This window comes from Miscanthus floridulus, chromosome 5 (assembly GCF_019320115.1).
Source record: "Miscanthus floridulus cultivar M001 chromosome 5, ASM1932011v1, whole genome shotgun sequence".
In the NCBI taxonomy this organism is placed as follows: domain Eukaryota; kingdom Viridiplantae; phylum Streptophyta; class Magnoliopsida; order Poales; family Poaceae; genus Miscanthus; species Miscanthus floridulus.
Window position 1 is genome coordinate 79596148 of NC_089584.1, and position 72089 is coordinate 79668236.

Here is a 72089-nt window from a genome sequence, read left to right on the forward strand (position 1 = left end):
GCTTGGCGAGAGGTTTAGGATCAAATGAGAAGGTTGAGATGACCCAGTTTGCCAGACCGGGCGAAGGCCACACGGTGCTCATCTACGGTTTTCTCCCCTAGCTCTGTTTGGTTGCTCATGTCAAATGAGGCAAGCCGCCGCTTCGTGGCGCAACATGGAGCGTTCTGGTGCATTTCACTGCACGTGCGATGCTTAGTTCCCGAGGTCCCAGGCGGTTTGTGCCCTAACCATCCGGGGGGTTCAGGCGTATGGAATGAAATGCACGTATGGATGTATGAATGTTTTAAATTGAAATAGAGGGGCTTTGATAGTGTTTTACCTTGACGACTAGAGTGATGGGGTTCGAAGAGCTCCAGTCGAAAACGTTCGACCGGGATCTGTGCTCGTCAATCGTGGGTTAGTCCTCGTGTGAACAGTTTAGTATTAATGAACACATGCTCACCTTGATGACCTGAAAGATGGGGTTCGGAGAGCTCTAGTCAGAAATGTCCGACCGGGACCTTGATGACCTGAGAGACGGGGTTCAGAGAGCTTCAGTCGGAAATGTCTGACCGGGACCCATGCTCATCATTTGAGATGGAGTCGACATGGCCCATATGGGGCGCCCCTTCGCTTCCTACCTATTAAAGATCAGTCGAGGCGATAGTATTTATAGCAGCAGAGAATGCAATAGTTTAGGTTTGTGGGTGAATCCCCATGTGAATAGTTTTCTGTATTAATGAATACATCCATGTTGTCCTTGTGACAGAACCACGATATTTGTTCCCTGTGTTTATCTTAGCATAACTTTTGTTTTTTATCCTTTCTTTCTCGTACCTGCCCGTTTGTTCCGTAGGCTGCGACCTTATGAGCCCGGGGCGTGGCCCGTGAGGCTCAGCTATTCATAACTGTAGGAAAAGGCAGGGTGCGTTTGGTTGGGAGTAAGAACAGAGTTACGTAAGGTAAACACAGGGAATGGAATGTGTTTCTGTTTGGGGACACAGTTGCTTTATCGCGCGATAGTAAAAAGAGAGGTAATATTTTAATATTGTACCCTTATGGAGCCCCCGAGCAACCCGGGCTGAAAGTGTTTCGGGCAGGGGTGCTCTTATGGGAGCATGTTCTAGCTAAAAAGTGGTTTAGACCAAATTTAGGGGAAAAACGACATAGCTGTTCAATGTTCCAAGTGTTGTTGAGAAGGTTGCCGTTGTTGTCCTCCAGTCGGTAGGTGCTCGGTCGGACTACTTCGGTTACCGTATAGGGTCCTTTCCATGGTGGAGAGAGCTTGTGTTTTTCCTTCGTTGATTGGGTCCTCCAGAGTATGAGGTCGCTAACTTCGAGAATCCTTCCTCTGATCTTCCTTTCGTGGTACCTGCGGAGGGTTTGTTATTAGCAAGCGGAGCGGATGACGATTGCTTCACAGGCCTCTTCGAGTAGGTCGACTGCGTCTTGTTGGGCCTCCACAGCTCGGTCATGGTCGAAAGCCTTCACTCTTGGTGCGCCATGGTCGAGGTCGGAGGGCAACACTGCCTTGGCTCCGTAGGCCAGGAAGAAGGGTGTGAATCCCATGGATCGGTTTGAGGTCGTTCTTAGGCTCCAGAGGATCGCTGGGACCTCCGCAACCCATCGCCCGGCGTATTTGTTGAGTCGGTCGAAGATGCGTGACTTAAGTCCTTGGAGGACCATGCCATTAGCACGTTTGACCTGACCGTTAGTTCATGGATGTCCGACCGAGGCCCAGTCAATCCTGATGCCGTATCCATCGCTGAAGTTTAGGAACTTTTTTCCAGTGAAATTAGTCCCATGGTCAGTGATGTATAGTTGGGAATGCCGAATTGGTAGATGATGTCAAGGAAGAATTTGACTGCCTCCTCTGACCGGATGTTGGTGATGGGTTTGGCCTCTATCCACTTGGTGAATTTGTCGACCGCTACGAGTAGGTGAGTGAAACTACCCGGGGCCTTTTTGAGGGGTCCTACCATGTCGAGGCCCCAGACCATGAATGGCCAGGTGATAGGGATGGTTTGGAGCTCTTGTGCCGACAAATGGGTTTGCCGGGCGTAGAACTGGCATCCCTCACACCTGCGAACGACTTCCTCCACATCTCGTAGTGCGGTGGGCTAGTAAAAACCTTGGCGGAAGGCTTTTTCGCCTAGCGACCTTGGGGCCACGTGATGCTCGCAAATGCCGGCATGAAACTCGAGGAGGAGATCCCTCCCTTGGCTAGTGAGGATACACTTCATGAGTACCCCCGATGGGCTCCGTTTGTAGAGCTCATCATCGAGTGCGACGAAGGTCTTGGCGCGTCGAGCAATTCGTCGGGCCCCCATCCTTTCGGGCAGGAGAACCTCTTCGAGGATGTAGGCGAGTAGCGGTACTCGCCAATCGGTTTGACCAGGCGCTAATACGGCGACACTCGCGGGTGGCGTAGAGGTACTGGGATCGGAGCCCCTGGGCGCTGGTTGGGCGTCGGGGTCAGAGCCCCCGAGCACCGGCTGGGCGTCGGGGTGCGTTCGGGTCGGACCTTCCAAGATGCGAGCTGACGGCTCGTGGATGTCATTGGTGAAGACCCCGCTTGGGGACGGATCTCGCCTGGCGGCCAGCTTTGTGAGGAAATCAGCGGCATCGTTGTCCCTTTGAGGGATGTGATGCAGTTCGATTCCCTAGAATTTGTCCTCGAGCTTGCGCATCTCTTGGTAGTATGCCGTCATGAGGGGGCTTTTGTAGGAGGACTCCTTCATGACCTGATCAACGACTAGTTCTGAGTCGCCATGGATGTAGAGTCACATAGCGCTGAGCTTGATGGTGATGCGAAGTCCGTTGATAAGGGCCTCATATTCCATGGTGTTGTTTGAAGCTAAGAAGTGGAGGCGGATGGCATAACGGAGCCTACTCCCATCTAGGGAGATCAGAACCACTCCAGCTCCTGAGTCGGGCTCCATTACGGACCCATCGAAGTACATTGTCTAGTATTCATGGGTGACATCCAGGATTGGTAGCTGGACCTCCGTCCATTCAGTGACAAAATCCACGAGAGCCTGAGACTTAATAGCAGTGCGAGGGGTATATATGATGTCGTGGCCCATGAGTTCAAGAGCCCACTTGGAGATTCGTCCTGCGGCGTCGCAGTTGCAGACGATGTCTCCGAGTGGGTATGAAGTGACGACCGTAACTTCGTAGTCGGTGAAGTAGTGTAGGAGCTTCCTGGTCGCCATTAGTATGGCATATAGGAGTTTCTGCACCTGGGAGTACCAGACCTTGGGGTCGATAAGCACTTCTCCAATGAAGTACACGGGTCGCTGCACTTTGAGCTGGTGTCCCGGTTCCTCCCTCTCTACGACCAGGGCGGCGCTCACCACGTGGTTACTTGCCGTGACGTAAAGGAGGAGGGGTTCTCCCCGCTCAGGAGTGACAAGGATTGGGGTCGATGTTAGGGACGTTTTGAGGCTTTCGAGAGCCTACTGGGCTTCCTCAGTCTAGATGAAGGCGTCCGTCCTTTTGAGGAGCTTGTAGAGCGGCATCCCCCGTTCGCCGAGCCAGGAGATGAAGCGGCTTAAGGTAGCCAGGCAACTGGTGAGCCTCTGCATGCCCTTGACGTTGCATATGGGGCCCATGTTGGAGATGGCTATGATCTTTTCGGGGTTGGCTTCGATGCCATGCTCGAATACGATGTATCCAAGCAGTTTCCCCTTTGGAACCCCGAAAACACACTTTCCGGGATTCAACTTGATGTTGAACCTTCGGAGGTTTGTGAACGTCGCGGCCAAGTCTGCGATCAGGTCACAAGCTTGAGCCGTTTTGACCACTATGTCATCAACATAGATGATGATTGTTGGCTTTGGCCGCTCGGCCTGATCGGGCTGGTCGAGCGAGTAGATTTGGTCGGCGAAGCATTGCTGCATGCACCTTTGGTAGGTGGCACCAGTGTTCTTTAGGCCGAAAGGCATGGTCACATAGCAGTACGAACCATACAGGGTGATGAACGAAGTTGCAAGCTGATCAGACTCTTTCATCGCGATCTGGTGATAGCCTGAGTAGGCATCCAGAAAGGAGAAGATTTCACAACCCGAGGTGGAGTCAACTATCTAGTCTATGCATGGTAATGGGAAATGATCCTTCTGGCATGCTTTGTTAAGTCCAGTATAATCGACGCACATTCTCCACTTCTCGGTCTTCTTTCTGACAAGGACGGGATTGGCAAGCCAGTCGAAATGGAAGACCTCCCTGATGAACCCGGCTGCTAGGAGTTTGGCGATTTCCTCGCCTATGGCCCTGTGCCTTTCGTTGTCGAAATGACGCAGGCATTGTTTGGCAGGCTTAGAGCCTGGGGTAAGGTGTAGTGCGTGCTCGGCGACCTCCCGGGGTATCCCCGGCATGTCAGATGGCTGCCATGCGAAGACATCACGATTGTCGCGTAGGAAGTCGACGAGCTCGCATTCCTATTTGGCCGGGAGCTGGGTCCCGATCTGAACTATCTTGGTTGGGTTGGTGGGGTCGATTCCCACCGTCTTGGTTTCTTCGAGTGGGTGGAAGGCCGATGAGGAAGTTGGTTGGTTATAGTCCGGGGCTGCCGGGACCGATGACTCCCCGAGCCGTGGGAGTTCAGACGAGTTGACGACCGCAGTGGCGAGCTCATAGTGTTCGTGGTCGCACATGAAGGCGTGCGAGAACGCGCTACTCACAGTGATGACGCCATTTGGTCCCAGCATCTTCAGCTTGAGGTAGGTGTAGTTGGGGATTACCATGAATCTCGCGTAGCATGGCCGCCCCAAGATGGCGTGGTAGGACCCTAGAAAGTCCACCACCTCGAAGGTGAGAAACTCTGAGCAGAAGTTGGCTCAGCTACCGAACGTGACGGGCAGATCGATCTGCCCAAGTGGGTATGCCTGTGCTCCCGAGATTACCCCGTGGAAGGGGGAGCCCGCCGGGCGGAGTTCCGATCGGGAGATGCGCATGGCATCGAGGGTGTCGATGTACAGGATGTTGAGGCCGCTGTCACCGTCCATCAGCACCTTCGTAAGCCGCTTCTTGCGAACGATGGGGTCAACGATGAGCGGATAGTGTCCTAGTCTTGCGATGTGGGAGGGATGGTCCCTCTGATCGTAGGTGATCAGAGACTCCGACCAGCTGAGGAAAGAGGGAATGGCCGACTCAGCGGCGCATGCCTCTCGATAGCGAACCTTATGCTGTCGCTTGGTCCAAACAGCGTCGGATCCACCAAAGATCATGATACATTCGTTAGCGTCGGGAAGTCATCCACGTCTTTGCCTACCGTACCTCCCTTCTTGGGTGCTGCCTCTTTGCCGTCTCCATCCTTTGGCCCGCCGGCCTATCGGAGGAAACATTTGAGGAGCTCACACTCCTTGTAGAGGTGTTTGACAGGGTAGGCGTGGTTGGGGCATGGTCCGTCTATGAGTTTGTTGAAGTGGTCAAGTAGTCCCTAATGGGGCTGCTTGACTGTGCGATCGGTCGTGACGACCAGCGGGGCGCTATTCGACCGACGTCGATCCTTTTTATTTTTCTTGCCCCTCTGCGTGGAGGGGCCCTCGTCCGGGTCCGTGCATTTGGCTTTGACTTTGTCACGGCCTCCGCTCAAGACCGCTTCGATCACCTCCTCGCCGGAGGCATGGTTGGTGGTTATGTCAAGCAGGTCACGGGTGGTATGGGGTTTCAAGCAGCCAAGCTTGTGGATAAGGGACTCACAGTTTGTCTCGGAGAGGAATGCGCTGATGACGTCTGCATCGACGACGTCAGGGAGGGAGTTGCATCGTTGGGAGAACCTACAGATGTAATCCCATAGGGACTCGCTGGGCTCTTGCTGACAGCTCTTGAGGTCCCAGGAGTTCCCCGGTCAGACGTATGTCCCCTGGAAATTCCCGACGAAGACTCTCTTGAGGTCCGCCCAATCGCGGATGCTGTCGTGCGAAAGGAATTCAAGCCACGCCCGAACATGTTCCCCCACACAAATGGGAAGATATTGAATGATGAAGAAGTCATCATCCACTCCTTCGGCCCGACAGGTGAGCCGGAAGTCTTCGAGTCAAATGCCTGGGTTTGTCTCCCTAGTGTATTTGGTGATGTTGGTGGGTGGCCGAAAACGCTGTGGGAACGGTGCTTTCCGGATGCACCGGCTGAAGGCCCGAGGCCCTAGGCCCTCGGGGCTGGGGCTCTGGTCGTTCGGCCGGCGACTGCGCCTGAGGCACGTTTTGTCGGTTCCATCGATGGTTTGGCCAGGATTCGTGGCACCTGCCGCCGTATGGTGGATAGCTTTATCACGTTGGGACCGATGCTGGTCACCAATGGTGCTACAGGCGTCCTGGTGCGGATCGGGCCGCTCGTGTACCGATGGTAGGCGCGGAGGAGGCGCCCGGTCGGACCGTGGCGCGACTACCGCACTCTGAGCCGGTCCTGGTGGCTGTAGCAGCGAGCAAACAAAGCGATCCGTCTGGCGCATCCTCGTTCCCCTGGTGGGGAGAGAGGGCACGCGTCGGAGTCGTGACGTGGAGCTTTCCGCCTGTTGGACGGCGGCGGCTTCTACTAAAACCCAGAGGTTCCGGTAGACTGCCCGCTCCTGAGGGTCGACGGGCTCAGGAACACCGCGTAGAAGTACCACTACAGCAGCGATATTCTGGCTGGCCCAGGCGAATTGTGGGACGTCATTTCCCTCAGTCATGATGTCGCATTGGACCTGACAGGCACGACCCTGGGCACCACCCGCCAAGCCAGGTGCATGGGGCATGACATGCTGGACCGACCGAGCCGGCGCAGGCAGCGGCTGGTTCTACCGCCGTTGTCACAATTCCTCGGCGTGCGCTTGCGTAGCTGCGAGGGCCTCTACACGTGGGTCTGGAGGGGTGTGAGTCTGTGCAGATTCCACAACCACCGGTGGCTGTCCCAGAGCGTCCACCATGGCGCACTCCCAGGACGGACGATGGCGTGGTGCCACATCACCGACGCTGGAATCGTCGCTCACGCCCTCACCATCCAAGGGTTCATGGGAAGCCGCAGGAGCGCTGTAACACCCCAGGTGTTTGCCTTCCACATTTGCACTTGCATTTCATGAACATGAGCATCATTCATTCATTCATAAGCTTATGTCACATGAAACATGATTTCGAAACATTGCAACATGTTGCATATTTCATGTGCGTTGTTTCTTTTATGAGATGAATAGTGTGCAACACTTAAGTGCAACATGTGCAATTCACTTTAGTGAAACATGGTTAGTTAGTACCATGCAACAAGATCATGAAACATGTGAAACATGACTATGAAACAAGTGTAACATTTCATGTGTTTTTCATCGTTTTAGGACATACAATGCTTGATTCTTGTGTGACCAAGGTGTGGTGTGACTAATAATTCTCTTAAACAACTTAGTGACACCTAGAATGTCATTTGGAACATTGTTCATATTGATCATGTTGCCTAAATAGGATTTCAAAAAGTGGTTTGACTTGTTTTGACCCCTAAACCCTTTTGTTTGACTGTTTAAAAATTGTAGCTTAGGATATTTGCATGTCTAAGCAACCTAAAGAAAAGTTGTAGAAAATTTTATAAGGAACAAACTTTGTTTAGAAGCCAAGTCCTGAAAATGTGCACAACATGCTCAAAAATGGCCCACAAGTCAGAATTGAAAGCTGATTCAACACTTGAAATTATTTCTAAGTGTTAGTTGCAGTTTCAGTTTCATGAACTCGACTTTGGCTTGATACAACTCATGATCCTTTGAGATTTAGCTGATGATTTCTAAAGCATTGTTGGAGACCTAGCATAGCTCTACAACTTTCATGTACATTGCTCCCACTGATTCACCATGAATTGAGAGATCAAACACCATCAAGCAACGCTGTCAGTCATTGATGGTTAACTGAATCGGGTTTCAGGCGAGCTACAGTGCTGACCGTTTTTAGAAAATGACCGACGCGTGGCGCCACCCGTCGCCGGTTGCCTGAACACGTAGCCACGCGCCGCGGACATCCTAGCACAGCCGGCCACGACATGAACCCCCCACGCGCCTACCAACCCGCTCGCCAGTCCAATTTCCACTTCCTCCGCTTCCTCCGCTCGCCCGAAGCACCGCAGCAACAGTCGCAGCAGCTCCGACGAGCTCGTGCACGCTCGCCACCGCAAAAACGCAAACTACATCTTCACCACAGCTCCGCCGCGTCCTCCTCCACCTCTTAGCCGAGCCGATTGGGTCTTGGTAAGGGCGCATTGGCCGTTTCCACCACCGCCCGCCATGACAGGGTCTCGTCGGAGTTGGAGCTCTACGCGACCAACTACCACCGAGGCTTTCCCATCCTCTTTTCTTGCTTGGGTAGCACAGTAGTGACCTCCTAAAGCTCGTACCAAGCTCGGTTGAGGCAGCCATGGCTCACCATCACCGGCACCTCGCGCCGGAGCTTTGCCGTGCCGCCATCACCGGCGATGAGCCACCTCCGCTAGGTCTTAGGTCTTGCCACTTGCACCAATCAGTTCCTCTCATCACGTAGAGCACGTAGGTGGCCTTGGTGTCGCCGGAGTCCTCGCCGTCGGCAAGCTAGACCACCGCCGCGCCATCGAACACCGCCTCCCCTGTTTCGTTGTCGCTGACCAGTGGGTCCGGCTGACAGGCAGGTCCCACGTGTCAGTGACTGTTTGTTCAAAAGGATAGTTTAAATTTCTAGTTTTGAATGCTATTTTGTAAATTTTGTAACTCCAAATGTGTAGATCCAAATGGTGTGATTCAAATTTTGTTAGACTCACAGTGAAGTCTAGTATTTAAGAAAAATATGACATGAGCACATGATGTAGAAATTTTGGGTGAATTAAACAGGAACTTGAAATGTGTTTTTAAATGCATGCAAACTTGTTTAAATCATATCTTGAGTTTATGTGATCCAAAAATTATGAAATTTTGTGGGTTAGCTAGTCTTGCTTAGTAGAAGCTCTGGTTAAAATTTGAGAGTCATTGCATGTAGGGTTTTTGAGTTATAGATTTTCCTCTTATCATTGATTGATAATTGAGTGAATTTTTGTAAATTATCTAGGAATCCTATGACCATGAAACTTTGTGGGTAGTATCCTAGTACCTTAAGGATGCTAGGAAAAATATGAAATCTATTGCTTGACACTTTTCACTAAGGTTTCCTAATTATGCCATTTTAAGCCATTATGCCTTATCGTTTTTGTGTAGGCTGTTATACTTACTCAAATGGTGTGAAATTTTTATGGTAGTCTACTTAGAGATGTAGTATCTACTGTGATTTTTGTAGATTTAATGGTGTAGTTTTCATATATGTTTACCATTTCCTCTAATTAATTGAATAAATTAAGAAAGGTATTAAAAGAAATGTTTTGGTGATGAACACCCTACTTTCTGGTGTTCTTGTGATATGTGTAATAAGTGAGTAGAGTCAGTTTTGTCCAATTATGTGTTTACATCATAAGTTAATAATTATTTTGTTTGCATTAAGTCTCTCTGGATAGATCCGGGGACTTTAGAAAGTTCCCCATGATATTTTGGTTTTCTGTGAATGTGATGAATACAAAAGTTGTGGATAATTTATGTATCTAGCTCTTGTCAAAATTTGAGGGCAATTGGCCCAGTAGTTTAGGAACTACAGCTGTTTAAAGTTAGGTTCTAGTTTTACCTACTCTCTGTCTTGTGTGGACAGAGTTATGTTGATTAAAGAATTCGACCTAGTAAAGATTGGAATCATGCTTTGAGGTTTAAAAATGAATTGTATACAATTTCATAAGCTTTCCAAATTATCTTGTTGCATGTCAATTGGATTTATAAATCTCCAGTTATGGCTAGTTTTCTGTACCGCTACACAGTCTTCATTTTGCTGAAATACAAATGCTTGAGTGTATGCTTGTTGCAATGTTCTCGTTGATTGTTTAGGGGTTAGCCTAACTTGAGAATATGCTTAGGTGCAGGTGCTAGGTCATTAACTGAAGATGAGCAATTATACATTAGGTTGTATAAACTTGGTAAGTAAAGTGATTTGAATAGGGCTTAAGTTGGAATATGCGGACTACAGTGAGCATGTGCATTCCCCGAGCATCCCTGGCTTCGTTCATGTGCATCCATGATATTTATCTTGCGCATTCATGCAATAGGTGTGCCGGAGGGAGTGACGTTGCTGGAGTTCGAGGGAGCCAACCAGGAGGAGGAGCCCGAGGTGCAGGAAGCCGACAAAGCAGCCGCCGCGGAGGAGTTGCCCGAGTGCCCTGACCACCAGCCTTCCTCTTTCCTGAAAGGCAAGCCCCAGAGCATATTAAGCCTCCCATGTTTTTACAAATACATTGAATATCTTTTATTCGTTGATGATGCATTAAGTATAGGAATTGGTTGGAACCAATTGTTGCATTATATATCCCTCCTTGTCCAGATATCGCACTGGAATCCTATTTAAGTTCAGGAACGGGTTAAATGCTTAGCCATGCTTAGTGTGGTAGAAGTCAGGTGATTTCCTGTCACCGGCGAGCTTTAGGATGAGGTGGATCACGGTTGGCTATATTTGCTATCGTGGAAAAGAACCACATGAATAATGAATTAAGACCGGGCGGAGTCTTGTGTAGGTTTGAACATAGTGACTCCGTCTGCGTTGTTTAAGGACCGATACGTTGTACGTCCTCATGTCATGTTGAACGCAGCCTAACACTTAGCTAGCCGGATAAGTCGTTCCGACCACGAAGCCGAGTAGCCCAACTCAGGTCGGGATCCGTGGGGGTTGGATGCATTTTGGAGGTAGTAAGGATGTGCGAAGAACCATTGGCATAAGTCCAAAGGGAGTCAGGTGCTTAAAATCCTGCACTTCCTGGCAGAGTGGTTCTCTGAGAATGCAGGGCGGCCCGGACCCGCGTCTTTTCTTTTATTTTTCTCCTGAGTTGTACCAAAGGTGACTTGTTTGTGACCCTGACGGGGGAAGTAGGGTTTGTGTTAGGAATAACACTCTAGCTGGATAGGAATCGAGTCGAATCATTGTCTCTCCTGGATAGTGAGAACTTGACTGAGCAGCGACAACGTAGATTCAATTAATTTAATGATATGGTTAAATGGATTATGATGATAAGGTTGCCACAATGTATACCTGATATGGTTATTAATGTTTGCACCCTAATAAAATGATTGCTTAGTATAGGTGCTAATATAGAGGACATGTTAATGGCTAAAAGTCACTGCTAGTTCAGGTTAAGAGTTGATCATTATTACTTATGCTTTTCTGCAAAAAGAAAGTGTCAGCCAGATCCACTATATTAAGCTATGCATAATCCTTGGTGTCATTTGTTTTGGTTTTTGACGGGTAAGTCTAGCTGAGTACATTCTCGTACTCAGAGTTTTTTCCCTCTTGTTGCAGATGACCTACTATATCAGGGATTCTGTAAGTATTGTCTCCACCCGGCGGGTGATGAAGACTAGATCATGGGCATGATCTCCATTTCTCTTATCTGCATGCTTTTGCGGGATTGTGATCAGCGAACCAGTATTTGTATTTGAACTCGGGTGTGTAAGTCAAACTATTTGCTTCCGCATTTTTTACAAGACTTGTTTTGTAATAACAATGACTCTGTGATGATGTAATCTATTTGCAAACGTCTACGAAATGTTGTAACATACGATATGTTAGGTTGAATTACTGTGATCTTGGTTGTATGCAAGTTGGTTTGAAATCCTTCGAGATTTCAGTTGACTACCGGGTTTATATGGGCTCAAGTTCGAGAATTTGATCGTTTCGGCGATTGTTTTTGTACTTGTGCTCTCATAAATTGGTCGGTTCTGTGACAAGCGCAGCCTGCCATTCCCACGAATTCGGATGTAAGGGGGAAAGGCGCCAGCACCCTTCGGAGTCCTCGGGCGTACGTATCCGCAGAGGACACGAGGCCGTAGGGGAACCGATCATGCGGTGTTTGCGGCGTGGACGACACAGTCTCTCTGGGTGCTCGATTAGGGATAGTAAATGAAGAGTAAGTAATAGTACATGTATTACTTACAGCGGGGTTTGAGTAGAGAGTTTGCTCGGATAAAAGCGCAGATGCCGCGCCGTCGATGTCGCGCGTCCCGGAGTCGACGAAGGGCGCCCCTTCGATGGGTGTCGGAACGTGCGCCTCCTCGCAGAGGTGGAGTACGCTGAGCCGGTTAGTGGCGAAGTCCAGGCTTCCGAAGCGGAAGGCCTAGGAAGGCTCGAAGATGGGTGGAACCCGCATCCCGACGGGCGAGAGTGCGGGAAATTCCATCGAGCAGAAGCGAATCGTATCGCCCGAGCCTGCCACGGCGGGGGTGGCATAAAAAATGGGCCATCCGATTACCAAAAAAGTGTTGAACGTACATTGTCTTCCCCATGGACGGTGCCAACTATCGGTACAGAAAGTGACCAACTAGTAAATATTTGTAGTTTTGCTGCACGTTGTAATCGGAGGTGGCCTAGCACTCAATGACACAGGATTTATACTGGTTCAGGCAACGTGCCCTACGTCCAGTGTGGCTCAGTTAGTGACTTTATTCCCGAGCCCAAGTGCTCGAAGTCTGTAGTGGGGTTACAAACGAGAGAGAGAGAGAGACGAGGTGTCCAGTCAGTCCGGTCAGAAGGGCCGAGATCGACAGGAGCTATGCTATGAACGAAGTGTCCTAGCGTATGCTTGAGGGGTTGTGAGCTATCGATCTAATGAACCTGAACTTGAAGAAGTCGACTTGGGTTTACCCTCCTGTGTTTGGAGGGAGCACATCCCCTTTTATAGAAGAAGGGGATGGCTTTACAAGTGAGAAAGAGAGAGAGTACGGACGTTTTTAAGCCTTGTTGCCCACGCCGATGGGGATGGGACAATGGTGGGCACCCGCAACACTGTTGATGTCACTGCAGAATGTCAGGTACATGTGGGAGGTTGAGCTGCTTTCTTCAAGACTGGAGGACGTCGGTACCTGCAAAAATGCTGTCTCGCCGATTGGGGGCATGGCTATACCACGTTCACCTGGTACGGTGAATTTCGGCGCCCACAATACTGTTGATGCCCAGAGGCACATGGGGGGTCTTACCGTACGGGTGTTTTGACCGGCTCCTACAATACTGTAGAGGTAAATGTCGGCTCCTACAATACTATTTATGGCAGGGTGGTTGTAAAGTACTGTTCCATAGGGTATGGTCCCTGGTGCCGTGGTTTGACTTGTGAGCCCCGTCTTGCCTTCCTTTGTACACCTCCTGGTTCTTTTCGAGCGGGCGTCCCCGGTCGAATGGCCCCAGTCGGTTCTGGCGCGCCAGTCGAAGAATAGCGATGGGCAAGGTTTTCTATGAACCCCGGTTGGAGACACGGGGTCAGAGTCGGAGGCGGTCCTCGGGTCAGGCTTTCCGAGTGGAGGCCATGCAAAGGTAGCCGGGGCCTAACGCTAGTGCTCCGATCAGAGAGGCCATTCAGAGTTGGCCTAAGCCTGAGCTAGTGCTCTAGCCAGAAAGATGGGCCAAAGGCGGCCAGGGCCTGAAGCGAGTGCTCTGGTCTGTTGAATTTAGACTCTCGGGCCAGTCCAGAAGAAAAGAAGGCCATCCTCTTAGGCCGAGCCCTGGCGTGGAAGCCGGTCCTCGAGGGACCCCGGGTTTATGAACCCGACACATGGACTTATTTGGACCAACAACATACAAGAGTTTGGGAGGAAATCTTTATTGTCTTGTGATTGTTGATGACTATTCAAGATACACATGGGTATTCTTCCTTCATGACAAATCTGAAGTTGCATCTTGCTTCAAGAAGTTTGCCAAGAGAGCACAAAATAAATTTGAAGTGAAGCTCAAGAAGATTAGAAGTGACAACAGTAAAGAATTTGACAATATAAACATAGAAGCCTATTGTGATGAAGTTGGGATCAAGCATGAGGTCTCCGCAACATATATTCCTCAACAAAATGGTGTAGTTGAGAGAAAGAACCGGACATTGATCACTCTTGCAAGAACAATGCTAGATGAGTACAACACCCCCGAAGCTCTATGGGTAGAAGCTATCAACACCGCATGCTATGCATCCAACCGCCTATTCCTTCAAAAGTTCCTTGGTAAGACACCTTATGAGTTGCTCAATGGGAAGAAGCCAGACGTCTCCTTCTTTAGGGTGTTTGGTTGTAAATGCTACATCTACAAGAAGCAGCAACACCTAGGGAAGTTTCAAAGACGTTGTGATATTGGTTTTCTTGTTGATTACTCATCAAAGTCCAAGGCATATAGAGTATTTAATCATGCCACCAGCTTGGTTGAAGAAACATATGATGTGGAATTTGATAAATCTAACGGCTCCCAAGGAGCATATGAGAATCTTGATGATGTAGGTGATGAACCATTGAGGGAGGCTATGAAGAACATTCCGGTTGGAGACATCAAGCCTAAAGATGATGTACAAGTAATTGATCCACCTTCTTCATCAAATGTGCCATAAGATGGTGATAAAGATGGGAGAGTAGAAAATGAAGACACTCATGTATCCCATGATCAAATGGTGGTACAAGTACAAGATGTTGATGCTCCACAACCTCCTCCTCAAGTGGTCAATAGAAGAAACACACCTCTACTACAAGATCATCCACAAGATCTCATCATAGGGAGTCCATCAAAGGGTGTAATGACTCGCTCACAAAAAATTGCTTCATTTATTACACATCACTCTTTTGTCTCTTGTTTTGAGCCTACTAAGGTAGAAGAAGCTCTTCAAGATCCGGATTGGATAAATGCCATGCATGAAGAGTTGAACAACTTCACCCACAATGAAGTTTGGACTCTTGAAGAGCGGCCAAAAGGTGCAAGAGTCATTGGAACAAAGTGGTTGTTCCGCAACAAGCAAGATGATCAAGGTGTAGTTGTGAGGAACAAGGCAAGACTAGTTGTAAAGGGGTTCTCTCAAGTTGAAGGTTTGGATTTTGGAGAGACCTTTGCACCGGTTGCAAGACTAGAAGCCATTCGTATCCTCCTTGCATATGCATCACATCATGACATGAAACTATATCAAATGGATGTGAAAAGTGCATTTTTAAATGGCTTTATTAATGAACTAGTCTATGTTGATCAACATCCCGGGTTTGAAGACCTTAGATATCCTAATCATGTTTATAGGTTGTCCAAGGCGTTATATGGGCTTAAGCAAGCCCCAAGAGCTTGGTATGAGTGTTTTTGGGACTTCCTCATTGAGAAGGGCTTCACTATTGGGAAGGTTGATACCACACTATTCACCAAGAAGCTTGATGGGCATATCTTCATTTGTCAAGTGTATGTTGATGATATTATCTTTGGATCATGAAATAAAGATTCTTGCAAACAGTTTGGTGAATTGATGTCAAAGGAGTTCGAGATGTCAATGATTGGAGAGCTTACATTCTTTCTTGGTTTTCAAGTCAAGCAAATGAGAGAAGGGATTTTCATCTCTCAAGAGAAATATACAAATGATCTTCTCAAGAGATTCAAGATGGATGAATGTAAGCCAATCAAGACACCAATGCCAACTAATGAACATCTCGACCTAGATGAGGGAGGTAACACGGTTGATCAAACTCTCTACCGCTCTATGATTGGTAGCTTGTTATATTTAACCGCATCTAGGCCCGACATCAAGTTTAGTGTGTGTATGTGTGCTAGATTTCAAGCTAATCCTAAGGAAACTCATTTAATTGCCGTTAAAAGAATCCTTAGGTATCTTAAGCACACACCAAGCATTGGCCTTTGGTATCCCAATGGAGCTATATTTGAATTAGTTGGCTATTCCGATTCGGATTATGCCGGTTACAAAGTGGATAGAAAAAGCACATCCAGAGGGTACCATTTGCTGGGTAGATCATTTGTGTCTTGGTCCTCCAAGAAACAAAATAGTGTGGCTTTGTCCACCGCCGAAGCAGAATACATTGTCACGGGTGCTTGTTGTGCACAAATTCTTTATATGAAACAAACTTTGCTAGACTATGGTGTAGTTCTAGAAAAAGTACCTCTTTTGTGCGACAATGAAAGTGCGGTAAAACTTGCAAAGAATCCGGTTCAACACTCTCGCACCAAGCACATAGATATCTGCCATCACTTTCTTAGAGATCATGTTGCAAAGAATGATATTTCATTAGAATGTGTAAGGACCGAGGATCAATTGGCGGATATCTTCACTAAACTGCTAGATGAGGCAACTTTTTGTCGATTGCGGAATGAGCTCAATGTTCTTGATTTTAGTAACTTCATGAAAAAAATGAGCTTGTGTTGTCCCTTGCATTGCATTGTAATATACAACATGTTTACTCTTTATGGTAATGCATATAGGGCTTGTCCAACATGGTTAAGATAATCGCCGAAAAGCGTGTGAAGAAGCTTAACCTTGGATCAAACTTGACAAGCAACTAGATTTACTTTCAAGTATTGCATTGCATATGCATGAATGTTGCTTTGTCGTTTATCTTCAATTGTCCTCTTATTGCCTATTTTCTTAAAAAGAATTATAGCCGAAGGCAAAATATTTTGAAAAAATTGAGGGTTTGAGAGAGGTCACTCACATTAGTCCCAATTGGTGTTTATTTGGATCTTACTAAAGTTGGGACTTGATTAGGAATAGGCAGCATGAAGGACTTTGAAGATTTGCTGGAAAAAGGATGACCGGACGCTGCACCAGACTCTGATGTCTAGCGTCCAGTCAGTTCATAGGAGGTGAACTACTGCCGAGAAGGAGTGACCAGACGCTGAAACAGTGCTTTCCCAGCATCCGGTCAGATGGCGATCCAGCATCTGATCGAGCGAAGAAGATAAAGTCAGGATCGACCGGACTCTGGCTGCGTCCGGTCAGTGGTGATCGGACACATTCGGTCATGATTCCAGGGGTTTTGGACCTCTCTCGAATCGATCGGACGCTGGGTGGCAGCGTTCGATCGCTGCCACCAGAGCGTCCAGTCAGTAGAAAATGTATGGGATCTGGTCTCTTTCCTGTTTCCTTTTCTATTACGTCATGGGGGACCCCTTATAACCACAGCGACCATCGTGCCTGCATCATTGACGTCCGCGCCCTGCTCACGCCGAGTGCCCACCGTACAGCCGCTCCTGCTCGCGCCCCAGCTCCACGCCACCGCAGTAGCGCCGCTTCTCCTTGCGTCCGTTCCATTCGTGCCTACGCTGCCACCCGCGCTGTGCTCCCTGCACTGCCGTGAGCCCATGCTACTCCCTACGCCGCCGCGCCAGTGCCATCCGTGCCCGCGCCATCCACATCCAAGCCGTGCTCCTGCTCCGCCGCCCATGCCATGCCCTAGCGCTGCCTTGGCCCTGCCCTGCTTCAGCGCCGCATCTAGTGCCCTCATTGCATTGCTCAGCCGCTGAACTTCACCGCAACCCTAACCCTTGACATTCAGTTGCCAACCCGATGGTTCCCCTTTTCGTTCCTCTTCTCATCGATTCGCTGGTTTGTAAGGTAGCAAGCCCTCGTTTCCAATTTTGCATCTAATTGCTTGCTTCTTAGGGTTTTGTATCTCTAGATATATCATAATTATTCATATATCCTATCTATTCTATCGTGCAGCGAGTCGGTGCCATTGTGGTCCCATTGACAGTTGTCAGTTAACTCAGGGCCAAGCTCGTGAGTACGGATCGAGGCCAAGCCTCGGAAGTGACAGTTGGTTGTTGATCTTTGTCAGCGATAGTTATTCTTTTTAGATCCATCAGATGGCTCGTGTCAAGAATGTTGGAGGTGGTCCCGGTGATGAGGATCCGAGGCCCTCGCCTCGCCAGCCTACAGATGCAAAAGGCAAGGCGACAAAGAAGCTAGCAACGAGGAAGCGCAAGTATCCTGATGCAGATACAGCAAGAGCAGCTGTAGTTGGAGAGGCCGTAGAGCGCACAGAGAGAGAGAGAGGAGGTGCTCGGAGTGGTGTTGTTATTGTAGATTAGCTTTCTCCATCTACGAGGGCTGCACTTGAGCAGGTTGAGCACCGTCATGGTGGTCCAGCTAGGACTCTCATGGTTGGAGGATGGCATGTTGCTATTGATGAGAGTTAGTCTCAGGGGGAGCCTCAGCAGCAGCCATAGCCAGTAGAGTAGACTCAGGAGGGAGAGCAGGCCGAGGAGATAGAGCAGGCACCTCAGCCACAGCTTCGCCGCTCTAGTCATACCCGTGCTCCAGTCACACCGAGGTTAGAGATACAGCGGAGGAGTTCTCACCCACCGCCTAGACCATAGGGTCCGCCTCTAGTGACTCACTTGGATTTGAGGGCCGCCACGGCCAAGCAGGTTCAGCAGCTCAGATTTGTGGACTTTGAGCAGTCATTCCTACCGAGGCGGGATGAGCGTGCTTCAGAGGGTTTCTACACACCTCTGTAGGAAGATTTTTATAATGCATATCTTAACAGTGGGGCAGTATTCAGATCTCAGAGGGCGTGCAACATTGAGACCATTGTAGTAGCAGCTGGAGAGCATATTCACCCTTACCTATCTTACCTACCAGGGCTGACTGATTTACTTGGACGGACATGCTTATATGTTCCATCTTGGGTCCGTTAGTTCAATGCTACACTTTGGATTGACCCGCAGCACAGATTCATTCACTTTGCTTTCAGAGGCAGAGATTATAGGCTGACGAGCACTAGGGTCAGAGAGATACTCAGAGTTTAGGAGCAGCCCATCCGGCTACATGAGGTTTGCTATGGATAGACAATGCCTCCCAGACGCCCTCACGGCAGTCTTGTGCCCCCTACAGATCTAGTCCGCCATTATTTTACAGAGCCATTCGGCAAGAGGTCGAGCAGGACACCCAGTGATCTCACTCCTACAGCTAGAGTGCCGAATGCTATTATAAGGAGGACACTGCTTCCGAGGATGGAGTATCGCGAGGGCTTGACTCACATACAGTTATGGTTACTGAACTCTCTAATGCAGGAGACAGTGTTTGACATTTGGGATCTCCTTCTATCAGAGATGGAGGATACTATTGTAGAGGGGTTCAGGGGTCATAGGCAGCTGCCATATGCTCACTGGGTTACATTCCTGATCCACAGGGTAGTTACTATGAGGCCACCAGAGATGCTGGCAGAGTATAGTGGTGCTACTATAGAGTTCCCTGTATACAACATGACTCAGATGATCCGTCATAATGCAGTAAGGACACCTAGCCAGTCGAGCTGATGTCCAGAGATGCTAGAGACTGCAGCTCAGCAGGATGGGACCATCAGGAGCATAGCAGTTATAGAGGAGGAGCAGCTTGATGCTCAGCAGGAGGGGATTGTCGCGAGCGACCCCAGTGACACCTCAGATGATGACTACTAGCCTAGTCCTCAGATGCCTCCACGTCGACATGACCATGAGGCCGTTAGTTCCAGTTCAGCTCCACCTGCACTGTAGACAGACACCGCTCTACTTGCCATATTTGAGCGGATGAGATAGGATCAGGCTCGCCAGGCTCAGGAGATAGCTGCCACTTTTGCTCAGTTTCAGACTAGGCAGGATGAGTTCTAGCAATAGCAATAGGCAATCCAGCAGTAGCAGCAGGCCATGCATCAGCAGCAGCTTCTCATGCAACAGCAGCTACTTGGGTTTATGCAGCATGTTGTGACAGCTATTGGGGCTCCACCATCATAGCCCTCACCGCAGCTTGGTTAGCCTGCCACCACTTCTATGACTCCAGCATTACAGCCTAATGGGCTTCAGAGTCGGGGACAACCACCAACATAGTTTGCTTCACCTACAAAGCAGGTGTCCTAGTGGTTTGCCTCACCAGTGCTAGCCTCGCAGTTTACACCTTTTCAGATGGGCTTCACATAGGCTCAGACTTCTTCGCTGCTAGTGCTAGATACTTCAGTCTCCAGGAGCCTTGGAGCGACTTTCCGTGAGTTGACAGGGCAGCCTACTCCGCCATATTTACATGTCCTAGGTCCTTCTACAGTTGCACCTATTACCGGGACTACAGAGACGCTCCCTTCTTCTGTTGCATCATCAGAGCCGCCTGCTTCAGTGATACCTGCATAGTCTACGGCCGCTCTAGTCCCTAATCCAACCTAGAACGCTTCAGCATCGCTTCCAGCTACATAGGGTCAGATAGCTCAGAGCTCAGGGTCAGATGATGATGGCACATAGTTCTAGCTCGCTCCTCATACCTCAGCGCCTGACTCGTCCGCTGCAGCCCCATCGACCGACCCTTAGGTTTTGGTGTTTGACACCAAAGGGGGAGAGGGATCGAGTATGTTAGATTTAGGGGGAGCGACTTAGGGGGTGCTTAGTATTCTATTATATTTGGTTTTTATGTGTGATACACTATTATGCATTCGTGTGTTTACTTTTATGCATCAAACTATATTTTTGTGATAGTGATATCTATGTGATCATGATATGTGACATGTGTGCTCTCTACTTTGAATCTTTTATATGTCATATCACTTGTGTTATGCTCATTTGCTTTGCTTCCGCATTTTACTCCGATGCAAATGAGCTTTATTACTTGTACTCATGCTTATTTCATATCTTTTGAGTACATCATGTTGGCTTGGGTCATATAAGCTTCCCTAACTCCTTTGTTCTTATTGTCAAAAACTTATATGAACCAAGCATGTTAAAAACCTAACTCTTTCACATACTCGAGGTGGTATTGTCATCAATCACCAAAAAGGGAGAGATTGAAAGCATCTAAGCCCCTAGTTGGGTTTTGGTGATTAATGACAATATGTGATTACTATGACTAACATGTGTTTTGTAGAAACAATTAAGTTAGGTCATGGTAATGGAGATCGATTGGGCTATCATTATGGTCATGCCCCTATGATGGAAATCATTTCGGTTTTCAAAGGATGAACGACAAGGTTAAGGATGGACTAGTTCTAAGTGTCGATTGGAGTGGAAGAGACACTTAGAGTAGTTTAGGACTTTGTTTTTCCTTTGGCCGTACTATTAAGGGGGGTATGGACGGGTAGCTTGACCTAGGTGAGTCTAGTGAGTTAGGTGTGGTGCACACTTGCTAAATCTAGCACTAGGTAGCTCCTAAGAAGTCCTTAGATCCATTGGAACAAACTTCATTCACATATGATAGAGAGTTGGAAGTGAATGGAGGGTCAAATACTGATCGGACGCTGGCTTCGGGGTGACCAGACGCTGGCGCAGAGTCTGGTCAGTTCATTTGATCAAGGTGAAATCATTTGGTGCGATCGGACGCTGAGAGGTGAAGTGACCGAACGCTGAGTCCCAGCGTCCGGCCGACTCCAGTAAGGTTCCAGAGAGGGAAAATCATGACCGGACGTGTCCGGTCACATCTTAAACACTGGAGTTGGGGGAGAACTGACCGAAGCGTCCAATCAACATGACTAGAGCGTCCGGTCACCCCGTAGAGGCACATAACGGTTTGTTTTTCAGCCATGATTATAAATACTTCCTCCATTCATGTGTGGGGGTACTTTTGCTCATTCCAACAGCTGAGAAACACCTTTGAGAGTGCCAAGAAGAGCAAGGTCCTAGTGAGGTAATTAAGATTTGAGAATCCTAAAGAGAGCCCTCATTAGTGAGATCAAGAGTAGCAAAGTGTGCATCCACCCTTCTCATTAGGCTTGTCGTGGTCAAGTAAGAGTTCGTGCTTGTTACTTTTGGTGATCGCCATCACCTAGACGGCTTGGTGGTGATTGGGAGTTTGGTGATCATCCGGCGGAGCTTGTGGATGACCCAACTCAAGTTGTGAGCGGTTGTGGGTGATTCACCGTGACGGAGTGTCAAAGAATCAACCCATAGAGAGCACTTGATCCTTGCGCGGATCAAGGGGGAGCTACACTCTTGCACGGATGCTCCAACGAGGACTAGTGGGGAGTGGCGACTCTCCGATACCTTGGCAAAACATCGCAGCGTTCCTCCTTTTCTATTTACTTTGAGCATTTACTTTGGGCAATTCAATTCTTGTCATTTATATTCATAGAATTACCATGCAAGAGTAGGATTGGAACATAGGTTGCTAAACTTTTGTGCGGTAGATCAATAGAAACACTTTCTAGGCACAAGGGGTTAATTGGGCTAACCATATGACTTAATTATTGCAAAGAAATTTAGAATTAGCCTAATTCACCCCCCCTCTTGGGCATCTTGATCCTTTCATACGCGTTCCCTACATCAGAGAGGAGCCAGTGGAGCCTGTGTTGGGTGGCTCCACCACAGTAGCTGCACAGTAGTACTACAGTGCCAGAACGGGAGCCAGCCGGAGCAACGCCAAAACACTCCATAAACTTGTGCTTAGGTATTGGTTCAAACTAAGGCCTCGTTCATTTTGGCTGGAACGGCCCAGAACATAGCATGTTCCGCCCGGATCGATTTGGCTCGATTTGAAGTCAGGTCGGACCAGAAATAGTCGTTCGGTTAGATACGGTCCGGAATGAAAAGGTGTCGATCTAGGCCTTTCTTTCCCCTTCTAGGCCCGGAATGGAAACAGACCATCGTATGTCCGGAACAAAGACGGACCAGATTTGAGTAAAACACCAGGATCCACTTGATTCGGCCCAGGAAGAGAAACCAACATGTCTTCAACCTGAAACAACTGAACAAGGCCTAAGGAAGCGTTTGGCTTGAAACCAAGAAACAGTGCCAAACACAAAAAAGTTCCAACTAGAATCAGTTGGAACGATTCTCATATTTTGCACGGAGTGCTCGAATCCGCAAAAGTCTGGTTTCACATGTGAATCATCTCCGTCCCGTTCGGCTGGCTGAATTTTGGCTGAAACTGGCTGAAAAACACTGTTCTGGCTGAATTATTGTGAGAAAAAAACACTGTTCTGGCTGAAAAAAGAAGCCGAAAAGCCGGATATGGGGTAAGCCGAACGGGGCCAAATTCTTTTTAGTGCAACAAGTATTTTTTAGTTATATAATTCTTTTTAGTGCAACAAGTTAAAATGGGTTGTATTTAAATTATTCTTAGTCCAAAAAATTGATTTTTTTAATTTATTTTTATTTATATGTTTTTTAAGAATATATATATCTTCTAGTGAACCAGAATCCAACCTATCAGCCAAATAATCTCACAAAGTGATTCTGATTCATCATCTGAAACGTTTCTTGAGAAAATCTGAATCCAAAATGTTTTTAGGAGAATTTAGATCCCTACCAAATGCACCCTAAAAGTAAGATCATGAGTTTCAAGAAGAAAATCAATTACTAACTACTAAGCATGGTCTACTAGCAATCCTAGTTGTCACACAGACAGACTTGCAAACAACAAGTAAAGTTGAAAGTTAAGACATAAAAGTAATTGCAAGAACAAAAGAGAGGCAATGATACAACCAGATTTCCCCCCATGGTTTGGGTTTGTTGCCACAACCCCTAATCCACGTTAGAGCACTGCAGAGTCAAAAAGACTTGGTTTATCTCTCTTGAGTCATGAAGTCTCATGTCTTTACAAGTACATACCCATTCTCCACTCTAGAATGGCGGGGTTCAAACCATGAACACCAATAGGAGTCTCCCAACAAGAAACTCCACCTAGAAGGTCACCTAGTCCTTCGTCGACCATCTCGATGCTAACAAACATCAAGGGTAACAAGTCTTCAACAACACGTTGATGAAACCCAATCAAGAACATTGGATTCACACAAAGCATACTCTTACTATTGGCAATCTAGGCTTGGATGGTTCTCACAAACTTCACAAAGTGCCTCAAAACCAAGGTGAAAGAGCAGCTCCAAATGAGTTAGTGAAGGCACTTATACAGGGTTGGAATGACTCGCTAGCCATGGAAAAAAGTTTGCAAACCCAAACATCACTGAATAACCTGCTAAGCATCACAAAGTCGCACCGAATCATACATTGATCCAAAACAGACAAAATGGAATATTTTGGCATATTCCAACAACCAGAATGGAATATGCCAAAAATATGCTTCACTGGATGATCTTCTAGGTGCCTTGAAGTCACCACTGCATCACATGGTGCAGTTTAATGACTTGGCCAACTTGACACACAGTTGAGGCACACCATCACTGAATGATCCACTGGGTGTCACAAAGTCGCCTCCAGATCATATAGTGCACACTAGTAACTTGGCCACTTGACAGTTGACACACAGTCAAGGCAGGGCCTCACTAGATCATCCATTAGGGTGTCGCAAAGTCACCACTTAATCATGGTTCACATCAGTGGGTTAGCCATTTGACACTTAGTCAGGGCTGGACCTCATTGGACAATCCATCTGGGTGTCACGAAGTCACCACTGGATCAATACGGTGACCACTTAGTTATTGGGCCAAGTCACAAACTGACTCTGCGCAGTGCCACCGAATGATCCACCAAGCTGGTCCAATCATACCACTCCCGGATGCATATTTTGAGCCTGTTCTCGTCCAATTCAATTTCTTTGAGATCTTTGACTTAGAACCTATCCATTATGGACACTTAGGCTCTAATTCAGGTGAGAGTATAACACTTGTGCATATCCAAATGCTCTCAACTCCCATCAAGTTGCATATTTTGGACCCTTCCCCTCCCCCTGATAGTACACCCAAAGGAAAAACAAAGCCCTAATATACTCTACATCAAGTGCCTTTGAACACCAAGCTTGCACTTGACCCTATAGAGTCTTTACTCTTCATGAATATCCTTTCCTCCATACTTGTCATCAGTCCATAACATCCTGGGGGCTTGGGCCAGCCGCACTCATAAAAATCATTTTGTGTTCGACAGAACTTCTTGTTTGGATGGTGCTTTGTCGCTTGCTAAGGAGGAGACGAGGTTCTGGAATATGGCAGGGCTCAAGGAGTTCCTTATCTCCGCGTCTTGTGCCTACGAAGTTTAATTTGGGCCAGGTCCTGTTTTCAAACTCTATTCCCTCTTAATGAAAAACATGTCTTACGGTACAGTTGCGAAAAAAAGATTTTTTGAGTTAAAGCTTGCACCATAGTGTGTGGAAAATGAAGCTCCCAATCTCTGCTAGCACGGATTCTATCTAGCTTCTCAAAAGTTAGAGTTTGTAAATTATCGGCCCACTTAAAATGCCTTCTGAGAGCTCCAACTTCCTCAAGTTGAACGCATCAATAATGACATTAAAAAGAAAATACAATCTATAATTGAAATTTGAGCTATTTTATTCATTTGATCCTCTTAAAATATTAAAGTCGCCACGTACAATGATAGGTAAGGTTCCTTTAGCGCAAAGTTGAACTATAATTCCGATAAGAAGGCTTCTTCAAAATCTTTTTGTGCCGGACCATATACGTCACCAGGAGCCCTTTTTTCTTCTGTCAATGGAACACATTGCACATTTTTTTAAGAACATCGTGTTTTGGTTTTTGCTTCCGTTCTCAGCCTTGCATCCTAGATTAGGGGGTGTTTGGTTGCCCCTCCTAAATTTTAGTCGCTGTCCTGTCGAATGTTTGGACACATGCATAAAGTACTAAATATAGACTAACTACGAAACTAATTGCATAGTTTACGACTAATTTATGAAATGAATCTTTTAAACCTAATTAGTCCATGATTTGACAATGCTTTGCTACAGTAAACATGTGCTAATGACGGATTAATTAGGCTTAAAAAATCATCTCGTGGAGTACCGACGGATTATATAATTTGTTTTTTTATTAGTATCTGAACCCCCATGCAATATCCTCTCGACACACCTCCTAAATTTTAGTAGCTGGATCCCAACACCCCTTAATTTGGAGTGAGCAAAATGCTTCATAGAGTACGCAGCACGTACCTGCTGTCGGTAGGCTAGGTTCGGAGTTCAAAATTTTGGGTATGTTATACACATGACTTACTAATTGGGGCTAAAAAATTAGTCCAAACCAGCTATAGTTGGCTACCTAATTGACTAACAACACTTGTCTAAAAATTTAGCCCACCTATTACTATTAGCTCTGAAGGACGGGCCTGGTGCAAGCGGTAGAGTCTTACCGTCTGTGACCGGAAGATCCTAGGTTCGAGTCGTAGTCTCCTCACATTGCACATGTGAGGGTAAGGCTTGCCACTGACACGGGAACTCTCTGCACTGGGTATATTATTTTTTATTACTATTAGCCCTCCTATTTAAATGCACTAAGCTATTTGAACTAATATTTAGCTAGCTATTGATTAGCCTTGTATCCAATCAGACCCTTTGTCTGACTATGCAACAATGAGCTAGATCCACAATGGAGTCTTGTATCTGAAGAAGCATGGACAAAATCATCCCGTCTGCTAATGGAAAAGCACATTATTCTTCGTCTAGAGTTATTAGTGCCGCATGTTGACAAGATACATCATCCGTACGATTCTGGCTCAAATGCAGGGAACTAGTTCAACATTTGCATATGCTTCTTATTGGTACATGGTTTCCAGAACTTCACTTCTTTGGTGTATCTGCATACTTCCAGGAGGTATGTGCATAGGAACTGTATTGTCTTCCACCAGCCACATCTTCTGCACGTATCTGGCTGGCAATTTCTTTCAGGTCCTCAGCTGTGAGCTTCACCTTTAAGGACTCAACGTTGGCATCTAGGTTATTTGTTTTTGTTGTCCCTGAGAAATTAATGAACACATCTCTCAGCAACCAAATGTAGGATGATTTGACATTGACAATACAAAAACAATCCTGTTCACTGATGACTTGCTTCAGACTTTGAATTGAATAACAAGCACAGATCAATTGACATAAGTTTGAAATTGAACTATATTACAGCTAAGTAAAAAACCAAACATATCACGAACAACTCAACAGGTTGTACAAAATACTACAAATCCATATTTAGAGAAGGCCGTTTTTATTATAGGATCTACGGAAATGATCTGTTACCTCACTGCTCCCCTTGTGAAGCAGCAAAATTCAAAGAGGATAATTTCAACATTAGACAAAGCTATTTGTGTTCGTTTCCTATAACATATGAATCATTTTGCACATTTCACTTTTCTCAGAAAGTATATACAGGAAACTTTCTAATTATTCATCTGGTGTTCTTGTTTATCTTGGGAATAGTATGAATATCAGCAGTTCACATTGTGCGCCATCATTGAACGAGGACAGGCTTATAAGGTCACACCTGGTATAGGAACCACATCATCCCCTTGATGCAGAACCCAAGCTAGAGCAAGCTGAGCTGGGCTGCACTGGTACTTCTTGGCCAGGTCTTCTATTTTCAGGTAAATCTGCTTGTTCTTCTCCAAGCTTTCTGCTGTAAATCTTGGATGCCTTTGCTGATGAAAGCAGGGTTAATTTGCATAAGTATTAAACTGAATCGATAGAGGTCAGGATATCAGTTCCAAGGAAAATTCTGTTCATACCAGACTAGATACAGAAGAAACTTGCTGCGTCACTCCTCTTCCAGCAAAAAATCCGCGGCCGATTGGACTGTAAGGCACAATTCCAATCCCCAATTCTCTGTAGTCCATATACACTGAAATTCGTGTTAAATCAGAACCATACCTGAACTTTATTAATGAACTTGGTGGAACAGGCCTAATTTGTGAGTGATGGAGACTAGAGCTCACCTGCAGAGTGGCAGAATCTCGGGCTCGATGTCACGGGACCAGAGCGACCACTCCATCTGCACAGCGGTGATGGGATGCACGGCGTGCGCGCGGCGGATCGTGTCCGGACTCGCCTCCGACAAGCCGATGTACTTGACCTTCCCCTCCTCCACCAGCTTCTTGAGCTCACCAATCTGCAGCGATTTCGGCACAAGAATTCATAACAGCAACAGCAGCAAGCAGAACGAGAATGCGGCAAGGTGGCCAAGAGACGCAGACCGTGTCCTCGATGGGGACGGTGGTGTCGACGCGGTGCTGGTAGTAGAGGTCGATGTAGCCGGCGTCGAGGCGGCGCAGGCTGGCCTCGCAGCAGGCGCGCACGTACTCGGGCGTGCCGCACACGGTCATGCCGGCGGCGCCCTGCCCTATCCCGAACTTGGTGGCCACCTGCACCTGCTCCCGCGGCAGCTGCTTGAGCGCCTTCCCCAGGAGGGTCTCGTTGGTGTGGGGCCCGTAGGCGTCGGAGGTGTCGAAGAAGGTGACCCCGCGGCGGAAGGCGTGCGCGACGACGGCGGCGACGGCCTCCTCGCCGAGCGGCGCGTTGTAGGAGCCCGTGAGCCCCATGCACCCGAACCCCAGCTTCGACACCTGCATCGGGCCGGCGGTCGGTCGGAATCGAACCGAGCAGCCGAGTCAGTTCGAGGTAGTCGACGGAGGCACAGAGAGGGAGAGGAAGAGGAACGAAGTCAATCACCTCCAGCCCCTGCGTGCCGAGCTTGACGCGGGGAACCTGCGGCAGGGCGGCTTGCTCCATGGCGCGGCGGGCGGCTGCAGTCTCGGAGGATCGAAGGCTGCTGCCGTGCTGAGAAGTGAAGGCTGGAAGTGGAAGGGAACACTCGGCTCGGCAGTGCGGTGGGTAGTTGCTGACAGACAGGGCAAAAAAGCTCTGCTTTCTGCTCAACGGCAACAAAGCTCTGAGGAGGACGAGCAATGAAGCATGATTCCTGTAGCAGCTCTGTCACATCACATCGGCTCGTGACAGGGTGACGAGCCACGTTTTTCCGGCTTGTTCGGGTTGAAAGGATCGGATACGATCGTGGATTATTACTGCTGCTGGTTTAGTGATAGAGTGACGAGCTACGTTTTTTCAGCTTGTTCAGCTGAGGTTGAAACGATCGGATATGTGGATTATTACTGCTGGCTGGTTTAGTGTAGGAGAAAAATACTATTCGATGCGAACGGGCTGTTTGTTTGTGCCAAAAGTCGGTAGTAGGCTGGCACGAATACTTCTCGCCCACTGATGGTGACAACTATACGAGCTCTACTCCGTAGCTCAAAATCTGCCGCCGGCTCGTTTACATCCAGTCTTTCCAAATCACCTTTAGGGCTGCGATAAGGCTGCCTGTAACCCCATTCCAGTCATTCTGTCGAGTAATGGAACTGCGTACGTGTAAAGTTTGGATGGTTGTAAAATAGGTCACGGCGTCTTGCAAAGTTTGGATGATTAGCACTCAATGCATCCCAAATTATAAGACAGTTTATGCACATAAATATATGCTAAGTCTAGACATATACTAAAAACAATATATCTAAAAAGAACAAAACGTCTTATAATTTGGTACGGAGTACTAAGACTAGACTAGATGGTAAAATAGTTGCGTGATATTGTGCTCTGAAGGTGTTCCTATATGCTGCGATAAGGCTGTAATCCCATTACAGTCATACATGTTCCTATACGCTCAGGTTTCAGACTCTTCTTCTACATTTCACTGCAAATGCTCTGAAGTGAGTTTAAGTCTGAGAAAGTAGAAAGAGGAGCAAAGATGCATGTATAAGTTCTTGCCTACTGGTAAGTACATGCGGTGCTCGGAAGCATGGCTTCCTCATCGGCGCCAAAGAGTCTGAATGTGCAGATTGAACTGTACTGGTAAAAACAAACCCAGCTTTCATCCTCTCTACAAATCAGAACCATGATTCTGCACTTTGGTGGTGAATTCGTCATAGCTAGCAAGCAATAAAGAAACTTCACCATTCCCTTTTCTAAAACTCAAAGGCCAAGTTTTTTAGGAATTCTATGTTTTTCTTGTAAAATTGAACTCATTTCTAGTTTTCTGAGTCCTACATTTTTCCTGTGAAATTAATGATTCCTGTAACTCATGTGAAATTGAATTCATTCTTATAAAATTCCTCCCTAAAACTGTTGCATCCGTAAGAAGCCACAACATACTCGACATTCCTCAACACGGTCTGCAACATAGCTTGTTTCTCATTCTCAGGTCGAGATGCGGATTAAAAGCGAGAATACATGTACTCCGTATGTACTTGGTGGCATGTTTTCCTGCCTACATGCTGATTGAGCTAGCACACATTACTGTAACTTTTTTTTTTGCAAGGAACTATATGGCAGGTTCACATAACCACAATTCATGTGACAACATATAATCATGAGCAAACTCTACAGTCCATTCTTAGCTTCACATAAGTACACAAAATCAAATTCCTGCTCGTACTTCCAATAAGACTGGGCCCTTCATTGTTCTTCTCTGTACATTATTTAGAACAGGTATTCCTGAGGACATCTGCAGGGAGAGTGCCACACCAATCGCATCATCATTGTTGCTTTGAAGTATTTTTAGCTCTGCTTCTTTGGTGTATCAGCATACTTCCAGGTGGCATGTTCAAAGGAAGCGAATTGTCTTCCACCAGCCACATCTTCTTCACGTATCTGGCTGCCCATTTCTTTCAGATCTTCGTCTGTCAGTTTCACCTTCAAGGAGTCAATGTTGGAATCCAGATTCTTGATTTTGGTTGTCCCTGAGAAATTGTAGGAAACATCTGTCAGTGACTGAATGTAGGACTGTCAGAATTCAGAACATATAGCTATTAAGCATGACTACTGATGACTTGCTTGAACTTGGAAGGGAATAATAAGTGCAGAAAGATTCAAGAATAAGTAGTTAAATCACACCACGTTTCAAACCAACAAAAGTATTTCATAGCTCAGTAAAAGAGATCATATGGCACAAACTATTCAACAAGCTATCATGCACATACATTTGGAAGGAAGGAGGTTACTTCCCTTCAAAACAAGGAAAGGTTGTTTGAACTGGATGTGTTCCTCTACATTGTTGTGCTTCTCTGTCAAAGCAGTTATATCATAATTGAAAAGGGTTACTCCCAAATCATAGTACTTAAACTATTTCCAATCATTAATGATCTATGAATATGATGCAATACACTTTTCCGTGAGAGTGTATACAAGAAAAGGTGTCTGGAAATGCTTCTTTGGGTGATCAACTCTGTGACTCATCAGTCTGGAAGCACTAACCGTCGTCAATGATAAGGGAATAAGATTATAAGGTCGCACCTGGTATAGGAACCACATCATCTCCTTGATGCAGAACCCATGCTAAAGCTAGCTGAGTAGGGCTGCACTGGTGCTTATTGGCCAGTTCTTCCATTCGCAGATAAATCTGCTTGTTCTTCTCCAAATTTTCTGGAGCAAACCTTGGGATCCCATGCTGACAAGTCAAAGTTAAATCTGTAAGTGAACTAAGAAAAAGATTTTGATGCAGACCAAGAAATAATTTTTTTGGCAACAAAAGAGAGATTCTGAGGTAGACTATATCAATACCAGAACAGATTCAGCGCCCACTTGTTCTTTCACTCCTCTTCCACCAAAAAACCCACGGCCAAGAGGACTGTATGGTACAATTCCAATTCCCAATTCTCTGAAGTCCACAGAGCATAAAGAATCTTAATACGTAATAATATCTGGTCAGGACCTCCATGGGCTGGAACAAAAGAATTTGCAATCCATCAAATCACCTGCAGAGCGGCACAATTTCGGGCTCAATGTCGCGAGACCAGAGAGACCACTCCATCTGGACTGCGGTGATCGGGTGCACAGCATGTGCACGCCTAATGGTGTCCGGGCTCGCCTCTGACAATCCGATGTACTTGACCTTCCCCTCCTCCACCAACTTCTTGAGCTCGCCAATCTGCAATGGTTTCGAACAAAGAATTCACATGAGCAAACACACCAACAACGCGGACTGCTTTAAGGCAGGCTGCAGAGACCGTCTCCTCGATGGGAATTGTGGTGTCAATGCGGTGTTGGTAGTAGAGGTCGATGCAGTCGATGTCGAGGCGGCGCAGGCTGGCCTCGCAGCAGGCGCGAACGTACTCCGGCCGTCCGCACACGGTCCGGTTGCCGCTTTCGTCACGCAGTATCCCGAACTTAGTGGCCACCTGCACCTGCTCCCGCGGCAGCTGCTTCAGCGCCTGCACACAGGCAGAGGCGATGTCTTCCGCGGGTAAGTAAAACTCAGTTCACGCCCATAGCTCTTTAGAAAAAGGGAAGTGCGAACGGACCTTGCCAAGGAGGATTTCGTTGGTGAGGGGGCCGTATACGTTGGAGGTGTCGAACAAGGTGATCCCGCGGCTGAAAGCGTGCGTGATGACGGCGATGCCGGCCTCGTCGTCCAGCGGGGAGTTGTACGCGCCCGTCAGTCCCATGCACCCGAACCCCAGCTTGGACACCTACATAATCAATCGGTGGAGTCGATTCAATCAAAGCACCGGGCTAGCGGACAACGAGAGAGCGGAGGCGCGGCCGCCGCAACAAGATAGTTTGGGGAGAGGTGAACGGAGATAGATAAAGAGACCTCAAATCCCTGGGCGCCGAGCTTGACGCGGGGAACCGGAGGGGCTTGGTTATCCATGGCCGCTGCTCGCTGGTGAACTGAAAGAGGAACGGTGAAAGTGGAATCAAGTTTGGTTCGAGGAAAAATAGCAGCCACTTCTGCCAGATTTTGGGTTGGTGGGGCTTTTGCCAAAAGTCCAACCAAAGGGGCTATGTTTGGAGGTGGCTTTATTAGAAGCAGCTGTTTTTTCGTACTATATTTTTAAAAACTGGTTTGCTTCTGTTTTTAGCTTTTGGCTTTCTGCTTTTTAAAATTGGTGGAATAAAAAGTTCTTCTATAGTTGTTTTAAGAGAGATAAAGATAGAAGCTATATTTTATACTTGTTTAATCAAATAACTTTCAGTTTTTCTACAGCTCATAATCCACAGCAGCTTTCTCACAGCTCATAGTACTTTTTTTCCATAGCCACAGCTCAACCAAACACGCCCTTTATAGGCACATGGTACATATTATAGCTATAGGATTGTTGAATCTAGATAATAAAAGTTGGGAATAATTGTCGGTTGGACATCTAAATTGATAAATTGATAGTCCTTTGCTGCTAGACATTTCACTCTGGAACAATTTGTCAGAAAATATTGTGGTTCGATAAAATTAGGCCAAATTAGGCCACTGAACTGGTTACAGAATGAACAGCGGTGAAATAAAATTCGGACCGGTTACATAGAGAACAACGGTGAAATAAAATTCTTACCGCCGCTTTCTTCTTCCTCTCAACCTTTTTTTTTTCCTTCTGTTTCCTGTCCCCTTCATGGGCGGCTGCGCCTCCGACGCAACCGGTCTACGCCGTGCCGCCGCCCTCTGCGTGGGCACGTATGCCGCCACCTAGGTCTAGCGGGAAGGTGCTAGCCGGGGGCGGTGCCGTTTCTTGGTTCCGGTAATGTATTGCTATCGTCCTATCGCTTCACTCGCCTCCCACTCCGCTCTGCCCCCTCTACAGAGTCCGCGTGGGGGCGATCTACGAAGTCCACGTTGGGTACGCAGTTTGCAATTGGTTGCTTTTTTGCGTCTCTCTCTCCCTCCCGTCGCTCTACTTTCCTCGTGCAGTACCTGCCTCCGGACGCTGGGCAGGCCAAACACGGCCCCCGCCGTTGAGAAGGCCGGGCATGGCCGATGGTTGTCGCTCCGTCGCAGGCGAGGCCGGGGGCGGCGGCAGTTCGCAACCTCAGTGCGAGCGCAGGCGCGATACCGAATGCCTAACGCCAGGTAGGCCGGGCGAGGCCGCCAGTCGAAGCCCGGTGCCGTCGAGGCCGTCAGCGGTTGTCGGGAGGCCGTCCACGGGAGTGTTCGGCTAGGGGAAAAAAACACCGTTCATGATGAAAACACGGTTCATACTTATCTGCTACGAGAGAAAAATACTATCCCAGCTGAAAAAACAAGCCGGCTTCTTGTTCATGCTGAAAACGCTCGCCCCATTTATTTTTCAATGAAAAATAATATTGCTCTTTGAAGATAAAATCGTAGTTATTATTTTTCTAACCTTGTACTTTTGTTTTATGTGCTTTCCTATATTATTCGTCAAACAACCATTTATACAACATTCCTATGTTTCTAAATCCTCCATTTTCTACGTGCACTCCTATCATATTTATATGTTTTTTCTTATTCATGTGTTTTCTATTTCCACGTTTCAGAGGGGCCCTAAATGAATAATCTTGGTACTGATATGGCAAGTTATTGAGAGCTCACTGTTGAAGGTGCCTTAAATGAAATGTGCCGACCTCGTCTAGTGACGGAACTTGGATGAAAGTTTAGAAGGGCTAAAATCGTCATCTTCAATCTCTAGCCTTTCCTTCTCGGAGCAGCCATGTGTCGGCATGAAATTTCGTCCCATGCCAAGGATACACGAGTAAGTCGGAAGGGTCCGCTTGATGGAGCTGAAGATCCACCTAGCTTCAGCGCAGGGGTGGTCGATCTTGCGCACTCCTCCTGAGACGTGCCAGTCAATTTGACCCTGCAATTGACAAGAAGAGAAAGCTAATCAGTAATTTAAGGCGGAACATGCCGGTGTTGCCAGACAGTCCCGAATGTGCGGCTCTGAGAGCCGATATGAAAGGAAATCAACTAAATAGTCGATTCCAGTATATTCATAAGATGAATCAATTAAAGCTCATGGAAGGTAAATCGGTTATCGCTCAGGATAGATCTCGTTATTTAGACAAACATTAGTCAATGGCAAAAGGATATCAGCAATGATTAGTTTAGGCTAAGCCAATGACTGCAAGTAACCGAATCCTTTTTGTATAAATGAAACAGCTCATCGCCATTTAACTATTTAATAAAGATAAATCTAATGAACATATTAGATCTCATCTATCACTATGACCAGTGGGGCATGAGGCAGAATCATGCAGGCCGTAGAAACAACAATAAATTCGACGACCCTAACTTATTACTAATATCAGTGGGGCATGAGGCAGAATCATATAGGCCGTAATACAATAATAAGATCATGGGGCCAACACATCTTTCAACCTATCTCTACTTCAACGGTCTCGTAACGTGAACTGTTCGTGAAAGCACTCGATATCGGCTAAAACAGCCGATTCAGGCATAGCGCACAGTTAAGGTCATACCCTATCAAGAACAGATCTACCAAATAACGATCCCCACTCCACGGTGCTAACAGTGGGATATGAGGCAGAATCACACAGGCTGTGATAATGGGCCATGAAATTGTTTTCACTAGCCAATAGATCTACTCAAGATCAGACATACCTTAACCACACACTATGTACGATCAAGATTAACATAAAACAGCCGATAAAACATAACTCATCATTTAAAGTACAGATTAGATCAAATTTAGATTAACAAACGATGTGTTAAAAAAGATATAAGGCCGATCTAGATCAATCCCGATTGGACGAAGTGATATTGCTGTAATTAAATAAATAATGGAAGCAATAAGCAATATCGGTAACTTAATGAATCTATCCGAAGGAATGCCACCCTTAGATAGAGCCGATAACTTGACCTTAATCTAGTTTGAGCAGTGGAGGTCGACCGGATCGATGCAGTCGTACTTGAACTAGATAAGAGTCGATAACTAGCTTATACCAGAGTCGTAATGGAGGTCGACCGGATCGATGCAGCCGTACGAATAGAAGTATAAGCCATGACGGTACTTACAGACAAGCAGTGGAGGTCGACTGGATCGATGCAGCCGTACTTGCTGAAGAACTCGTCGAGATATACTCTACTTCTACTCCTAAGGGGTGGCCGGAGCCGATAAAAGTAAGTAACTTGTATTGGATTGATTGTGTGTTTGATACAATAGTCGGGGGTTTATATTTATACCATGGGCTGAAGAGTCCTAAACGAACATGACTAGATAAAAAGAAATACCAAGATACATGGACTCTAATTTCCCTTATGTAGAATCCTTGCTGATGAAGCTTCCTTATTTGATACGTGTCCTTGTTTCTTTCATCCTAATATGCACCTAGACGTCATGTATCTCTCAAATTAATTAAATAATATTTCTTGGCCGGCTCATAAATATCCCTTAATTATGAAACTTTCTCGCTTTTAACATCATCGGCCGATCTCTTTCTTTCTAGGATAAGCTTACTAAATTTTGGTGTAAATACAGGCCCCCTAGTTCGAAGTATGAGTTTTCATGCTTCGAACTATTTTAATCCAATGGTCTTCTTTTCCCTAGCCGATGACATTTGATCGCAATCACTGAAAGCTGCATCGGCTCCATCTTCTTTTTTATCTTGATAACTTCAAAATTGATCTTTCTCTGCATCTTCATTCATCTGCTTTACCCAATTAGTAGCTGGCCCTCCAAGTTCGATCATAGCAATACAAGTTAACCAGCAGTACGGAAATATGCTTATTTCAAGCCTCACCTACACATGTGAACTTTGAAGTGTCTACCATACCATCTTGGGTGGTTGAGGAATGAAATGGATTAGAATCTAGTCATCCTCGCTTCCCCTACTTAGAAAACTTGGGTTTTTAAAAGATTTTTAAATTAAAACATAGCTTTGCTCCTCAAATGATTCTCTTAGATCGCTCAATGTGTATAGTTCCTCGTCAAAGCATTGTTTTATCTCTTCTTATCCTACTTCTAAAAAGCTTATGTGGAGTTTTAGGTAGGGATAAAATATGTAGCGTACTTACCTTGCATATATTGTAAGATCAAATCCTGGATCCAATGAGAGAAATGTCATACTCTTAGATCAAGATGTGCATGTGCGTGGAATATTTGGTGGCTAACCTAATTCTACTATGCTCTTTGAAATACATTTCTCTCTTACGGAATATTTTTGCGAGAACATGGACTATCTTTCCTCATCTTTTTTCTTTTTCCCTTTATTTATTTATTTATTTTGGACTTCTTTTGTATCCATCTTTTATATATTTTTGCATAACCCATGTCTCTCTTTATAACAATTTTTTGAGAGAAATATTATCAAGAACTTAGAGCATTTATTCTAATAAAACCTAACATATTTTTTTGTCTTCTCCTAGTGTAGGAGCAGAACATTTTGAGGTGGATGAAGAACATGTTTTTGCGTACTTCCAGTATAGAAGCAGCACATATATGTGGCGTGTAAGTGATCTTGATCTTGGGAACATGATAAATCTCTCAGCAAGGGTCAACAAAACTTAACAAAACTCAATACAGAGCAAGCAGCTTATGTGGAAGGTTTTTAATGTGACTAATATATGGCTCTGGTAGGAAATTCAACATCATTGAGGAGACAAGCTATTGATTTTAAATTTTTGTAAGAAAATTTCCCATGTACTTTGCAAAAAGAAGTAAGATTTCTTTCATCATACCATATCTCATTCATCAACTACTTAGATATCATGTTTTCCCTATGATAGATTATTCACAAGTGATAGAAAAAGCATAAAATAAAGAATATGCGTACCTCCGCTTTGAACCAATGAATGCCTTTGCTCGAACTTTCTCCCAGTATGTACATATCAGCTAGACTTCGTCGGCCTGATGATCTCTGCATTCTCAATCAAACATATGATATGGCAAGACCGCACGTACTTCCAAGATCTGACTCATTTTTTTGTGCCCACATACATCATGTATATATATGCATGAAAATCTGACTTGCATGCACTACATAAAGGGCTCTATCGGCTTGATGTCTTGATCGTCCAATCCTGAGCCGATTGCGAGCAATCTTTTATTTATTGCTACTGCCTTTTAATAAGGTGATTATCAGTTTCAGAAGTCTCGCAATCAGATCAAGTTGAGAACACAGAAAGAGCACTGTGAAAAATTCACTTGCTGAAGCCACAAACTACAATAAAGGTCAGGGCTGGCCAAGAGGCTTCCTGCGTTGGCCGCTGAGCGCGCTATAGGTACATCATAGTAGTGCAGACGCCCTTGTTGTTGTCATGACTATCTTTATTTTTGTTTGTGCTCTATAGGTGATACGTATCGTATTGGTTTTTTCACATCTTTAGGCTTATTTTTGAACTAGAGGCGATACCCTTCTGGTACCGGCTATTAGAGCCAATGACTAAACGAATCGGCTATTAAGTGTTGATCAAATGTTAGGGTAATATTCCTTCAAATTTGTTTCGTCGATTGCTATTGATAGGTTGCACCATAACTTTTCAGACCGAAGGTTAAACGATCGATCAATCCAGTCCAAGCATCTCATTAAGCGAAACAAAACTTTTTGTAATAGATCTATCAACTCTGAATAGCACTTATGATTTGACTTAGCGTCCACATACATCGGACTAAGCCTATCTTCAGGACCAATGCTTATTCTTCCTTAATCCAATGGCTGACGTGAAGCCGTGACTATTTACTAAAACAAACTCTCAGAGCTGATTGCTTGCATCGGCTGTTGGCTTTCATTGCTGATTTTAATGAGGCCTCCTTCCCATTACTTGCCAGAAAAGCATTCAAAGTCTGCTAGCTCCCAAAAACTGGATCGGCTATTGCGATGCTCACAGACTCGTTAGCGCGAACCAGCTCGACATCATCTCCATGCCATTGGATCAAACACTGATGCATGGTCGATGGTACACAATAATTCGCATGAATCTAATCACGACCAAGGAGCAAACTGTAAAACCCTTTTCCATCGATGACGAAGAATGTGGTGAGCAGAGTCTTACTCCCGATTATCAGTTCGACATTCGTTGCCCCTTAGGTCTTAGACGCATTACCCCCAAAGTCCTTAAGCATCATGTCAGTCTCGATCAAATCTCCTGGTCCCTTGCCGAGCTTACAAAAAGTGGTGTAAGGCATGAAATTGATAGAAGCACCTCCGTCCACAAACATCTTATTCATCGGCTTCTCATCAACCAAACCTTTTACATATAAAGCCTTTAAGTGCTAATGTTTGACTGGTTTATCAAATATAGCTTGCTGTATAACTGTCAGCTTGGCAACTATCTCTTTATACTCCGATTCATCAAAATCCGAATAAACTTCTTGATCTGTCGGAGCTCTGAATTCTAATGGCAACAGAAAAGCCATTTGAATATTGGCCGATGGTTGCTTTCTATCAGCTGTTTGCTTAGCACGCCATACTTGAGGTTTACCGAATGCTTGAGCCTGTTCTAACTCTTTATTCCTTAGGCGTTGCACCCTTCTCTTCTGGCTTCTTGTTAAACCTCCTGGACATGATTGGCCCTCCTGCCAAACATATTATCTCTTGTTGCCTTCTTCTTCATAATCAGCCCAATCTTGATCGACAACTCTTTTTCCTAGCCGACTATGAATACTTCCATTTTAAGCGCCGATCTATGTTATTATGGTGATATGCATCTTGAGCATGGATAGACCGACAGTTGGTTTGAGATTGCCTAAACTTCCAATACTGATCGCTGCACTCTGGACAGTTACTCCTGGTAGGCAACTTCAAACCTTCGTTCCAGCAATGTCGGAAGAAAGGACAATTCCAATGCAATTCAGTCTGCTTTCTTTCATATCTCTCTTTTTCCTATTCACGTTGGTATTCTTGCTTTTCCAACCAACGCTGATAATCCTTTTCCTTTTGCCGCTGCCATTTATTCAACAGAATTCGAGATGTAACCCGCGGCTTTGTCGCCCCTGCTTTTGATGTTTCTCCTTGCTCATATCAGCTCTTTTGCTTATCGCGACGTCTTTTAATTTCTTTGTATTCGTCGGTCGATATTTGCCTCTTGGGATCGACTGCTCCAGCTTCTCTTGATTTGGTTGATGTTAGGACCTTAGTTTTCCCTTTGAGCAACCTAGCATCGACCATGTTTTGATCTCCTAGGAAAGGATTATCATCAACTTTTATTTTTCGAGGCGTATCAAATTTGAGCCTTCCTTGATCAATGGCCCTTTGTATATGCTGCCGGAAAATTCTACATTCATTAGTGGAATGAGAAGTCGCGTTATAGAACTTGCAGAACTTCTTATTCTTCAACTGATCAGGGGGCAACATAACATGATTATCGGGCAACTTAATCTGTCCCTTTTCAAGCAAGAAATTAAAGAGCTTGTCTGATTTTGTGACATCAAAGTCATAGCTCTCGTCGACTCCTCTTCCCCATGGATTTGGCACCATTACTGTCTTTTTGCCCTAATTTCATTCAGCTGCAGCAACCTCTTCCTCTTCATCTTCATAGCCGTCATCGACTGAGTATGGATTATAAGCTTCGGCTACTGTGGTACTCTTCTAGAATCGGGTATCTCTGTGCATACTCTGGAATTGGCTATTGAGTACTACCACTCGTTGAGCCAGTTGACCCAAGTTATCAAATTCTTGTCCCAGTAGTTTTTCTTTCCACATTGGCAGTATTCCTTGAACGGCTAAAGCAGCTATCTGATCATCAACTAAGTTTAATGAGAAGCATAAGTTCCTAGTTTCTCAGAACCTCTGAACAAACTCAGTGCCCGATTCATTAGTCTTTTGCCTTATAGTTATTAGATCGGTAATCTTCTTTTCTCCAGTCCCAGTATAAAAATATGTATGAAATTTCTTCTCGAGGTCAGCCCAGTTGGTAATGGAGTTGACCGGCAGTGATGAAAACCAAGTGAAGGCTGGCCCTGACAGGGACAAGGAGAAGAAACAAACTCGATGGGCCTCCTCAACTGATGCATCACCCGGTTGTGTAAGATACTGACTGACATGTTCTATTATGCTTGTACTGTCTTGGCTAGTGAATTTAGCAAACTCTGGAAGCCTTTAATTTGCAGGAAGAGCGACCAAATCATACCATTCTGGGTATGGGTGTTTGTACAAAAAGGTCAGCCCTTTTGGCTTTAGACCGAACTGATTCTTCATCATCTTGATAACCTTTAGCAATAACTCGTCAGCATGTGAATTTGGATTTCTCTGTACTTGTTGACCCATTTGTGGATTGAAATCATGTGTGCCCTGATACCCTGGATTCAGAATCATGTGAAGGGTGTTATAATCTGTGCCACAATGATACCCCTATGGAATCTCTATCTGCTGGGTCCTTTGCTGGTTTGCTGCTTGAAGTCTCTGATTATAGACATGAGGATCTATATCTCTGTGGATCCTTTGAATTGATGGTGCTATTTTTTGAGCCGATGATGGTATGTCGCCTGATGTGTCAAAATTAATCACCTAGTTCTGATCTTGCCCCGCCGGCTGTTGCACATGCTGCACTGACAGTCTAGGATTATACTGCGTCTGATTCATAGTAGTACCTTAAGCTTATGCAGATGAACCCTAAACTGCCTGGACATCATCATTACCAGCTGGTGCTGCTTCTTGATGGCTGGTACCGACTTGATTAGTCCCTTGGGTCGACGGATGTAGAATGTTGTAATAAGCCGGCCCACCTTGACCAAATGGAAACTCATGAACCGCCTCCTTCATGGCATTGTGGAATGTGTCCAAGAAAGCTTCATTATGGCTTGATATGGCATCATGAGTGGATTTGTTTACAATTTCCGTAAATAAACGCCTGTCTTCAGCTTCAATTGTATCTATCTGCCCGTGTAATAGAACTCTTGATAGTGGATATTTCTGAACAATTGTGTTGTCACGTGTTTTGGTGTAGGACAATAAACATTTGTTCTGAAATTCTTCTATAGCTTTGCTAATGATATCTTTATCTCCATCAGGTAGATCTTCATAATGTACCATAAAGAAGTCGTTGTTGTTGTGAACCGCCATGACGATCGTGGGGTCCCACCGGACGTGCCAAGAACTTATGCACGAAATTTTGTCCCGTGCCGAGAGCACATGAGCAAGCCGGAAGGGTCCGCTCGATGGAGCTGGAGATTCGCCTAGCTTAAGTATAGAGGTGGTCGATCCTACGCACTCCTCCCGAGACGTGCCAGTCAATTTGACCCTACAATTGACAAGGAGAGAAAGCTAATCAATAATTTAAGACAGAACATGCTGGTGTTGCCAGACAGTCCCGAATGTGTGGCTCTAAGAGTCGATACGGAAGGAAATCGACTAAATAGTCAATTCCAGCATTTTAATAAGATGAATCAATTAAAGCTAATGGAAGGTAAATCGGTTATCGCTCAGGATAGATCTCGTTATTTAGACAAACATTAGTCAATGATAAAAGGATGTCAGCAATGATTAGTTTATGCTAAGCCAATGACTGCAAGTAACTAAATCCCTTTTGTATAAATGAAACAACTCATCGTCATTTAACTATTTAATAAAGATAAATCTAATGAACATATTAGATCTCATCTATCGCTATGACCAGCGGGGCATAAGGCAGAATCATGCAGGACGTAGAAACAACAATAGATTCGACGACCCTAACTTATTACTAATATCAGTGGGGCATGAGGCAGAATCATGCAGGCCGTAATACAATAATAAGATCATGGACCTAACACATCTTTCAACCTGTCTCTACTTCAACCGTCTCATGACGTGAACTGTTCGTAAAAGCACTCGATATCGACTAAAATAGTCGATTCAGGCATAGCGCACAGTTAAGGTCATATCCTATCAGGAACAGATCTACCAAATAACGATCCCCACTCTATAGTGCTAATAGTGGGGTGTGAGGCAGAATCACACAGGCCGTGATAACGGGCCATGGAACAGTTTTCACTAGCCAAAAGATCTACTCAAGATCAGACATGCCTTAACCGCACACTATGCATGATCAAGATTGACATAAAACAACCGATAAAACATAACTCATCATTTAAAGTACAGATTAGATCAAATTTAGATTAACAAACGATGGGTAAAAAAAGATATAAGACCGATCTAGATCAATTTCAATCGGGCGAAGTGATATTGCTGTAATTAAATAAATAATGGAAGCAATAAGCAATATTGATAACTTAATGAATCTATCCGAAGGAACGCCACCCTTAGATAGAGCTGATAACTTGACCTTAATATAGTTCGAGCAGTGGAGGTCGACTGAATCGATGCAGCCATACTTAAACTAGACAAGAGTCGATAACTAGCTTATACTAGAGTCGCAGTGGAGGTCGACTAGATCGATACAGCCGTACAAACAGAAATATAAGTCATGACGGTACTTACAGACAAGCAGTGGAGGTCGACCGGATCGATGCGGCCGTACTTGCTGAAGAACTCGCCGAGATCTACTCTACTTCTACTCCTAAGGGGTGGCCGAAGCCGAAAAAAGTAAGTAGCTTGTATTAGATTGATTGTGTGTTTGATACAATAGCCAGGGGTTTATATTTATACCCTGGGCTGATAAGAGTCCAAAACGAACATGTCTAGATAAAAAGAAATACCAAGATACATGGACTCTAATTTCCTTTATGTAGAATTATTACTGATGAAGCCTCCTTGTTTGATATGTGTCCTTGTTTCTTTCATCCTAATATGCACCTGGACGTCATGTCTTTCTCAAATTAATTAAATAATATTGCTTGGCTGGCTTATAAATATCTCTTAATTAGAAAATTTTCTCGCTTTTGACATCATCGGCCGATCTCTTCCTTTCCAGGATAAGCTTACCAAATTTTGGTGTAAACACCATGGCAAGAATTCTTGGAAAGGCTCTAGGAGGCTCCATCGGATCAGCGGTGATAGGAGAGCTTGAGCCCCCTCGCCCCCACCGGATCCGTCATTGACCTCGTTGCTTTTTTAATTTCGGCAGAAGAATCAACAAAATAGACCCAGCCACCTCGCCATTTATTTAGTTCCAAAACAAAAATACGTGCAAATCTGGTATGTTTCATCAAGGTACTGTACGTGCTACCTAGACGCTGGACCAGCCAACAACACCTGCTTGCATCAACTTTATCATTTCATCCAGTACTATATTTTTAGTATTTTGCTAAATATTTTTTTCTCTGTAAAAGAGGTTCGAGGTAACATCTCCCAACAATACATTTTTTTTCTCCGTATGGTCGAAAGTACTCTTGCTTTAAATATTAACAAATATGTATATGCAGGATACTACCAACATAACTAGGAGAATTGCAAGAACTACTTGATTGCTGGTGTTTGCCGAGTCAATAACCTTAGGATGCTGTTAAGAAGATGTGGCATTTAGGTTTTGTCAGAGGATACAATTAGGACATAATTGCTTCTTTTAGTTTTAGATATGCATAAAATTTAATTTATAATATTGATGTTCCAAACATCATGTTCAAAAATGATTCTTTTCATAATAATATAACTCATGTTTATCGTATCATTGTTTTTTTGCAACACACATGTATTTATCTAGTAAATTTGTCGGTATTTTATAAACCGGACTAGTAAATTATACGAATGCCGTGCTGCTCCAGGAAGACGATAGTAGTATCTAAAAGACATGAGGATTTATACTGATTCAGACCGGAGCCCTACGTCCAGTCTTAGAGATGATCGAGTGCGTGTTTCTCACTTGAATGCTCTAAAATTCTTACAATAGGGGTGCAAGAATAGTGAAAGAGGTAGGAGAGCTAGAGTTAGGATAAGGGCTACCCGGAGGAAAGCTTAGAGAGCCTGGTGAGAATTAGAATGATGGGATGAGATGATCAAGATGCCCTAAAAGGAGGCCTTGGCTGTCCATATGTAGAGTCCGGGGCTAGGTTACAAAGAAGGAGGTTCTCTCGACCGAGGGGTCATGAGCCTAAGGGAGGGGGCTAGCTAACTTGGCTTGCAAGTTACACCATCTTGTGGTGCACATCTGGACGTGGTTGTCGTCATGGTCTTGTGCTCATGTCGTGGCATGGCATGACATGGTGCCATAGTGCCCGTCATGGCGGTATTGTGGGCACGGTGGTGTTTCGCTAGCCGTTCTGCGCGACGTGGTCTTACCATGGTCTTCGTCATCCTCCTGATCGTTCGTGGGCGTCATACAAGAGTTGGTAGTAGCCCTCGGGTCGTCGATCGTCTTGCTGCTTGTGGAGTTGGTGGCCAAGATCTCGAGTTTCGAGGTCGTGGCTTGCGCTGGCTTGGATGGCCTCTAAGTCAAGGCCATAATTGTTGATCCCATCCCGTAGCGGGTGGGATCGTACAAACGTCTTGTTGGGGTGTATTTGGACAGTGGTTCTCTGTACCTGCCATCACCACTTGGCAGTGTTGTCTTTTCTCTATTGCATGGCGCAGGGATGGAGTCTGACCAGACCGAGGTGACCGATGTCCCCTCGGTCCTTGCGGCAAGAGGTCGTGAGTTGCCGTGTAGCGTGCGGCTAAGCCAAGAGGAAGGGGTCGTAGCTGACCCTGGCTTCAGTGATTGGCCTGGTCCGCTTAGCTTAGCTGGGCCTCGGCCATTTGGGCTCAAGCTTGGCTTCAGTACCGCTGGCTGTCCGGCTTTATGTGAATCTTATTCGATGCCTTGAGACACCCGGGGATCATAACCCCGATAGTAGCCCCCGAGCGTTTTTGTGATCACGAAGTGATCGTAGAAGCGCTGAGATGGGTGTGCTGAGTGTGGGTTCATAGTTGTGGTAGGCTCGAGCTTCGGCGCTCGACCCCTTTGCGGGCTGGTGCATTCAATGTGGTAGGTGGCTGTTACGTCCTGTCCTACCAGGGCACCCTATTGGTGCGGTATGTGACTGTTGAGCCCTGCCATGTCAGTGCGCTGCGTATCGGGGTTCGTGACCTAGGTAGAGACGAGTGGTCTTATTGACGTTGTTGCCAGCCCTGCCCTTGAGAGAGTTGGTTTCCCTAACCCTATGCGGGCGTTTGACATTAGCTGCGGCCTCCCATGGTGCGCCATGTGGCATGGGGGCCTCAGGCTGCTTAGTCCGACTTCGGGCCTATAAATAGGTGCCCTCATACCGTTCAAACCACCTTCAACCACATCCATGTTTTGCCTTTAGCCATCCTTTGAAAGGTCAGGCTTTAAGAAAAAGGGGGAAGAGAGAGAAGTTCGAAGAGAACCGTGGGGTTCCAATCGTGCGGCCCACTGAGGGTTGTTTGCGGTGGCCGGAGGCCGGCGTAGCCCCTTCCAACAATTGATGCTAGGAGTTTTATGAGTAGGAGAGGGTTGGGGAGGTGCTCGGACCATTTTCTGGGCTCAGTGATTCCAGCAGCTCCTAGGCCCTTTAGGTTTTGCGTCACTGAAACACTAGTCCCAGTGGCCACGATTAGCATCTTCGAAAAACTATGGATGCCTCATCGTTTCCCCTCCATTTTCCAGGGCACGATGGTGGTGTTCTCTAAACCTGCCGACCCTACCCTCTTCTACGTGCTTCGATACAGAGGCTATGGTGCGGCGAGAAGGTTCGCGAAGGGTTTTTTGCCACCCCTTGTGGTCACGGTGTTCACCTCTGGACCTTTTTGTGGTGTCACCATCGAGGTGATACCTGGTCTTAGCACCTTGTGGGTGGCTCGTCCGCTCTTGTATCCGAAGGTGCTAAGATAGGAGAGGCTTCCCCTAAGTTTTGGGGTTCCCTCATAGTCTCAGCGAGCCCCTAGACCTTGAGGCCAGGGTCGTGCCTTTGTCTAGGGTCACCGGAAGGTCTGTTTTGGCCTAACAATGCAAGGAATCGTCTCCCCGACCTATTTTTGCATGGTCACTAGGTTTTCTGTGATCGTGCGGTGGCTAATAGGTCTTGGACTTTTTATTTCTTCCACGTGATCGAGCCATGATCACATTTTGTACTTCACATTGCTCCACGAAGGAGACACTGCTATGCTATCCTGGCTATTTGCTTCATCGATCTCTCCCATAGAGGTTGTGGACCTTTGACGGTTTATGAGTCTTCAGATCTAGCCTTAGGTCTAGGACCTGGGACGTAGGGAGGAGTTGGTCATGGCTTGGCCTTGACCTCTTACGGGGTCATGGGGACCCGACTCTGCTTTTCCCTAGGTGTCCTTGTTGACCTCAAGAGGTCATGTTGCCTTGCGATAGGCGGGTTTGGTTCACCCCACGTGTGGAGAGGCATGTCCACCATAACCACGCGGTCGGAGCGATGCACCTCACCAGGGTTGATGGCTAATTCGAGCGGGACCCGATATCCTCCCCAATCAACATGGAGTTCGGTTGTGCCTCGTCGAGAGACATCCCATAAATCGTTGGCCATCAAACCTATCAGTCCATAACCACCTCCGCAGCGGTCAAAGATCAAGATGCCTCCCCCAGAGGGGGTCAACCTAGGTAACTTCAAAGCGGATGACTCAAACACAGAGAGAGATGGTCACGTGGCTTCGCACCACCGATTAGAGACGTAGAGGCTCATCTCGCCCTGCCCCTAACCCTTGGTGGCCTCGAGCCCTTCTAAGGGCTAGACCAAGAGTGGATTTCCTAAGCACGACGCGGGGTCATGGGTGTGGTGGGTCGTTATGTGCACGATCTTGGGGGGGCGATTGGCCTCCTCGATCACATCATGGCACAATGGCGCCCACTAACATGCAGTCATGTGTGCAAATCAAAATGATAAAGAGCGGTAATGTGCGATGCTTAGTTAGTTCGCGCCACTGCGTGGGCAACCATCCTAGGTGGTTAGTAAATGTGAGTGCGTGCACATGCATTTTAAGTGTCCACAGTGGCTATAAATATGCTAGAGTGGTATGGCAGAGAGGGCATCCGCTTTGAGTAACCTGCTCTGCTACTCCCTTGTTTTTGCTTTTACGTGCTCGTAGTTCCTTCCTCGTCAGCCGGAATGGATCGCGGTAAGCGGCCATGGGAGGAGTCGTCGGAGGCCGGTGTGCTACCACCATGTCTTCAGGCTTGCCTGCATGAGCAAGGGTAAGTATTCATGTGATGTTTTAGTTTGAGGTTTGACCTATATTGATCACACATGTTCCTAGGGCTGCCTCCCATGCCATGTCCAGAGGGGCCACAGGGGCCACTTGTGTTGTAACCCCACCCATAGGGGGTCAAGTTCATTGTCCTCATTGTCTTCTTTGGATGATCGGCGTGAGTTCTATGAGCTCACCCACATGGCGGATGAGGCCAGCCAGCGCTATTCTGACACCACCCACGAGGTGGGTTAGCTAGAGCGCTGCCTTGATGCCATCAGGGTAGCCCTCATGGCCTTAGAGAGGGAGACTGCCATCGTGCAGGTTACAGACGCTGATGCCTAGGCCCACATCGTGGGTGAGGATGCTCTTCATCTTGTCATCTTGTTCGTTGTTCGCTACCTTTGACCTTCTCACCGTCTTGTTGCCAGCGTTGGAGAAGTAGTTGGGGGCCTCCCACCATGAGACGGAGGAGGCCCGCTTCAGGGAGACTCTCCTGATGGAGGACCATGAGCGCGCGGTGGTGGCAGGAGTTCGGTAGGTGTAACACCCTAGGTGTTTGGCTTCCACATTTGCACTTGCATTTCATAAACATGAGCATCATTCATCCATTCATGAGCTTGGATTGTTGAAACATGCTTTTGAAACATTGCAACATATTGTTATATTCCATGTGTGTTTGTTTTATGAAATGAATAGTGTGCAACACTCAAGTGCAACATGTCCAACTCACTCTTAAAACATGTCACATACTTTAGTGAAACATGGTTAGTTAGTACTATGCCACAAACTCATGAAACATATGAAACATAGCTTTGAAACAAAAGTAACATTTCACTTGTTCTTCCTTGTTTCGATAAATGTGATGCTTGACTTTTGTGTGATCAATGTGTGGTGTAGCTAATTATCCTCTTAAACAACTTAGCTACACTTAGAATGTCATTAGGAACAATGTTCATGTTGACCATATTGCCTAATTATGCTTTCAAGTAATGGTTTGACTTGTGTTGACCCCTAGAGCTCTTTTGTTTGACTATTTAAAAAGTATAGCTTAGAGTGTTTGCATGTCTGAGCAACCTTAAGCAAAGTTGTAGGAAATTTTATAAGGAACAAAAGTTATTTTATGACCATCTGATGAAAATTTGCAGAACATGCTCAAAAAGGGTCCACAAGTTAGTTTTGAGGTCTATTTAGAAACTCAGAAATTTTCTAAGTCTTGGAACTGATTTTCAGTTTCATGTGTTGATGTTTGGAGCCTTGTATCTCACTAACCAAGCTGAACTAGCTCTAGCTACAATTGGAAAAGTTGTAGTCCTCACCTAGATCTCCAACTTTATCAACTATGCCATGAGCTAGATCATCATGGTTTAGGAGTTATGGAGCGAGGAACTTGCGCTGTCAGTCGGCACCGATGAACGCTGAATCAAAAATTTTAGACCGGCATAGTGGCCGACCGGCCGCAGGCCTCTGCCACCACGTGGCTGCCACACGCCATGGCCAGCCTGGCACCACTACCCGCTGTCAACCGCAAGAGGCCGCGTCCTTCTACTTGTGGCAGAACCTCCTAAATTATAGGACCCACATGCACTTGTCACTGTCCAACGACCCTTGACAACTATGCATATGTTCCTGGTAACTTAAGAAGTCTATCGGGTGTCCTCGGGGAACCCCGAATCATCCACGATTTCTAAGCAGGATCACATTATAGAGTCATTGCAGTATTACAACATTTATTCAAATATATACATCAGAGTAAAATAGCGGAAGTCTCACGATAACTTAATTTACAAACCAGTTGTTTCAAACCTTACAAACTAAGTTCGATAATTATTACAAACCATAGTAGTAGTGGAGTGGCATAATTAACATAAACATAACACACAAAATAAGCATCCTACCCAAGGATCACACATTCACTTATCGTCATCGATAGGAACAATAGTCATGCAACAAGGTCCAAAACAGACCTGCTCATGAGGCTCACCTGCAACAAGGGTCAACGAACCCTTAGTACAAAAGTACTCAACAAGACTTAACCGAAATAAAAACTGAGAAGACTCAGGAATGCAGGCTCAGGGGTTCAAGGTATGGCTTTAGCAATACTCAAAGTTCTTTTGCGTAAAAGCTCTTTACAAAATTTTAGTATTTCAACATTTAAACTTCATCAGAACAATATATGAATCTCCCATGATCCGTAATGAGATCATGAACTTCATATCAAACTCTTTCTCAAATCCAGCTCCAGGTTCAGTTATTAACTACGATGATGAACAGTGAGTTTAGTCTCCATAACCGAGGAGCAACGGCAATTTGAACTGATTATTAACCCAGCTGGGGATTCCAGACCACACGACATATGCAGGTCCCCGGCTTACATATATCAACCTACCCTTGGATCTTCTAAAACAAGAACGGGTCCACACCACCCGAGAATACAGTACTCCACCAATCCAGCCCATTGCCATGTGGGTACACGCTATTCCCACCATCTCTCCACTCCCAGTGCGCGAGTAGCCATTCTCATAATAGAATAGCCGAGTGAAGGCTTACCGGAGTATGTGGTTAGTACTACAAAGTCTCATCTCATGCAATTCAACAACGGACAGACCTTAATCGACATAGGCGGAAAGAAGCCGCTCACACGACCTCCATGTCTTGTGGCTCTCACACACTGAGTCCGTCCGGTCTAGATTTATTACTTCCCATGCTCATATCTCATGATAACATAAGTAACCAAAAATTCATTTAAAACTCTCAGGTGACAGGTAATGACCTGACTAAGCATGACTAAGCATAACTAGACATTTACGAATAAAACAGGTAATCAAGGTAGATATGGAAAAACAATGTTGGTGATGCACCAATTAGGTTTCCACTTGACTCCTAATCACTTAATGCAGTATATAAAAGCAAAAGCGATAAAATTTGTAAAACATAAGGTAGGGTTAAATGCATTCGGGGCTTGCCTTCGTTGACGGAAAAGTTAGGTTCCTGCGACGTTCCACAAGTATCCGATCCGACCTCAACAGACGGATTAACCTCCTCCGCAACTTGATTAACTACCACGTGTTCACCTTCGTTCACTACACGTAGTAACAATGCCATGTTTAACATGATGCGGAATACGAAACATGATGCGTGATGATGGATGTAAAATTAACAATTCGAATACAACTTTCCTTCGCGGTACAGTTGTAAGTCAAACGAACTAAATCTTTTTCGTAACACATACATCAATTGCCAATGATCATTATCAACTAATGACCCAAGGTCATCACTCAATCCAAAATTTTAAACAAAACCTAAATCATTAAAGGTTACTATTTACTTTTATGAATTAATTATTTAATTCAAAATTATGAAATAAATCAACTTATTCTAATTGAGCTCAAAATTTTTGTAAATGTTCATCACATGAAAACTAAGTGGAAAAACAATTTTCATAATTTTTGGATAAAGGATTAAGCCTAGAAAAATTATGAAAACTTATTTATTAATTAATTGAGCAATTTTGATCACATTCAAAAAGTATTGAAAAACAATATTTCATATTTTTACTAAATAGTATTCATCATAGAGAGGTCACACAAAATGTTTTATAATTTTTAGAGCTCTAAATAAATCTACATAAAAATAACAAATTACAACACTATTCATTCAAATCTGAAAAACAGAAAATTCATTTTGAATGCTGAGTCACTGACAAGGTGACCCCACATGTCATCTTCAACCTCTAGCTTTGACCACGATGGCAACGGCGCTGACCGACGAAAACTCGCCGACGGTGAGACCAACGGCGACGGCCAAAGTACCAAAACACTCCCCACACCACCCTGCATCGCTTGAAGGCACTAGCTTGAGCAATTTTAGCGAGTTACGAGCTTGACATCGGCCATGGCGGACGCGGTGGCTCAGCGATGCCACATCGGCGAAACAAGGCCGGTAGAGTGTAAACAAAAGGCACGGGAAGGTTCAGCAGCTCACCACGAACACGTTGGAGCAAAGAGCGAGACCGGAGAAGCAACGGTGACGCGGGTCGATGTTCACAGCGACCACGGTGGAGCAAACCTCAGTGACGGCGGTGCTCAGGCAACTGTGATGGACAAAATGAGCAATCAACTGGTCATAGAGCATCTCAGGAACAAGGCAAAGCTAGAGGTGCACTAAGCAAGAGCAAAGGCTCACCGAAGAGTGCTGGCCACGACGGCGCAAGCACGACGAAGAGGTTGCCGGCCGCGAGGAAGAAGGGTTCGCACCGCGGGTTCCTGGCGAAATCAGGTGACCACAGTTGGATGGCTAGGCGTGCAAGGAGTAGGCGAAGCTATTGAGTGCTTCGCTGCGATGGGGAAGGCACTACAGCGACGGCGCGAGGTCACCGGAGTTGAGCAAGGGCGACGGGAAAAGCAGAGCAACGAAAGGAAGAACGGCGACGTCGTCTGAGCTTTATAGAGCAGCCAAGAGAGCAAGGAGACAACACGCAGTGGCCTTCTCCGTGTCTGGAACCGAGCAGAAGGACGCCGGCGGTGGGGCGGTGGTCGTGGTACTATTCCACATAATTACAGAATTGCCATTTGTTTTAAAATCCAAATTACTCCCAAATTTGTATAACAACTCAAAAATCTCCAAAAATAAAAGTTGCTCAGAATTCAAAGTTCTACAACTTTGCTTTTATAACCATCCCCTAATTCGGTCTACATTTTGAAATGAAATTTTGAATCCAAATAGGGGACATTTAACGAATTACGCCTTTTCAAATTACTTCAAATTTTTCATAACAACTTTGAAAACTCCAAAAACAAACTTTGTATAACTTGTCAAGCTCTACACTTTTTCTTTTAGGCTCAACCCCAAAATGTGCTTAGATTTTGAAATGAGTTTTCAGGGCAGGATTTAAACACTGAAAATCAGGGTTTTCTAAAAAATTAAAAATCCAAACAAACTTTGAACTTGATTCAAACAATACAATTCAACACATACCACATAAATGTAAACTTGTTTTAGTGAATGCATAACAAAGTTCTCACCAAGGCCAAATGCTTTGCAATGCATATGATGACATGTCCTGTTTTAGGTTTTAAAACACCAGGGGTGTTACAATCCTTCCCCCTAAAAGAAATCTCGCCCCGAGATTCAAAGCCATAGGGTAAGTAATAGAAAAGGAAATGTGTCACGCGAACACATACAAAATCTATCCATAAAACAGCTAAGGTCCCTTTACAAAACACAACTTGCAACAACCGAGCTCAACTAACATTACTCTATAATGACGCAAGAAACTCTAGAAATTTTTCTAACAAGTAATCTTCGGATTCCCAAGTAGCTTCTTCTTCGAAATGTTGATTCCATTGTATCTTGTAGAACTTGATTGTCCTCCTTCGAGTAACACAATCTTTCTGATCCAGAACTCGGATAGGATATTCAAAATAGGTCAAATTAGGTTCAAGTTCTACTCCTTCAACCTCAACATTCTACTCAGGCACTCGAAGACACTTCTTCAATTGAGAAACATGGAACACATAATGTACAGCTAAAAGATGTTCGGGTAGCTTCAAGCGATATGCCACTTTTCCATACCTCTCTAAAATTTGAAATGGCCTAATATATCGAGGTGACAACTTGCCTTTAACACCAAAATGAGTAACTCCCTTCATTGGTGATACCTTCAGATATACAAAATCTCCCTTGTTAAACACCAATGGTCTACGTCGTTTATCTGCATAACTCTTTTGTCGGGACTGAGCTATCTTCAAATTACTTTGTATTTGCCTAACCTTGTCTTCTGTTTCTTTCACAAGGTCAACTCCAAAGAATCTTTTTCCCCGGGCTCAGACCAACTCAGTGATGTTCTGCATCTACGACCATAGAGTGCTTCAAATGGAGCCATTCTAATGCTCTCCTGATAACTATTATTGTATGAGAACTCAGCCAAAGGCAGACATTCGTCCCACTTCTTAGAATAGTTAAGGACATAACACCTTAACATATCTTCAAGTACTTGATTGACCCTTTCAGTCTGACCATTAGTTTGTGGATGATAAGCTATACTATATAGTAGTTTGGTACCTAACAAAGTATGCAAGTGTTTCCGAAAGCTGGAGACAAACTGTGTACCCTGGTCTGACACTATGGTCTTTGGTACTCCATGTAGACTCATGATTCTTGCTAAGTACATCTTGGCATATTGGATAGTAGGATATATACTCTTGACTGGAAGAAAATGTGCTAATTTAGTTAGTCGATCTACAATGACCCATATTGAATCAAAACCTTTTGATGTCTTGGGTAGACCAACAATAAAGTCCATACTAATATCCTCCCACTTCCAAGCTGGGATAGGTAATGGCTGTAACTCTCCAGCAGACCTCAAATGTATAGCTTTCACCTTTTGACAAGTATCACACTTGGCTATATATCGGGCAATTTCTATCTTCATTTTGGTCCACCAAAACCTTTGTTTCAAGTCATGGTACATCTTATTACTTTCCGGATGAATAGATAGCCTAGTAGCATGTGCTTCTTCAAGAATTGACTGTCGCAACTCAGAAACCTTTGGTACCACTAAGTGATCCTTGAACCATAACACACCTTCATCATCTATTTTGAAGCATTCCGCTTTCCCATTCTTGATTCTTTCTTTGATATGGGCTATACCCTTGTTTTCTTTCTGAGCAGCAATAATCTGGTCTCGAATAGTGGCTTCAATAGTTATATTGGTCAAACTACCTTGTTGAATTACCTCTATACTCAACTTTTCCATCTCTTGGCATAAAGTCAAACCCATTGTTCTTACTGTCAGACAATTGCAATGGCTCTTTCGACTGAGGGCATCTGCAACTACATTTGCTTTACCAGGATGGTAATGTACTTCCAAGTCATAATCCTTAATCAATTCTAATCATCTTCTCTATCGCATGTTCAAATCCGATTGAGTAAAGATATACTTTAAACTCTTGTGATCTGTGTAAATATGGCACGTATTACCAAGCAAGTAATGCCGCCAAATCTTCAGAGCATGAACAACTGCTGCTAACTCTAAATCATGAGTGGGATAGTGCTCTTCATGTTGCTTGAGTTGTCTAGAAGCATAGGCAATGACTCGGCCTTCTTGCATCAATACACATCCAATGCCAATACCCGAAGCATCACAATAAATGTCAAATGACTTCTCAAATCAGGTTGGGCTAATACTGGTGCAATGGTTAACAGTCTCTTCAAAGTCTGGAAAGCTTCTTCACATTCAGATGACCAGACAAACTTGGCTTGGTTCTTCAACAACCCAGTGATGGACTTGGATACTCTAGAGAAATCTAGAATAAAACAACGGTAATACCCCGCCATTCCTAGAAAACTCCGAACCTGATGAACAGTGGTTGGTGGTTTCCAATCAAGCACATCCTTAACTTTGCTCAGATCAATAGCAACTCCTTTAGCTGATAAGACATGTCCAAGAAACTGTACTTCCTTAAGCCAGAAGTCACTCTTACTGAATTTGGCATATAATTGATGTTCTCTTAAGCGGGTCAGGACAATTCTGAGATGTTCTGTGTGTTCCTTCTTGTTCTTGGAATAAACTAGGATGTCATCAATAAACACCACCACAAACTTGTCTAGCTCAGGCATGAACACTAAATTCATCAGATACATGAAATGAGCTGGGGCATTTGTCAAACCAAAAGACATTACTAAGTATTCATATAATCCATATCTTGTGGTAAATGCCGTTTTGGGAATATCTTCAGGCTTAATCTTGATTTGGTGATAGCCTGACCTCAAATCAATCTTGGAGAAAACTTTAGCTCCGGCCAGTTGATAAAAAAGCAAGTCTATCTGAGGTAAGGGATACTTATTCTTAATGGTCACTTCATTCAACGGACGATAGTCAACACATAACCTCAGGGTCTCATCTTTCTTTTTTACAAAAATTGCAGGGCATCCCCAAGATGATGAACTAGGTTGAATAAATCCTTTCTCAATCAACTCTTGCAACTGAGTCTTCAACTCGGCTAATTCCTTAGGAGGCATCCTATAAGCTCTCCAAGAGATCGGAGCTGTTCCAGGTTTTAACTCTATGTTAAACTGAACATCCCTATCTGGTGGTAGACCGGGTAAATCCTCAGGAAAAACATCAGAGAATTCACAAACTACCAGGATATCTCTAATCTCCTTGACAAAAGTTGCACAAACTCTTTCCACTGATCTCCTTAAGGTTGGAAGTTGGATAAGAAGCTGAGAACTACTATCAGGCAAACTCACCCTTAATGTCCTATGCAAAGCATCTATAACAGCCTTATGCTGATACATCCAATTCATTCCCAAGATCACATCTATATCTTGATCCTTGAGAATAATCATGGTAGTGGGAAAAATATGCCCACCCAGGTTTATGGGTACCTGGTATACCATTTCCTTAGTACACATACATCCCCCGGGCAACTGTATAAAGAAACTTTCCTTTGTTTCCCCAATTAGAATTGCATGCTTTACGACAAAGGTTCTATTGATGAATGAATGAGATGCACTAGAATAAAAAAGCATAACAGCAGGGTGATCGGCGACAGGAAACATACCCATCATCACTAGCCCCCCTTCCGGAATTTCTCCAGCTTGAATATAGAACACCCGTCCTGTCTTCCTTTCATCTTTGCCCTTCTGAGCATTCTGATTATGGTTCTTGTTCTGTGCTTGACCCTGTTGTTGATTGGCAGGGGCCTTCTGATAATTTTGATTAGCCTGCTTGGGATACAGATATTCCCTAGAGAAATGACTAGTCCTTCCACAATTGTAACATGGATAATTGTGACCCTGGGACGTTGGAGCATTGCCACCAGGAGCATTTGTCTATTGGGAATTCGGGTAGGTTATAGCAGGACAGACATTTGACTGTTGCCCGGCTTGGAACTGCGGTAGACGATAAGGAGGACGATAATGGTTGACTGGATGATAGATTATCTTTTGCCTCTTTTGATTTCCACCAAAAGATCCAGATGGCACACTCTTCTTTTTCTTGATCTCCTTATGCTGCCGATACTTTTCCTCAGAAGCAATTGCAATATTCACTGCCTCATGATAAGTAACATTGGCACATGCAGTCATCATTGTCTGTAATTTGGTATTCAGTCCCCTCATGAACCATTTCTTTTTCTTAGCATATGTATTGACATGTTCAGATGCATACTGTGACAGGTGATTTAATCTACCCACATATTGCATAACCGTTTGATCCCCTTGCTTCAAAGCAAGGAACTCATCCAGCTTCATGGCCATCACTCCTTCTAGAATATAATGAGCTCTGAAGGTAGTATGGAACTTAGCCCAAGTTATTGGAATGCCAGCTGGTTGCATAGCCACTAGATTTGCCCACCAGGCACCTGCTGCACCTCTAAGTTGCTGAGCAGCAAACATAGGTTTCTGCATCTCTGTGCATGGAATAAGATCAAATTTCTGCTCCATGGTTCGAAGCCAATCATCAGCCTCTAGTGGTTCATCTGCCTTAGTGAACACTGGGGGTCTTGTATCTGTAAAATCAACATACATAGCCTCCTGCCTATTATAATTGCGGCCACGGTTTCCTTTCACCATATTCTGATTACTCTGAGCTATCTCTCGAAGCAATCGAGCATTTTCTACGGTCACATGAACCAGTGCTACTATAGCATCAGCTAAAGTTGGCGGAACTGGTGGTGGATCAGGAACACCACCCTCTTCATGCGAAGAACCAGGAATATCCGAAGCACGAGTACGAGGCATCTGTTCATAATAAACCAAACTTTACTCACAAGCTTTTATTGAGATATAAAAGTGCTCAGTACAAGCACATTACATTAGGTTTACTTATTTAAGCACAAGCTGTAACACCCCAAAATTTGCCACTTTTAAAAATAGAGTTAAAAGGATTTAATTTGGAATATTTGTGTGCATGAAACATAGGAAAATGAAAATTTTCATTAATTTAAAATTTATCATAGGGTAGAAACGTGTTTGTTGCATTCATGCCGGTCGCACCTCGTGTTTCTATGTGCAAAATATGTGTTTTTTATACGTTTAGGAGATGAATATCTATCTCTAGGAATTTTTTTTGCTTCTTTCTAAAATTTAATTCCTACCTCCTTCACCTTAATATTTATGTTCCAAGTTTCCAACAATATTTTTATGAGCTCCTAATACTTTATTTGGGTTCATCATGTTCCAAAGTGTCTCCGGGAATTTTCCCCAAATTTTCGGAGGTCTCGGAGTATTTTTCGTGGCTTAAATATTAATTCTGGACTTTTCTAGAATTATTTTATCCATGAAATTAATTAATTCCGAAAATAATAAATCTCTCATTTATCCCAACGCTCAAAGCCCATGTGCAATAATCCTAATAAATTCTAAAGGCCCATGCATTTATTTACTAATGGGCTTTAATGATTATTTAGGCCTATTAGTAAACGTGGAGGGTGCAACATCAATTAGTACCATATCGCTAGTTGACGTGGATGTGGAGAGTTTTTCTTCCTATATATATCAACCAATCCCTTGGGCAAAGCATACCAAAACTACCATATGGGGATCCCCGAGCGCATCCACAGGAACCCTCTCTATCTTATTCCCTGTCGCATGAACCCAGATTTTGGCTTGAAACTTCTGTTTGTTTCGCTGCAGACGTGTTGCCCGTGGATATCTGTTCTGTCCATGGGGCCGGCAACCTTCCTGCTCCACAGCCCCGGGAGCCTCAGCAGCATAGCTGCCGTCCAACCCCCTGCTCCAGCAGCAGCGTCGATCGGCCACGAAGTTCAGCCAGCAAAGACTCTGCGTTCTTTTCTTCTTCATGCTTGTAAGATCGATCAAATCCACATGTGCCACGTCTGATCAGCACAGAACTCCAACCAAAATCACCGTTGCATGTGAGTTTCTATCACTTTGTATTTTAGGTCCCTCTTTCTTTGTAATCGATTCATTGTTCTTCGTGTCTCTTGGAGGTTACAATCTGACATGCATCTGTTGAGCTCCTATACGATCATCAGCTGTTGCCGTGTGCCCTGCTCCAGTTAGCTGTTCCAATTAGCTTGATGACATCACATGACATCACGTATATGTTTTATGGCCGTTTTCTTATAGAAAAACAAATCCAACAATACTATAGAAATACACCACTTACAATCAATAATGGATCCCCACCGTTTCTTCGTTCTAACTCTGATTTGATCCGTTCAACTTGCGTTAGGTTCGTAATTTCATAATCTACATGTTCATACTACTATTATATATGTTTTCAACTTTTCAAATTCGAGATTAGATTTAATCTATTACTTTAATGAAGGAAATCTTGTTTATTTCATATCTTCTGCGTTTTAGATCCGTTTAAGCCCATTCCAGTTGTGTCAGATTCATAGCGACGAGATTTACGCGTTAGTAGCAATGTTTACAATATTACTACTTCTGAAATTTCATCATTTAAATCATATCTTGATTAACAATTATGCAACTAGGTTTTATAAATAAAATATGATTTGTTTTACTTTAATATTATAATTCAAACTTAAATTTGACTTAATTTATATTACCTATAAAATATCTTACATATGTTTTTATATAATTAAAACACATGAAGCTAATAGTCTTATGAGTAGATCTCTCGGTAGTTGTATCTTTTCAATCGTAGCTTCGATTAGTGTGCTTTCGCGTCTGTGTGTTCGTAGTAAGACATAGATTCATTTTATAAACTTTTCATCTCGATTTTATGTTTGGTGTACTGTTCTAATTTAGATCTATTGTTTGCTTCGTGTATGATTGCATAGATGCTTGTGTGGTGCTTTATGATTTCATCCAGTCGATGAGATATACGTGGTGATCAAGAAGAAAAAGAAGAAGAACGTTGAAGATTAAAGCTTACCGAAGGATCGGTATTTTAAGGCAAGTATAGCATGGGACCATCCTTGTTACCTATTCACCTTTAATCATTTAATTCATACTTGCATGTGTCTACCTTGACTGCCATTAAGGAATTCCTAGTACTTTGTACCTTGTACCTTGATACCTATGGGGTATTGCATTGGGTAGTATGATGCTAGTGCTCAGTTAAAGACCATGATCTTGTAACTTGTCTAATGGAATATGCAATAAACATTAAAAGATACTTTCTAGCAACATGGAACAAGGGGGCTAGAGCATTGGGCTGTTTTATGGCTCTCTAGATTCCTCTCCCTAAGGACTTATCTGTAAGTGATCATCCGGGACTTACAGTACAGCTGTGAGGGCTATATGGCTCTGGCTTTAGCTCAGTATGAGGACCTTTTCTAGCTTGTTAGTGGTTACCTTTATGGCGCAAGAGGGGTGTGTTCCGGGTTGGATATAGTGCGGCCTCTGTCCGTCAGTGTATAGGCTGTGCGTCATTGTGCCTGTCGGAAGGGGAGCTCTACATTCGTAGGCCACAGAAACCTAGCGGCCCTAACTTGTTAGACGAACCTTTGAAAGGCTTCATAGTGAACCCTGCCGACCTTCCTTGGTAGTGGGTCAAGAGGCTGATCACCTCGGGCGAAAGGGTAAATCACGACTCACAGTGAAAGTGTACAACCTCTGCAGAGTGTAAAACTGGTATATCGGCCGTGCTCACGGTCACGAGCGGCCTTGGAACATTTATGGAATAGATGATGAACACAGATGATACTGATAATGAAGATGCTCACTAATGGTTAATTGTTTATGCTATTCATTATTCATGTTTACCTGATCATGTGTTTATATGGGCTTGTGATAAACTTGTTGCTACTCCATTGATAAAAGATGACTCATTAAAAGCTAATCGCAGTTAAACCAGTGTCAACCTTTTGAGCCTCATGAACCCCATGTTATATCTGTTGAGTACGACATGTACTTACGCTTGCTTTATTTTCAATTATTTGGATAAAAATCCCGGATGGGTACCAGATTGCTAGAGTTTGGAGGAATTAGGCTTGTGATCAACCAGTCAGTTGTCCCTGTGGATTTGGAGTCTTCGCTTGAAGATCGGAGTTGTCTTTACGCTGTCTATACTCTGAGGTTATATTCTTTATACTAATACGTTATGTATTTAAGTATTGTCTATTGATATTACCCTTATTTGTAGCTATATGTGAGATTTGACTTCCTGGGCTCACATATGGTGTGTATCTGGTTTTGTTCTTAAAACCGGGTGCGACACAAGCCCACACCTAAACAAGACTACTTAACTTAACTAGATCTCCTATTTTACAACTCTACTCTTCTCCTCGACCACATCAAACCTCATGATCGGTATCCATTCCAGAAACATTTCCGCCTTCATTATCACTTTCATCAACCATCACTAATTCTTCTGGATCTTCTTCTTCCTCCTCCTCTTCAAGTTCATCGTCATCAGCAATGATGACACCAGGGTCCATTGCATCAGCTTGAGGTTCATGGTTTGGATCCAGGAGGTTGCTCAGCCTATGGACTTCTTCATGCGAAGTAGTATTATGTTCTTCTAAATCTTCTACATAAAATTCTAGCTCATGCGCTCTAGCTCTAGCTACATCCTCCCTATGCCAAGCCTCATTTCTCCCTTCCACCATACGAACTAACATACGCTCGTAGTTCTTATGAGCGGTGGTGCTACACTTCAATTGATCTTTTAACTTGCCTAGCCGGATGGTATCCAAGGCTCTATCCCTAGTAGCCTATGCTAACTCTATTGAAAGCCTCTATATCTCTGCCTAGAGATCAGGCCTAGAGCTGCTACTGCTAGCACCGTCATTTCTAGGGGCAAGTTGGTGACGAGGAACTCCTTTAGGTCCAACAGACTTACGGGGCGTTACCTTGGTGCGAGCCATACTGTAGGAAGCAAGATTAATCCAATTAAGGCAATTTGATCAAAATCTAAAGAGCAGCCAGGATGGATTACATAACTCAACCCAAACTCACTACCCAACCCAGACTCAGGGTGAAGGAAGTAATAAGTGAATTAATAATGATGCATGAATCGTTCTTATGAATAAAAACATCAAGGCTTATATGGTACAAAACCACAGTTATTTTTATATAGGGCATAATAAGATTACTACTCCACCACACAAACCCTTTTTAATCAATTAAGGAATGGTGAGAATGAAATAAGATAAGCCAAAACCAATTTGGACCAAATTAACAAGTTATATCTATTTGTCCCAAATCATTTTGAAGTTTTTGTAAAACAATACAACAAAGACTTTGTAACGATCGCTCTGATACCATTCTGTGGCAGAACCTCCTAAATTATAGGACCCACATGCACTTGTCACTGTCCAACGACCCTTGACAACTATGCATATGTTCCTGGCAACTTAAGAAGTCTATCGGGTGTCCTCGGGGAACCTCGAATCATCCACGATTTCTGAGCAGGATCACATTATAGAGTCATTGCAGTATTACAACATTTATTCAAATATATACATAGAGTAAAATAGCGGAAGTCTTACGATAACTTAATTTACAAACCAGTTGTTTCAAACCTTACAAACTAAGTTCGATAATTATTACAAACCATAGTAGTAGTGGAGTGGTATAATTAACATAAACATAACACACAAAATAAGCATCCTGCCCAAGGATCACACATTCACTTATCGTCATCGACAGGAACAACAGTCATGCAACAAGGTCCAAAACAGACCTGCTCATGAGGCTCACCTACAACAAGGGTCAATGAACCCTGAGTACAAAGGTACTCAACAAGACTTAACCAAAATAAAAACTGAGAAGACTCAGGAATGCAGGCTCAGGGGTTCAAGGTATGGCTTTAGCAATACTCAAAGTTCTTTTGCGTAAAAGCTCTTTACAAAATTTTAGTATTTCAACATTTAAACTTCATTAGAACAATATATGAATCTGCCATGATCTGTAATGAGATCATGAACTTCATATCAAACTCTTTCTCAAATCTAGCTCTAGTTTCAGTTATTAACTACGATGATGAACATTGAGTTGACTCTCCATAACCGAGGAGCAACGACAATTTGAACCGATTATTAACCCAGCTGGGGATTCTAGACCACACGACATATGCAGGTCCCTGACTTACATATATCAACCTACCCTCAGATCTTCTAAAACAAGAACGGGTCCACGCCACCCGAGAATACAGTACTCCACCAATCCAGCCCATTGCCACGTGGGTACACGCTATTCCCGCCATCTCTCCACTCCTAGTGCGCGAGTAGCCATTCTCGTAATAGAATAGCCGAGTGAAGGCTTACCAGAGTATGTGGTTAGTACTACAAAGTCTCATCTCATGCAATTCAACAACGGACGGACCTTAATCGACACAGGCGGAAAGAAGCCGCTCACAAGACCTCCATGTCTTGTGGCTCTCACACACCGAGTCCACCCGGTCTAGATTTATTACTTCCCATGCTCATATCTCATGATAACATAAGTAACCAAAGATCCATTTAAAACTCTCAAGTGATAGGTAATCACCCGACTAAGCATGACTAAGCATAACTAGACATTTACGAATAAAACAGGTAATCAAGGTAGATATGGAAAAACAAAGTTGGTGATGCACCAATTAGGTTTCCACTTGACTCCTAATCACTTAATGCAGTATATAAAAGCAAAAGCGATAAAATTTGTAAAACACAAGGTAGGGTTAAATGCATCCGGGGCTTGCCTTCGTTGACGGAAAAGTTAGGTTCCTGCGATGTTCCACAAGTATCCGATCCGACCTCAACAGACGCATTAACCTCCTCCGTAACTTGATTAACTACCATGTGTTCACCTTTGTTCACTACACGTAGTAACAATGCCATGTTTAACATGATGCGGAATACGAAACATGATGCGTGATGATGGATGTAAAATTAACAATTCGAATACAACTTTCCTTCGCGGTACAATTGTAAGTCAAACGAACTAAATCTTTTTCGTAACACATACATCAATTGCCAATGATCATTATCAACTAATGACCCAAGGTCATCACTCAATCCAAAATTTCAAACAAATCCTAAATCATTAAAGGTTACTATTTACTTTTATGAATTAATTATTTAATTCAAAATTATGAAATAAATCAAATTATTCTAATTGAGCTTAAAATTTTTATAAATGTTCATCACATGAAAACTAAGTGGAAAAACAATTTTCATAATTTTTGGATAAAGGATTAAGCCTAGAAAAATTATGAAAACTTATTTATTAATTAATTGAGCAATTTTTATAACATTCAAAAATTACTGAAAAACAATATTTCATATTTTTCCTAAATTGTATTCATCACAGAGAGGTCACACAAAAATGTTCATAATTTTTGGAGCTCTAAATAAATCTACACAAAAATAATAAATTACAACACTATTCATTCAAATCTGAAAAACAGAAAATTCATTTTGAACGCTGAGTCACTGACAAGGTGACCCACATGTCATCTTCAACCTCTAGCTTTGACCACGACGGCGACGGCGCTGACCGATGAAAACTCACCGACGGTGAGACCAACGGCGACTGCCAAATACCAAAACACTCCCCACACCACCTCGCATCGCTTGAAGGCACTAGCTTGAGCAATTTTAGAGAGTTACGAGCTTGGCGTCGGCCATGGCGGACGCGGCAGCTCGGCAATGCCACACCAGCGAAACAAGGCCGGTAGAGTGTAAACAGAAGGCACGGGAAGGTTCAGCAGCTCACCACGAACACGTTGGAGCAAAGAGCGAGACCGAAGAAGCAACGGTGACGCGGGTCGACGTTCACAGCGGCCATGGCGGAGCAAACCTCGGTGACAGCGGTGCTCAGGCGATTGTGATGGACAAAATGAGCAATCAACCGGTCATAGAGCATCTCGGGAACAAGGCGGAGCTAGAGGTGCACTGAGCAAGAGCAAAGGCTCACCGGAGAGTGCTGACCACGACAGCGCAAGCACGACGAAGAGGTTGCCGGCCGCGAGGAAGAAGGGTTCGCACCGCGAGTTCCCGGTGAAATCAGGTGACCACAGTTGGATGGCTAGGCGCGCAAGGAGTAGGCAAAGCTATTGAGCGCTTCGCTACGACGGGGAAGGCACTATAGCGACGGCGCGAGCTCACTAGAGTTGAGCAAGGGCGACGGGAAAAGCAGAGCAACGAAAGGAAGAACGGCGACGTTGTCTGAGCTTTATAGAGCGGCCAAGAGAACAAGGAGACAACACGCAGTGGCCTTCTCTGCGCCAGCACGAAGCCAAGAGCGGCCACAGGCGCGTCTGGAACCAAGCAGAAGGACGCCGGCGGTGGGGCGGTGGTCGTGGTACTATTCCACATAATTACAAAATTGCCATTCGTTTTAAAATCCAAATTACTCCCAAATTTGTATAACAACTCAAAAATCTCCAAAAATAAAAGTTGCTCAAAATTCAAAGTTGTACAACTTTTCTTTTATAACCATCCCCTAATTCGGTCTACATTTTGAAATGAAATTTTGATTCCAAATAGGGGACATTTAACGAATTACGCCTTTTCAAATTACTTCAAATTTTTTATAACAACTTTGAAAACTCCAGAAACAAACTTTGTATAACTTGTCGAGCTCTACACTTTTGCTTTTAGGCTCAACCCCAAAATGTGCTTAGATTTTGAAATGAGTTTTCAGGGCAGGATTTAAACACTAAAAATCAGGGTTTTCTAAAAAATTAAAAATCCAAACAAACTTTGAACTTGATTCAAACAATACAATTCAACACATACCACACAAATATAAACTTGTTTTAGTGAATGCATAACAAAGTTCTCACCAAGGCCAAATGCTTTGCAATGCATATGATTCCCTCCGCCGTCCGCCATGCTGAAAGGTCCTTGTTTGGTTTTGGTAATTGAGTGACAACTTAGGTGGACTAATTGTGTTTATGTGAGATACACAGGTGATTAGTCCATAGGTACATGTGTGTGAGCAACATATGCCATGGAGGTGAAAATGGCTTGGAGATGTTGCAAAGCTCACACATGTGATGATGAAGGAGCTTATTGCACATGAGACATGACATTGAGTCATGTGATCAAGGTGGAGAAGATCAAGACAAGACTTGGCTTGATGGACCGGTTGCAAGCGTGAAGGGCAAGTCGAAGGCTTTGGAGTGATGGACCGCGTGGCGGTGAAGCTTGAGCAAGACTTGGCGCCGATGGACGATGGCAACGGTGAAGAGCAAGTGAAGTCAAGATCGATGAACCAATATGATCATGTGATGATATGAAGTGGATCATATCATTGTTGATCGTGTTGGTGCATGTGTTGCATCGATATTGAAGGAGATGGAATGGAATGCGCAAGGCAAAGGTATAACCTAGGGCATTTCATTTCACCGGTCATAGGTGTGTAGAGAAGTTTATGACCAGGTTTAGGATAGATGGCCGTACTATCAAGAGGGGCAAACTTGTTTGCATATTGGTCATCTAGTGCCACTCGAGTGATCTAACTTTGCATCTTCGCTAGGATCGAGTGGCGTGGCAAGTTGAGTGGCTAACATCCTTTGGGAAATGATTGTGAAAAGCTAACACACATGCATTAAGTATAGGAATTGGTTTGAACCAATTGTTGCATTATATATCTATCCTTGTCCAGATATCACACTTGAATCCTATTTAAGTTCAGGAATGGGTTAAATGCTTAGCCATGCTTAGTGCGGTAGAAGTCGGGTGATTTCCTGTCACCTGCGAGCTTTAGGATGAGGTGGATCACGGTTGGCTATATTTGTTATTATGGAAAAGAACCATGTTAATAATGAATTAAGACCGGGCGGAGTCTTGTGTAGGGTTGGACATAGTGACTCCGTCTGTGTCGTTTAAGGACCGATATGCTGTACGTCATTATGTCAGGTTGAACGTAGCCTAACATTTAGCTGGCCGGATAACTCGTTCCGACCGTGAAGCCTAGTAGCTCAATTCAGGCCAGGAATGCGAGCAGTTGGCCGCAATCTGGATGGTAGTAAGGATGTGCGAAGAGCCATTGGCGTAAGCCCAAGGGCGGGTTAAGTCACTGAGCACTCATGGCAGAGTGGTTCTCTGATTTTGCGGCACTGATCAGACCCACGACCCTTGAATTGTACCAAAGGTGACTTGTTTGCGACCCTGACGGGGGAAGCAGGGTTTGTGTTAGGAATACCCCTCTAGCTGGATAGGAATCGATTCGAATTGTCGTCTCTCCCGGATAGTGAGAACTTGACTGAGCAGCGGCAATGTAGATTCAATTAATTTAACGATATGGTTAAATGGATGATGATGATAATGTTGCCACGATTTATACCTGCTATGGTTAATAATGTTTGCATCTTACTCAAGTGATTGCTTAGTATAGGTGCTAATATAGATGACATGTTAATGGCTAAAAGTCACTGCTAGCTCAGGTTAAGAGTTGATCACTATTACTTATGCTTTTCCGCAAAAAGAAAGTGTCAGCCAGACCCACTAAATTAAGCTATGCATGATCCTTGGTGTCAATTATTTTGGTTTCCGATGGGTAAGTCTAGCTGAGTATATTCTTGTACTCAGGGTTTATTCCCTCTTGTTGCAGATGACCTTCTTTATCAGGGCTTCTGTAAGTACTGTCTCCACCCAGCGGGTGACGAAGACTAGATCAAGGGCATGATCTCTGTTTATCTTATCCGAATGCTTTTGTGGGATGTGATCGGCAAGCTGGTACTTGTATTTGAACTCGTGTGTGTGAGTTAAACTATTTGCTTCCGTTACTTTACAAGACTTGGTTTGTAATAACTATGACTCTGATGTGTTGTAATCTATCTGCAAACTATTTGTGAAATGTTGTAACGTGTGATGTGTTATGTTGAATTACTATGATCTTGGTTGTATGCAAGTTGGTTTGAAATCCTTCATGGTTTTAGTTGACTACCGGATTTATATGGGCTCAAGTGCGAGAATTTGATCGTTTTGGCGATTGTTTTTGTACTGGTGCTCTTATAAATTGGTCGGTTCTGTTACAGCTGGCATCAGAGCTAGATTCAACACTAAACATGTCATACGGGTATTTAAAAACAAAAGCTTTTGTTGCAAAAATGGTTTTCCAACTTATAGTTATATATAGGTGTTTCAAAATCTAAAATTTTATAGTATGCTGGTGATCACATCCCTTGTAGCCCACACAAGGACTTTTAGGTGGCTTATATAATTACTAACTTGGGGGAAAGTGATTGTTTCTATTTCGTCATCCATACGGCGTGCTATTGCATGGGTGCCATTCACTTGAATGGTAATGTATGGATCAATTGCCTCTATGCCAAGGTAAGTGTGAGTTGTGAGAGCATGACCGTCCAACTATCGGTCTAGGGGAGAGTTAGTTGTGGTTACTAGAGTAATTACATGTTGCATACATGTACATATGAAGGTACTTAATTGTGGGTATATCTGTCGGGTAGTTTTGGATACCAAAGTATATATATCCGGGGATGTATATATGGAGAGTATCTTAGTTTACTACTTTCATTGTTAGCACTATATCTTGTTGGGTTGGGCTGCAATGAAATTTTCTGCAGGTATGCTAACAACACACTATGTAGATCGACTAGTTACCACTATTCGAGAGAACGTGTGTATGCCACCGTATATTCCACTAGAACTTAACTTTTCTTAGGTTTGTGAGGACGTATGGAACGTGCATGCATCATATTCACTCATGTCATTCATATTGCATTACTCCCTCCCTTATAATTGCTTATCCCAAATATTAAGTTTCATCTCTCAAAAAAATAATCCTCTCATGAGAGTTGGATCCCTTTTTATACAGATGGCCACGCCTGTGTTTCCTCCTTGTAGCAGCACCTTTTTGGACCAGTTTGGTACGCCTACCTTGCTCTAGAGGGTGCTAAGCTCAGTTGGGTACCCGGAGGTGCCCCGTTACACGTGGGTGCAGATGGTGCCATTTAGAGATGTGCCATGGTACAATGTGACCTTGGTGGTGCCGCAGAACCCCATGAGACCGTTGTGGCGTGGGTGGAGCACCAAGTCTGATGGGCAAAGCCCATGGGAAGCCACACAAGTTGCTGCCCTTGATGTGCTTATGGACATAGCATAGAGTTTCAAAGATGAATTAGTGGGTGAACCAGCTGCATCCATTCCCCGAGTGGCTCCTATAGATGCTAAGTGGACTCAAGAAGCTGGCTAGGCCTTGGTTCGAGGCCATGGTGAACGTGTTCAGAGCGACAATGTGGAAATGAGTGCTATGATGGCCGTCTTGAAGCTTTGCCGAGTCAGGCAGGACACCCTCTCTAGAGTGTTAGAAGAAGCTAGCAAGGCAATGGCAGCCCAACACAAGTTTAGGTTGCGTGCCCGCAAGTATTGCCGTAGGGCGGAGGCATGTGGGCAAGCTCAGCTGGAGGTAGATGAGATTTAGGGCATTGCAAATTATCGCCTACAGCAGTGGGGGCAAGAAGCACGCGAGAGAGATGAGCTTCATAACTAGCTTATGAACCTCACCATAGAGAGAGATGAGGCAGTACATGAGTTGGACCGTGTGACCCATCATAGAGATGCACCTCTGGAGTTAGCAGAAGAAAGGCGTCAATGATGGATCATGGCTAACCACAATGCTTTTCAAAGGGAGAATGAGCTCCAAGAGCAGCTAGAGGAGCTTCAGGTTGAGTACCATCAACTGAACAACCGTCTGTTTCCTATTCCTCACCCTCCACCAGTTTACCCAAATCTTGGACCTCAAGTGATTGAGGCCGATGAAGAAGAAGAGGACATGCAGATAGATGTCAATGTAGCTAAACCTGCAGAGGAAGAGGAAGAGGAAGATCCTGAAGAAGTCCAGGGCGTTTCTGATGTGGACAGTGACCACTTCGATGAGTAGTTAGCTAGCAAGTCTCACTAGTTCAAGCTTTTGCAGCCATTTGTGTAATGGACCAAGTACTATGGTAGATGTTGGAAGTACCTTTTAATTCAAACTTGGCATGCAATGTACCTTAATCTGCTCCCTTCGGGATGCTTATCTGAGTTGGTGAAATTTAAAACTTGTCATGTTGGAATGCACTGCGAATGGCGCTAGTAATCAATTGATGATGTGGTGATTGGAGAATGAATTATTGCCTCTATTTTATTGCATGAATTTTACATTCTCTCTAGTAAATTCAGTTTGGCGTAATTACATTATTTCTCTCCAATGTGCTAACATCACCAATAATTGCTGGTTGCGCATTGTTACAGATGCCTCACACTCGTTCCACTGGTACGGCTGGTGATGATGATGATCTGTCACTACCACCACCACCCACACTAGCAGAATTGATGGCAATTCTTGCTGAAGGACAGTGTACTATGGCTGAGGCTCTCCGCACAATTGCAAATCATGATGGGCATGGTACACGCCAAGGGCTGGAACCAAATAAGTATAGCGACTTCAAAGATTTCCTTGACACTAAACCACCGATCTTCAAGGAGGCTGAAGAGCCCCTCCAAGCTGATGAGTGGTTGAACACTCTCAAGCAGAAATTCTGTCTGCTTCGCTTGACTGAGGTGCTGAAGACTGAGTACGCATCTCATCAACTACATGGGCCAGCTGGTATTTGGTGGAGTCATCATCGGTCCACTATGCTCGCTAATGCCCAAATCACTTGGGATCAGTTCAAGTCTGCATTCGGGGGAAATTATATTCCTCCTGGTCTCATGGCAATCAAGCACACTAAATTTATGAAGCTAATCCAAGGGAACAAGAGCTTGAATGAATACCTGCAGGCTTTCAATAACCTTGCAAGGTATGCTACTGAGTTTGTTGACACTGATGCCAAGAAGATCGCTAGTTTCAAGTGGGGACTAAGCCCCAAATTGATGAAGACTATGGGAAATTGTAAGTGTGCTACCTTTAATGAGTTTGTTATTGATGCTTTATCTCAAGAAAACAACAATGCTATTTATGCTGCTTCAAAGAATCGCAAGAGAGCCTATGAGGCGGGTGAAACGACCTGATTTCCACGAAGGGAAATCCACAAAGTCGAAGTGTAATAAGACCATTGTAGATCATATTACCCAAATTCTAGTCGAATACCACATCCATACAACGATAATATTAGAGTACAAATAGTGCAGAATTACATAAATTATTGCATCACCGCATTGGTGGAATCAAAAAGTAGTGTTCATTCAGAACAGCTTGAAGATAAGATCGCCAAACTCGAGCGTAGGAACGAACCCCTCAACCGTCAGACTCCTTAGAGCTATACTCCTCAGCAGAACTTGTGTGCCAAAATTTATCAGTATGATTTGTACTGGCCACTCCCACCCTATGAGCATTGCTTTGTGGAAATTGGATGCAAGTTGGATATAATTAAAAGGAACCTATAAGGCTGGGGTTTCCTATGTTTTAGCATATCAGGTAAATAATAATAGTTGGTCAAGTTTTTAACACCATTCCCACACACCTTCCACCCTATCCCCATCTAGAGCCAGGTTTCGATCCTGGGATCAATATACCCCCATCTCCATATCATCACCATACCATCGCTCAGTCGATAGGCCAACTCCCTCTTGGCACCATCTCATGGCCCGTAGCCCCTAGCTATGACCGACACTCTCTCATGGGGGAAGAAGAGAAGGACTCATCTCGCTATCTAGTTTAAGCGAAACCCAGGAAAGGTCCATAGCCGACAAGTCGGCACATGTATCGATCGATCAACCATACACTCTATAGAGGTTTTACATAACCACAAGATCTGCCTTCTTCGTTGACCATCATCAACTGGGCTGATTCCGGCCGCTTGCTAGCCTAGGATAGTGCCACTCTACCATTCAGCCCTGGTACACCCCAAGTCTAGTCTGAGGTGGCTGAAACTGTGAGTCATGAGCCAGGTCCACAAGGTCTCCATGAAGTCTTGGAAGGGTGTGGGGGAAATCCTCCACGCCCCGTACCTCCTTACACTGTCCGCTATCAACCTAGCAGTAGTGGCAATATCCTACCAAGTAGTCCGGCCGTCCCGCACCATATAGGGCGAGTGGTACATAAGGCTTCCCGGTGAATTTGAGTACTAGTAAGTCCTTAGGGATGACCAAGCCAGAATGTCTTCATCAGGGTTTTCATTTACCGTGCCACCACAGCACCTCCATCCCGGGCTCCTCCCATCACAGGTTCACACCCAGGACCACCTCATATACCATTTACCCACCATAGGTATCCATTCTAGGGGTGCCCAGGTAGCACCCCATAGTAAGACTTGCCCCAGGCTCATCGTATACTCCAACTTGGTCGACACAACCCTTACCCTTCATGCACCCAAGTTACACATGTAGCACTCTCCCCATAGTCCCGATAACACCAGTTCCCACCATGCATTATTGTAGTACAAGCGTAGTAGAAGTATAAGCAATGAAATATAGCAGCAAGCGTGTGTCTAGCCTAATAGCAGGGTAAGCAGGGGTAAGGTTGCGTCAAGGTAAAGGCCATCAAGGAAGCATACTACCATGCAAGTCCTATCATAGTGTGAGTATACAATAAAATAAAGCAATAACAGTTCTATATGAGCCATGCATAGTAGGTGCTATGAGATTGGGTGGAATGTGGCACCTTTAGTGAAGTCATCTCCGTACTCCTCATGGTACTCTCGGTCCTCGTCCGTCAGGTCCTCCTCCGAGTCTGCAAATGATCGTATTATAGTCGCGTTAGCGACGTCTATAGAATAGCACAAAAAGCAATGAAAATTCAAAAGAACCAAATGTACTCAAACATGGGTTCATTGCGTAGAGCTCGATTTTAGATGAATTTTGGTCCTAGCCTTGTATTTTTCTGAGTTTGTATGAATTAGTTATGAATTTCTGAAGTTTCAATCATTTCTGAAAATGGAAAAAGGCTGAATTAATCCTAGGCTGACACGTGTCACACTATGACTGGCCCACGTGGCATGCTGACGCCAGCATGATGTCAGCATGGCATCATCATCTCAGCTCCGAGCTGATGGGTGGGGTCCTGTTGACGTCATCTTGACGTCATCAGTTCCGACAGGTGGGACCGGGGGCTCTTGGGTCACTGACATGTGGGTCCGGTCA

General features: G+C 44.7%; 1 protein-coding gene and 1 pseudogene across 2 annotated transcripts; both read right to left on the reverse strand.

The window, feature by feature from the left end:
* Positions 1–25883: 25883 nt before the first annotated feature.
* Positions 25884–28356, reverse strand: LOC136452421 (probable aldo-keto reductase 1; annotated as a pseudogene).
* Positions 28357–29589: 1233 nt separating this feature from the next.
* LOC136452422 (probable aldo-keto reductase 1) lies at positions 29590–32161 on the reverse strand. Of its 2 annotated transcripts, XM_066453034.1 has the most exons (8): positions 32012–32161; positions 31719–31886; positions 31425–31628; positions 31173–31345; positions 30979–31075; positions 30712–30865; positions 30399–30482; positions 29590–30158 (listed from the first exon to the last, which is right to left on the reverse strand). In XM_066453034.1, exons 1-8 carry the CDS (start codon positions 32066–32068, stop codon positions 29977–29979), a joined length of 1119 nt encoding a protein of 372 aa, XP_066309131.1. In that variant the 5' UTR covers positions 32069–32161; the 3' UTR covers positions 29590–29976. The 2 variants fall into 2 exon arrangements, with proteins under 2 accessions (XP_066309131.1, XP_066309132.1); XM_066453035.1 differs by lacking the exon at positions 30399–30482.
* Positions 32162–72089: the final 39928 nt, after the last annotated feature.

What these genes read in the sequence shown, in the direction of transcription:
- LOC136452422 (XM_066453034.1), bottom strand. Translation starts at nt 32,068, where the DNA reads ATGGATAACCAAGCCCCTCCGGTTCCCCGCGTCAAGCTCGGCGCCCAG. An exon ending in TGATGTGGTTCCTATACCAG is followed by an intron (nt 30,483 to 30,711) that starts GTGCGACCTTAT and finishes CTGCTTTGACAG; the next exon opens with AGAAGCACAACAATGTAGAG. An exon ending in TAACCTCCTTCCTTCCAAAT is followed by an intron (nt 30,159 to 30,398) that starts GTATGTGCATGA and finishes ACAATTTCTCAG; the next exon opens with GGACAACCAAAATCAAGAAT.